Consider the following 72,089-nt stretch of genomic DNA (forward strand, 5'->3'; position numbering starts at 1 on the left):
ATGTAGGAGGCACAGAGAATATGCAATTAGGCCATAAGAAATTGCAAATTACCACCAACTTCAAGTTGGTGGTAATTTGCGATTTCTTTGAAAAATGCACTTTTTTGCATTTTTCAAAGTGCCATGTGGCACACATACAAGCCCTTAGGGCATGAATGTGTGCCACATGCGCACACATGTACATTTCAGGGGTGCAACAGGGTGTCCTTTTGGCACCCTGGCACCCTTGAATTTGCATTCTCAATTTGCGATTCTCTAATTGAGAACCGCAAATTGCGAATTTCTCCCCATTCATTCCTATGGGCCTCTAGGCCCATAGGAATGAATGGGGAGGTATTCCTTAATTGTGAATCGCAATTTGCGATTCGCAATTAAGGAACATGTAGGATTCGCAAAATTATTTGCTAATCCTACATACATAGCATTTTGCGATTCTCAAATAGCGATTCGCAAAAAATCGCTATTTGAGAATCGCAAAATGACTTTTTGATACATATGGCCCTTAGTCACCTGGCTCTACAAAGCTGTCAGGACACTACTTCTACAACCTCACCCAGGCACACAAAGCACTCCACAACATCGGACCAGCCTACCTCAATAGCAGACTCAGCTTCTACACCCCCACCCGCAAGCTCCGGTCCGCCAGCCTCGCACTCGCTACTGTCCCCCGCATCCAACGAACAACCACCGGCTGCAGAGCTTTCTCCTATTTCGCCGCCAAGACCTGGAACACCCTCCCTACCCACCTACGGCAGACCCAAGACCTGCTCCCCTTCAGAAGACTCCTCAAAACCTGGCTCTTCGAGCAGTAGCGTCCCCCCTCCCCTTAGTGCCTTGAGACTCTCATGGGTAAGTAGTGCGCTTTACAAGTAGATTGATTGATTGATTGATTGATTGATTGATTGATTGAATGACTCAATCTCTCTCACTGACTGACTCACTCTCACTGACTGACTCACTCTCTCTCACTGACTGACTCACTCTCACTGACTGACTCTCTCACAGACTCTCTCACAAACTCTCTCACGGACTATCTCACTGACTCACACTCACTGACTAACTCTCTCTCACTGACTGTCTCTCTCACTGACTGACTTTCTCTCACTGACTTACTCTCTCTCACTGACTGACTCTTTTCACTGACTGACTCTCTCTCACTGACTGACTGACTCTCGCTAAAACGCTGACTCTCGCTAAAACACTGACTCTCGCTTAAAGATTGGCTCACTCTCACTGACTGACTATCTCACTGACTCACTCTCTTTCACTCACTGACTGACTTACTCCCTCAATCTCATTCACTCTCACTGCCTGACTCTCACTCTCACTGACTGACTCTCTCACTGACTCTTACTCTCTCACTGACTGACTAACTCTCTCACTCTCACTCACTAACTGACTGACTCTCTCAATCACTCACGCTCACTGTCTGACTGACCTTCACCCTCCTGTTATTTATGCCCCCATAACAAAAAAAAACCACACCAAGCAACCATTGGGACAGGCAGATACAAGTTGCCAGCATTAAAAGGACAAAAAAAACTCAAGACAATATTTGTAATACTTTTTTAATATGGTTGTTTGGTTGTACATAATGCTTTTTAAGGTAACAAAAATGCATCTGACACTTCTTTATTATAACTTTTCAGAATGTTGCAAACTTCTGTACAGCACAGCTTAAAGACATAGGTAAACTCAATATCTCTGGCTAAACACTTATAAGTTCCCAAAGGCGAGACCTATTGGCTATGCCAATGCTTGTTCTTATTACGTTTCTGCTGGACTAGCTTGGTGGTTGCATTTTCAATTGCTAGCTGTCTGTTCCTGTCCTGCTTTTGCTTCTTTTTACAGAAGTGAATAATGTGGTCTTGTATTTCAGGCCACGGTTTCCATTCCATGGCTACTATCCCATCTAATTTCTCCTGCACATCAGTGGGCAATCCCATTTTCACTGTGTGATAGAAGAACCTACAATTGCCTCCTGTTGCATTCCATTTCCCCCCCAATTCCTGGTGCCATTTTTCCTTTAGTTCTGAAATGTACTGTGCAGGGTCTTCATTCTGTTGCATTGTTTGTGACATTAGAGGCCCTATGTCTGGGACACAGGGAATTTGGGGCGCAACTGAGACCATACTCACGCTCATATTTTGTTGAATGGAACACCATCATACTTTGTTTCAGTGAGCATAGTTTTTCTTATTGATGTTTTTAGTATATCTTCTGCTTCTTCTCCAATCAGGGAGGTGAGCAGACTCTTGATGTCACCTACCGCAAGGTTGACACTGGCTGTGTGCTTTTCTAGGGCCTTAACTTCCTTCCAGTATCTGGTCTACATGTTTCTGCCACCCTTTTGGTTGCGTAATCACGAACGTTAATCTGTCTCCCTGAGACCACTCCTTTCATGAGTGCAAAGTGCAAACCAATCATACACTGTGCATGCCAAATTAAATTTATACACATACTTGGTGTTAGTTCCACAGCATCTGTAAAAAAAGTGGAGAGTTAGCCTGTAATGTCCTGGGACACTGAAACCATAGTGCCCATTTATGGTATAAATAGGAACGCTGCATTCATAATTTTAAGAATAATTGTTAGCCTTATTATAATGATTGGAATGCACTGAGACAAATTAGTAGTCAATGACGGAAAAACGTCCATGAACTGTAATATCTAGTCAAAAGAGTGAACGCTTCTAATACACACATTGAACATTTTCCTTAGTGTACATTTGCTCTCACAAATCCCACTCCATACATACAATACTTCATATATACATATAGAAGCCCCATAGGTCCACGGATGCGAGACAAGCCAGTAGTCACACACTGTATGAGCGTAAATGAGGAAAGCGTATTAGCTACAGAGAATTGCTCTTTTAGCTGCCCTTTAATCAGGATTCAACCCGGCTATGCCGTACTCACATCTTCAAGGTACCCGCCAGGCCAATACACCTTTCATCCATCAGCTGTGCCTGCATTTTATTAATGACTTGATCCCCATAGCCATTAAACCCTTGCCTCAGAGTTTCTCAAAGGACGCGTTCAACGCGTATTGCACAATGGATGCTAGATACTTGTCAACTAGACCACTTACCCTGTTAAAAATGGTAGACCCCTTTGAAACCAGCTTGTGGTTCCATTCGCATACCAAACTGCTGCAGAAAGGTAGTGTATTATGCAGCAAAGAGAAAAGTGGAAAAGTGGCTATGTATAGTCAACGAATAATCATTAAATCGGGTCTACGAAATGGATACCAGAGATAATGTAAAAGTCATCTTGAAAAAATGGCAAACGTGCCAATGGTAATTAGAGATTTTAAAACCAGTGAATTGTAGATATTGAAGGTCGAAAACCAGAGATACTAGTAAAATGAATCTTAACAATGAAAGAATTAAAAAACGCACATCTAACCAAAGCCAAAGGTAATAGACTACCAGGTATTAGGCCAGGAACTCTGCAAAGGGGGTTGGGGAGGACTCATAGGACCCAGCCTGTGATCACACTTGGCTAAGTCGTGAATTGTACCTGCGGGATATTGTTATTTAAGCCAATTGCATGTGTGTTTAATTTGAAAACCCAACGTGGTTCTCTTTCGAGAAGCCTTCACTCACAATTAAAGGTATCTTGTATATGTTCAAGGACCAACCAATTGCAATCAGTCATTGTATGTTCCTTCTAAATAACATGTGCCGACATCTTTATTGTGTTTTTTACAGATCTGAGGTTACTCTGGTGTTCTGCAATCCTTATCTTGACTTTATGTGTGGTCATGCCAATGTACCAAAGATCAAATGGAAATGTGATCATATACACTACACTTAATCATCACTGAAGTATTAGAAGGCCTGACTAATATTAAATCAGGTTCTCCAGCTGACCCTTTTCCACCCCGATCTTGTACTGAGATCATGCCTCTATTTGCTAATGTTTTAACTCTAATTTTTAACATGTCACTAGAGCAAGCTAAAGTTCCGACGAAATGGAAACAGGCTCAAATCAAGCCCATTCTCATAAAACTCTGGCTGACCCCAATCTACCAGCCAATTATCGTCCAATTTCCCTGTTACCCTACTTTGGGAAGTTACTAGAACATCTAGTTAATAAGCCTCTCATCGCCCATTTAGAGAATCACGGTCTCCTGGACCCCTCACAGTCAGGCTTCCGGGCCGCCTACAGTAGGGAGACTGCTGTTGTTGAGTTCGTCAAAAACATCAGGCTCACACTGGAAAAAAGAGAATCAGCAATTCTGGTTCTCTTAAATCTGTCTGCCGCCTTCGATACCATCCTCCACAGTATCCTGAAAAATTGACTGTGGAAGGTGGGCATCAGAGGGAAGGCCTTAGACTGGTTTGAGAGTTATTTGGCAGACAGATCTACCACAGTTCAGTAGACTCAATAGTCTCATGTAGTCACCTAGTTAGTGTTGGGGTCCCGCAGTGCTCTATACTTAGCCCCATGTTGTTCAACCTTTACTTAACACCCCTAGCTGGAATCCTTAGATCATACGGCTTTGAGACCATGTCATATGCCGACGACACCCAACTGCTTGTCACCTGCGACTCTGACCACGTCGGCACACAATCTCGTTTCAAGAGATGTATGATCCAAATAAACAACTGGATGAGTATAAACAAGTTACAATTAAATGGCAGCAAGACTGAAATCATCTTGTTTGGAAGAGCTGAGGAATTCTGGTTGCACGATTGGTGGCCCACCGAATTAGGTACGTGTCCCCCTCCTAAGTCAGCAGTACGTAACCTGGAAATCACCATCAACAGTTTGTTGTCTACGAAAACACACGTTAATCAGGTTCTAGGGGTCTGCTACCTGATTATGCATAATCTCTGCAAAATTTTCACGTGGCTACCCATTGAAGCAAGGAAATCTTTGGTGCAGGGTCTTGTCATCAGCCGTCTTGACTACGGAAATGCTCTGTTCACGGCTCTTAGTGAAAACCTGCTTTCCAACCTGCAGATTCTTCATAATACAGCAGCCAGGCTTATCCTTAATCTTCCGCCTAGATCTTCTTCCGCCACTAATCTTCAAACTCTCCACTGGCTCCCGGTTCGACAAAGAGGGCATTTCAAAATCTTAAGTCTTGCACACAAGATAATGTATAATACTGGCCCATACTACCTAAAAAAAAACCTCCAATGGTATATACCGGGAAGATCCCTAAGGTCCGAAACTAAATCATACCTTGTTCAACCTCGTATTCGAACCTCGCGTAATGGGGGCAGTTAGTTGAGTTGTCTTTGATATATTTAATTTTTACACTTTTTTTTTGAAAAAATGCTTTTATTTTCTTTAAGAATTTTTTTTTTCTAACTGTGAACTACACCTTTTGTGAAAGGTTGTCGGTGTTACCATCTAGACTAGTAGTTGTTTTTCGATTGCATTTTCTCGAGTCAGGCGTCTTAAAGTACCGTACATTATTCCAGTGCCTTCCAGCTGAGAGGTAGCTGGTAAACTGACACGTACTTCAGGAGACTGCCAAGGCATAGATTCTAAAATGACAGGTCAACTTTTGACTCAGTTCTTCTTTTTGTTAACTATGTAGAGCACAGCTCCCCCTTGACTTTCCTGTGTGACGTCAGCGGGTGCGTAAATGCTAGGTGTCGCAGTCGCACTGATACAGGACAGGACGAGTGCAATGCAATTAGTTTAGGAGGAGCCAAGCCTAGCACTGCTGCAAGTGGCGACAAGTTTGAGGTTAACGTTACACGAAGAGCTAGGCCTCGCATCCGTGCAGCCGGTATGGAGTGGGACACGAGTATGTGAATGATAAGCTAGGCCTCAAAGCGCTGGAGGAGGTGACTAGTGTGACGTGAACATGTGGACGAAGAGCTAGGCCCAGCTCTGCAGGAGATGACTACTAGTGTGAGGTGGTGTGCACGAGGAGCTGGGCACACACCGCTGGAGGAGGTGGTTTGTGCTTTGAGTGACCCAGACAGTAACGGCCAAGGGGTGTTTTAGCTGCGCTGGGAGGCCTCACATAACTGCGCGGCAGTCAGCGCTCTGCAACGTCTTGTGAAGGCCTAGCACATTCTTGTGTTTCAGTCACAGAAGCTATGGAAGACTCTGAAGTCAACTCTGCTGCCGCTTCTGTGATATGAAGGCGTGTGTGCCAGGTGTAGTGCATTGAAGTTCATACTCTGTCACACTGTCAGCGCCTACATCAGTGCCTCGTTACACATTCTTTCTTAGTGGAAAGGATGGCGGCTGATAAGTCCCCAGAGACAGAAAGGTGTTTTTTTGTGCTACAGATCCATTGTGCCCTCCTTCCCCCCTCCAAAAACAAACATTACAAATTCAATAGGTCTCGCCTTTCATTAAGTTAAAGCCATTTGCTATGCTATAAAATACCATTAGCAAAGCAAATGGCTTTAACTTAATCAAAGGCGAGGCCTATTGCATTTTCAATGCTTGTTATTTTTAGCCCTGCCAAGGAGACCCCTTTATGAAAACCAATAAAAGTACTACATAGGCAGTTTTAGAACAATTTCACCATACACACTACCCTACCTTCACATTCCCTCACTTATCATAACAGCAAAAAGAGACCTCTGACGAAGAGCCCTCTTGAGGGGCCCGTGGGCCATTGCAGCGCTGGCCCCATGAGGAGAAAAGCTCTATCTATGATGAAGCATGACACCCTTTTGGGTGTGTGAGGGCTCTATCTTCTGATAAGGAAGATTTTCCTGATCACAGGACATTCCAACCACTCCTCTTCACTCTTTTCTATAGGAACAGCTGGCCTCCATTTGTGTACAGTTTGAAATCATAGTCATGGGACACCCACTGAATGTATTTATACCTCATTCAGTGGAGATATTGTTAACACATACTCATACACAGTATCTGACAAATAGTCATTTGACTAAGTATGAACAGAACTTGCTTGGTGCAGAAAATGTGATGTTAAAAGATGCATGATTTTGAATCCAGCTACCTTGATGCCATTGCCTGGAAATGAGAATGTGACGGAAGAAATCAAACATGATTGCTTGGATGTGACTGAATTGTGTACAAAACCACATCCCGATGTTTTGCATGAACCATTGATGAATCTGATCATGTATTGTTTGTCGATAGATTCTGTTTGAGAGATAATGAAGGAAATCTGAAAGCTGCCTATGAAGTGTGTCCAGCTGGAGATGTTGTGAAAGCATCTTGGCTGCCAGTAGGTCTGGGCAGAGTTCGCAAAGTTTTTCTCAGTGGAATTCCATTGAGTTTCCGGAAAACTCAGTCTAATTCTGCAGAGTTCCGAGAGAAGGAGGAGTATTGCATGGAGACCCCTAATAAAGTCCCTTTAGCTGCTGATACTTGTTGGAGCGGAGGCCAAGAACCCCTATTGTTGTGACAAGTATGTCCCCCACAGTGGGACTGCTGAGACATCCTCTGAACCCCCCCCCTTCTCAACTACTCTGCAAAGGGGCCTCCTGGCATACTACTGATTTGGAGATGAAGTCCCCTTGGCTACTGAGGGTTGTTGGGGGCCAAGAATCCATATTGTTGTGACAAGTAAGTAGCCCACAGCCAGATTGCTGAGACGTCATTGGAGGCCCCACCCCCTTTCTCAACCACTCTGCAAACGGGCCTCCTGGTGCATTACTGGTTGGGGTATGAAGTCTCCGTGGCTGCTGAGGGTAGCTGGGGGCCAGGAACCCCTATTGTTGCATCAGGTAAGGCTCCCACAGTCAGACTGCTGAGACGTCTGAGGCCTGCCCCCTTTCTCAACCACTCTACAAAGGTGCCTCCTGGCGCACTATGGGTTGGGGGATGAAGTCCCCTTGGCTGCTGAGGGTCGTTGGGGGACAGGAACCCCTATTGTTGCGACAAGTAAGTCCCCACAGCCCGATTGAAAAGATGTCAGAGGCCGCACGCCCTTTCTCAACCACTCTGCAAAGGGGCCTCCTGGCATAATACAGGTTGCAGCCATGGTCGCTAGTACTCGCTTATGGCACAAAAAAATTCTGCTCTGTTGCAGAGTGCAGATTTTATCGGGAACTCCAGGTTCTCCGCAGAGTGCAGAGTTACCAAATTCCACAATCTCTGCGAGCAGAGTAGAATTTTACGCCCAGTCCTTGTTGCAAGGATTGTACTCTGCCCAAGTTGCAGAATTTGATGTGGGCTTGCAGCATTTCAGGGCATCTCAGAGTTACAATCTATACTGATAGTCAGTACGGCTTTAAAGTCTTACATGACTTTGGGCAATTGTGGTTCCAGCGTGGGTTCATGGCATCCTCTGGATCGCCAATGCAAAATGGAGAGTGTGTGAAAAACCTTTTGTGATCCCTACAAATGCCTGCCCATTTGCAGTAGTGAAGTGTGTTGCTCATAGGGAGGGCACTGACTGTGAGAGTTGGAAATCGGTATGTTGATTGCAAGGCATTGTGCACTTAATGGGCATACCTGTAATGAGGAGATATTGAAAGAAATATCAGACATCACAGATTGCAATTTTATTGTTGTCAGCAGTAGATACCTGGGTGAGGATACTGCTACCTTGAGCAGTTGATCTGGAATCCTTCTTTGATTAACTACTGCATTTGGCCTTATTTCTCCATTGCACATGCTTATGGACTCACCTCTAGAGGACTATAACTTGATTCTTTTTGCCCCTTTCTGAGAATCCTTTTTGAATGCTGTTAAAGAACGAACCAATCATCTGCCATCCATTGTAGTTGGAATTTGTAACCTTTGAAGCATCGTCTTTTGGAGTTGAATCTCAGACTAAATGTTTAGTCTTTCAATGGGATTCATGCCACACCGCAATACAGCTCTTAACCTCAGGCGAGTACATGGAGTACTGGCACGGACTTCAACACTGACAGAATCGGCAGTGATACTGTCTCTAGACGCAAAAATGGCTTTCGATTTGGTAGAATGGCAATACCTCCTCGCAGTCCTCACCCACATGGGTTTTGGCCCAAAATTCCTGGCGTGGGTACGGCTCCTATACACAGAACCGATAGCACAAGTGGCAGCTAACGGCCACATTTCCCATACTATAAAACTAGCAAGGGGAACAAGGCAGGGTTGCCCACTGTCACAGCTACTATTTGCACTGGCGTTGGAGCCATTAGCGACCCTAATTAGGACAACCCCACTGCTAAAAGGGATTACCTGGAAGGCGGGATGGGAAGACCGCATCTCCCTTTACGCTGACGACATGCTGCTGTACCTGATCGATCCTGACAGTAGTAAACCTGAGCTTCTCGAAATCTGCAACACGCACGGGAAAACGTCAGGATACACGATCAATTGGTCCAAATCGACTCTTTACATACTGACGGGCCAAGACCCGTCACTGCCTGATGATTACCCAGTACTGATAACCAGAGACTCGTTCAAATATTGGGTACACATATTACAAAAACGCGGTAGACTTCGTTAGTAAAAATTTAGCCCCCCCCCCCTGGAACAACTGAAGCGCGACGTAAAACACTGGTCATCCTTACCCTTAACCTTGTTGGGTAGAGCGGCGCTATATAAGATGATTGACTTACCAAACCTACAGTTGTATTATTGGGCAACTCAACTAAAAGTCATCAATCATTGGATTCATGCACCACAAGATGACCCAGCATACCGAGCAGACAGAGCGCAACTAGGCACACACAACATATTGGCAGTGCTCTACAATAATAGTCAAACCACGAAGCTAATAGGGCCCACGAAACAGACTGTCATAATATGGTATAAAGCTCAGGCAAAACTGGGATGGATGGGAACCATCACCAAACTCACCCCGCTCTGGGATACCAAAGCATTGGGACACTTACAGAGCAGCAAAGGTTTTACACAATGGGACAATATTGGAATTTCCACGGTGGGAGACATGTGGGAGAGAGGAACGGTGATTCCTTTTGCACGACTCCAACAGCAATATGACTTAGGGAACACTGAAACTTATAGATATGTACAAATCAGAAATGCCTTACTGGCAGCAATCCCCGCTGACACTGACGTCCCAGAGGCCTCACCATTAGAGGACTGTCTACTCACAGACTTCATGCAGCAACAAGCAACATCCCTAACATATCGAAAGATTCTCAACAATATGCCTGACCCTACCCTTAAACTCCAAAACCAGTGGGTGGAGGAAGTAGGAGACATGGATGAGGCAGATTGGTTGGTGGCCCTGGCATCCCCTAGGGAGGTGGGCATATCAGCCAAATTCCGGCTGGTGCAATTAAAAATAGTCCATCGTATATACTATACCAGAACCACCTTACACAAAATACATCACGCAGCACACCCATTTTGCCTCAGGGGATGTGGTGAGGAAGGTACACTTTTTCATACCCTGTGGGACTGCCCAGTTATAGTAGACTATTGGTGTCAGGTACTGCGCACCATATCGCAGACACTAGAAATCTCCCTTCTGCCCGAGCCGTGGAAATGTCTTCTGAATGTGTGGGACCCTACTGATCTCACTCGCTATGGACAAACATGGGCTACATTAGGCCTCATGGTAGCAAAAAGAGACATAGCACAGAAGTGGGGCGTGGCTGACCCCCCTACATTAGCGTTGTGGTGTAGAAATATGGATCTAGTCATGGTCACGGAGCGCACAGTCTACGACACCAGGGGTAGTCCACGCAAGTGGAACAAAATCTGGGCTCCTTGGAACACCTTTAGAGGGGGCATATGTGAAATGTTGCCAGAAGACGATCTTGATAGTTCGGAAGATGAAGACAATGAGGGGTAGCCCAGCACTGTACTCTGGAGCGTGTCTGCCTCAACGAGATTCATCTAATATGTTTACTGTCTTAAGTATTGATGCACTGTCTAAATATCCATGTTTGATGATGTACCTATATTGCAAATCACTTACTTAACTGCGACTGTAACCTGCACGTATAAATGATGTCATGATAACAGATATGTCACTTGATAAAATGTTTTTTTTTAAAATGTTTAGTCTTGTACTGCATGCTATAATATTTCTGACTGAAATACTTAAAAGATTGCTTATCTGTATTGGTTTTGTATCAGTACTACAGTAAATAAAGTATCTATATTGTCTGAGTCTGTGACTATGTCCTGATGTTCTTTTAGTGAAACTGTGCTATATTTTCTTCCTTTTAAATATAAATGTGTTGTAGGGAGTGTCAGCGAATCTTGCCAGAATATCACGTTCTGATTCTTTTATTTTGTGTAGCAGTAGCCAATCTTATTTTGTGCCGAACTATGGTTAGACTTAACTTCATTAGGAGTTTGGGTCTTCCCATTGCAATATTGTATTTCTATAGTATGGCCGCGAAAGTGGTGTATTTGAACTTGATTTTCAATTTGTCGGTTAGTCACTGATTATCGGTCCTCATTAGATATCTAACATTGTGGTTTGGACATCCTAATTCCCACCCCTCCAATCAGCAGAGAAAGATCCATTAGATGTCCATTAGCCTCTGTGGTAAAGCTAATGCTGTGATCTGTCTAATTGTAGAGGGCTCAGTACGGTTAGAGTAAAAATGTAAATGATAAAACCACTTCCGCTTGATCAAGACCAATGGATGTACCTCACCTAAGGAATTCCTCTTCATTAACTCATTTAAACCATCAATTAGGTCAGTTCGGATCCAGCTAGTGCAGATAGTTTAATGTCCTGTTCAATTTCAATGACTGGTCAGCCAACACGTCTTATGACTTAGACCTGTGTAGAATCTAGCACCCATTTCAAGAACTGAAAGAGGTTCTGCACTGCTCAAGGCTCCAGCCATACAAATTTGTGTGTCTTTTATTTCCTCGCCCTAAGTGCGCCGAGTATGCCCAGACGTGGGTCCCTGGCTCACTGTGCCACTGGATTCAAGCTAGCCTGACTGATGTGGAGTAATACCCCAAAACCGGTCCCAGGATGCTTGTTTCTGGTCCTGGGAGGACATGGCTTGGCAGTTCGTACTGGACTGTCCCATGAGGAGCAGGGTCAAGACTGATTTGTATATGGCTGAGTCTAAACTGGAGTGGCACAGTGAGCAAAAGAACATTGGCTTCCACCCAGATCTATTGACCGGGGGTGAATGTTTGATTTGTTCCACATTCCATCCATCATTTGTGTGTCTTTTACTTTTAGAAACTGGGCATTTTCTTGCTTAACCATTCTGTGCCTTGGCCTGTCCATAGGATCCGCATCTGGGTTGGCTGACAGATGGACTCTTGAGCATTTACTGTAGATAGTCACTCAAAAGGAGCTGAGGAGTTCCTTGCATATCTTGATGGGCCATTGCCAGACTGATGGGCCTTCCTCAGCTGGAGTGATGGGATGAATTGTCACTGACACCTGAATAGGGCTGTGCTTGTCCTCATACAAAGCTGACTCCCCACCCCTGTAATGTGTCTGGAGCCAGGTCAGGGAAAGTCAGGATCTTGTGCACTACAAAGAATTTCCTTTGAAGTTTGCCTACTTCAAAGGCAGAAAGAGGTAAAAGGATTGGACCTCTGACACTCTCAAATCTGAACACTTCTAGACTGAGGACATTCTGCCAGGAAGAAGAGCTTGATGCGGTAGGAGAGACTGCCTCTGTGCCTGTTTCTTTATTATGCTGACCCACTGCTTGCTGCTTTTGTCCTGGGAGTGAAAGGACTGGACTTTGATTTCTGTATTCTGCTTTTCAAAGTTCTCCAAATGCTTGTGTGTACGAGCCTCCAGTTAAGAAGTCTCAAGGTTATCAAAGACTTCACCCAGCAGTGCCTGAACTCTTCTGCAGAGAGTCCTGACTTGCCAAGTGGAGCCAAATCCAGTCCCTGGAGCTTTGGAAGTGGACTCTGAAGAACTGAAGGAGAAAATCCACACATCGGCTCCCAGCTTCTGTTTTTACTGATGCATCGCTACAAACTTCAACGTATTGTCGTTGCCAGCCCTGGACCGTGGTTCCCCATTGGCCCATTGACCACAGCTTTCACAACAGGCCCCAGCTTTCCATCGCAGCATGTCAGAAGAACCGCTGCATCGTGAGTTGCAAGCACTGCATCACCGTAGTGCGTGATGCACTTCTCCAGCTCTGACAGAGCGCCTGCTTCATCACTGTGGAAGAGATGCAGCATTGCTGGATTTTCAAGGCATCGCCTCTGGGCACTGATTTCTTAAATGACTCTGCCCAACAGTAAAGAACCGAGGCTGAGTGCCCCACGGTCAACGCAGCACTTCCCCTTCCTGTAAAAAACAACGCATCACCTCTCCTGACAGTAAGGAACTAACACATCACCTCCCCTGCGCAGCAGTAAGAAACCAACGCATAACCAATGCATCACCAACCCATCCCCTCCTCTGGCTGTAAGAAACAGACACATCTCCTCCCCTGGGTATAAGGAACCAATGCATCGCTTTGCCTTTCCGATGCCTTACCTCTCCTGCGCCTGTTTTGTCTTTGTATTTTGATCCATCCAAGGTACTTTGTGCTAAAAGAAATGCTTCCATAGATTTTTTATGAACTGAACTTATTTATCCTTTGAAAAGTGATATCTTTACTTGTGTATGTTGGATTTTTGTAATTTTATTCAGATAAATATTGGCTATTGTTCTAAACTGGTGTGGACTAATTTTGTAGTGTTTTCACTGTGTACTGTGTTTGTATGTACAAATGCTTTACACATTGCCTCTGAGATAAGCCTGATTGCTCGTTCCAAGCTACCAAGGGGGTGAGTAGGGGTTATCTTAGCTGTGTGACTCTCTTACCCTTACTAGAGAGAGGGTCCCTACTTGGACCGGGTGCAAACCACTGCCAACTAGAAACCCCATTTCTAACATTGGTGGTCAGCGAGGAGGATAGGACTTGTGCTTGTACTTTGCATACAGTGATTGATGATTCTAACTGTTCTAAATGTCTATGCTAGGTCTGTCCCGAAAGGCACCGATTCCCCGGTTTTGACCTTGCTCAACAATTTTATTGGTTCTTAACAGCACCAGACTAAAATTATAGTTGTTGAGGACTTCAATACCTCATTCAAACCTTATCCTGTAACTAATATTCTCACTGAAGAGGAAGATGAGCTCTGGGAATTCCTAGCCTGGCCCAAAAAGCTCTTTGCTATCACCTTACTAACGCAGCCCTCCAGCTCACTTCCCTGGTGGTCAGGAGGCGGTAAAGGGCATGCAATGGTAGGACTCATTTTGATTCTGATTGGCAGCCCAAATTTAAGCAAGGTTTCAGTCTTAATGTCATTGATTACTTCTTGGTGGATGTCAGTATCTGGTCATTAGTGGATGATATGGTGATTCCCTGCAGAACTGAGAGTGACCATAACCCTTTGATGTTATAGGGGCACTCTTCTTAAAAGTGACTTGCCTGGATGCTACTCCACAGCTCAAGAAGCCCTTATAAGAAACAATCATAGGAGAGTCACCTGGCATAGGTAATCGAAGATAGTAATTTGCACACAAAGATATACGGGCTATTTGTGCATTATCTTAAAGATATAGAACGTGCTTCCTCTGTGCCTGAAGCGGTACAAAAGGGGTGGTGATGGACTGAGCATCTGAATGAATCAAACACTCACACCCAGTCAAAAGATCTGGGTTTAATCCATCACCGTTCTTTAGCCCACTCTGCCACCCCAGTTCAGACATGGCTATATGCAAATCAGTCTGACCCTGTGCCTCATGGGAACAGTCCAGCCCGAACTGCCAAGCCATGTCTTCCCTGGACCGGGAACAATCTTCCGAGAACCGGTTTCTGGCATTCCAGCCGTCTTCAGCCCGGCTTGCTTGAATCCAGTGGCAAAGTGAGCAAGGGACTCACGTCTGAGCATACCCTGCCACACTTATGGCGGCCAAAAGCAGTACAAAAGGGGGTTGTGATGGACAGAGCATCTGAATCAATCAAACACTCACACCCAGTCAAAAGATCTGGGTTTAATCCATCACCGTTCTTTAGCCACTCTGCCACCCAAGTTCAGACATGGCTATATGCAAATCAGTCTGACCCTGTGCCTCATGGGAACAGTCCAGCCCGAACTGCCAAGCCATGTCTTCCCAGGACCGGAAACAAGCTTCCAAGGACCGGTTTCTGGCATTCCAGCCGTCTTCAGCCTGGCTTGCTTGAATCCAGTGGCAAAGTGAGCAAGGGACTCATGTCTGAGCATACCCTGCCACACTTATGGCGGCCAAAAGCGGTACAAAAGGGGGTGGTGATGGACGGAGCATCTGAATCAATCAAACACTCACACCCAGTCAAAAGATCTGGGTTTAATCCATCATTGTTCTTTAGCCCACTCTGCCCCCCAGTTCAGACATGGCTATATGCAAATCGGTCTGACCCTGTGCCTCATGGGAACAGTCCAGCCCGAACTGCCAAGCCATGTCTTCCCTGGACCGGAAACAAGCTTCCGAGGACCGGTTTCTGGCATTCCAGCCGTCTTCATCCCGGCTTGCTTGAATCCAGTGGCAAAGTGAGCAAGGGACTCACGTCTGAGCATACCCTGCCACACTTATGGCGGCCAAAAGCAGTACAAAAGGGGGTGGTGATGGACGGAGCATCTGAATCAATCAAACACTCACACCCAGTCAAAAGATCTGGGTTTAATCCATCACCGTTCTTTAGCCCACTCTGCCACCCCAGTTCAGACATGGCTATATGCAAATCAGTCTGACCCTGTGCCTCATGGGAACAGTCCAGCCCTTTTGACTGGGTGTTAGTGTTTGATTGATTCAGATCTCTGGGAAAGAAGCGGAGTTTCTGGTGAATACCAGCCCCAGAACTCCTGCGTTCTACATCCCTCCAAAAATTCATAAGCCTGCACCGCCCTCCCCCCCCCCCCCGGGCAGGCCTATTGTGTCTGGGATACAGTCTGTCCTGGAACCGTTATCACAATTCACGGATTACTTGCTACGCGAATCTGTTGTAACACAGCAATCCTTTGTTAAGGACACCATGGACATTTTAAATGTCATCAGAGATATGTCCTTTGATCCGCACATTGAGATATTGGTAACAATAGACATTGAGTCTCTGTACTCCTGCATCCCTCAGGACGCTACGCTTGTGGCAGTAGCGCGCACCCTGAGGTCGCAGGAATGGTTTTATGATGCACCACAAACTTTCGTTTTACAGTGCATTGAATTAGCCTTAACTAGAAATTTCTTCAGTTACAAGGATAAGATGTTCCTGCAGACTACAGGTACTTCAATAGGGGCCACTATGGCATCTAGTCTGGCCTGTATCTACGTGGGCCAGTTTGAGGAGCACGTCGTCTATCATTCCACCAATCCCTTCAGAGACCATGTCCGTCTCTGGAGGAGATACATAGACGACGTGCTCTGCGTCTGGGCTGGAGACGAAGCAAGACTCCTAGAATTTTTCAACTGGCTTAATGTACAAGACCAATGTCTGCGATTCACGTGGTCTTACAGTCAGGAATCGGCAGTATATCTTGATTTAGATTTAGACATTGCAGCCAAGGACGGTGGTCTTGTGACTAGTGTCCATCAAAAACCCACCAACAGGAACTCTCTATTGGCGTATGACTCATACCATCTGAGGGCCGTATGAGATAACCCTACCGGTGGGGCAGTTTCTCAGATATCGCAGAAACTGTTCTACTACGGACATGTACAGGGATCAGGCACAAGCCTTATGTGAGAAATTTGAAAAAAGAAACTACCCTGTTAAGATTATAAAACAAGCTAAGAAACGAGCACTGAATACACCCAGGAGTGCCCTTCTTGAGGTTAACCAAATAGAAAAAAGTGATTGTCTTCCTGTGGTAATGACCTTTGATCCATTAGCCACGAAAATAAGGCAATCCATACGCAAGCACTGGTCCTTATTGTCTAGCGGTGATTTCAGTATGCCACCGCCTAGGTTTGCCTTTAAGCGTTCGAGTAACCTTAAGGATAAACTAGTCCACACTAGGGCACAGGTCCGAAATGCGTCCAAAAACAGCACAGTCCCCAATGGACATTTTCCCTGTGGTGGGTGTTCTGTCTGTCCATTGACATCTAAGACGAACATACGCAAGCACTGGTCCTTATTGTCTAGCGGTGATTTCAGTATGCCACCGCCTAGGTTTGCCTTTAAGCGTTCGAGTAACCTTAAGGATAAACTAGTCCACATTAGGGCACAGGTCCGAAATGCGTCCAAAAACAGCACAGTCCCCAATGGACATTTTCCCTGTGGTGGGTGTTCTGTCTGTCCATTGACATCTAAGACGAACATACGCAAGCACTGGTCCTTATTGTCTAGCGGTGATTTCAGTATGCCACCGCCTAGGTTTGCCTTTAAGCGTTCGAGTAACCTTAAGGATAAACTAGTCCACATTAGGGCACAGGTCCGAAATGCGTCCAAAAACAGCACAGTCCCCAATGGACATTTTCCCTGTGGTGGGTGTTCTGTCTGTCCATTGACATCTAAGACGACAGTGGTCACTTTGCAATCAGGAAAAGAATGGTTTTTAACCCAGTTCAGCAATTGCAACACCACTAATGTGGTACACAGGCTTGAGTGCGAATATGGTTTACAGTACATTGGACTTACCACCCGAAAAATTAAAACGCGGATACAAGAACATCTCAGCACAATCAGGGCAGGAAAACTCACCACCAAATTGGTTCAACACTGCCACACCAACAAACATTCTTTTAAGTGGGTGGTGTTAGAGAAAGTCACAGGCGACTCTGGAACGGTAGAGCGGCTGCTTACCACCAAGGAAGCCAGATGGATCTATCAAGAAAAATGTGAAAGGATAGGTCTTAATGAACTTTTGGAATGCAACAAAGTGCATTAAGTTCCACCTCCCTCTTAAGCGTCTCGTTATAGGGTATGGGGCTTACACGTTTTAAGATACAGTATCCCTCTGTTAACACTATTAAAACAGCTTAGCACCTATTGGTACTTTATTTTGTGCTTTACTTTGGACCATCCCTCTCACCTTATTGGCTCGACAGGCCAATTGGGACTATATTTTAGTGCATTAACAGAAATCCGTATGTACTATTAGACATTTTGTTCTGTTAATAAAGTGGAATAAGTACCCCTTCCTTTTTTATCATATGAATTATACATCTGCATTGTTTGTTGTTCGACGCTGTAATTGGATTAGAGACCTTTATTTTCGGCCTTCCTTTAAGAGATTGGGTCTATACCTGTTTCAATATGGCGGACCCGTGTTCTCGCGACATTACGCGAATCCGTTCTCAACGTTCAGTGACCCTTTAATAAAGTGGAATTGTCATCATATTAGCATTCACAGCTCCATTGTGTGCTTCAAGTAGTTTGGAGGCATTTATTTACGATCTCGTGTCCTTCCGCTTGTTGTATGGGTCTCTACCCGTTCCAATATGGCGGACCCGTGCCCTCGCGATACTTCGCGGTGTGTTTTCAACGCCCAGGAACTATTTCTAGTCAAAGCATTGGTGCCCGGCGTTCGGGTGTGCTGAGTGAATACCGGCTTCATCTTCTTTACCGGTAAGACGCAGATTTCTCGAGTCTCCGGTTCCTGTGAATCGCATACGTTTGGATGGGTGGTGTCTAGCTCCCATGGTATCTTGAAGCCTGCATGACTCTGCAGTGCGATATGCGAAATACTTTAAAATAGTGGCCCTATATGTTCTGTATCGTGTTGGGTGATCGCGATATAGCAATTGTCGCTTAACGATACTAACACTAAAAAGACTCCGTATTTTCGAGTAGGTAGTTTTGTGTTGGCATTTTTATAGGGTGAGAATATCTTTGCACACTGGTCCAGTGGGATCGTCACTGTAGTCGCGCTATTATGATGCACCACAGCTAGCTAAGCGCCATTGAACAAAGTCTATACTTCTTAGAAAGCCCTGTGGGTGACTGCTGTACGGGGTTTTTTTTAAGCGACATCACCTATATCCATATGGTTCTTTTTTCACCAAACTTCAACAAAGTCACAGTGGCAGAATATAGGGTGTTGTAAGGGCTCACAATATTTGAGGGTGATTTACACCTAGAGATACATAGAGATTAAAACCATATATGCTCTATTCTTCACAGTAAAATTGCGGAAAGAAAAGTGACTCACATCTGGAGTCACCCTGAAACCTATTTTGGTTTGGACATCTCGACTGGTATGCGTCAACGTGGTCGATTGAGGGTAAATAACTGGATGTTGCATGTGGTTTGGGACCCCTCACACTTTGAAGCCTCTCACCTTTTGGCTTCGGTATATGAAAGGATGACAAACTATATATGTGTGTTTTTATTTGTATTTCAGTTGTGAAGACAACGATTGTCCTCATGCAGTGGCTTAAAAATCTGTGACCCCCTGAAGAAATTGCCCAAAATGGAAGTGGCGATGAAACATGTCGGCAAGTGGAGTATGGCTAGATAGGGATTAGCCACTCTCACTTTTTTAACACTCCACGACCAACACGAAAGTGACAGAATGAAGCTAAGTTCAGTGTTGCTTGTGGTCTTTTACGTATTTGTTGTGTGACACGTATTGTGTTGTTTGTTACTCCAACACACTGCATTCCCTCACAAACACTGTTTTGTTTGTTTCGTGGACACCCATCTTTCTTTTGAGTTTGATGGCGCCAATGATGAGATCAGGGCAATCCTGGTGAGTACCTGCCAGCTTCCCGTTGGTGGTTCGCCCGTGAGGCGCCATCTCGCTCACACACACTTTTTTCTAATTTTCTCCATTTACCTATTTAGGCACATAGGTGTGTGTCATTTGTTGTCTCACAACTGGTTTATGTTTTCAAGGAATTGGGCATATGTTCTTTAATTATGGCATAATTTGGATGTACCTCCTACCTCAGCAATTAAAAGAGAGGAGTACTGTGCAAAAAGGTTTGCATTTGATGGTACACCAGTAATTGATTGAATGTCCTATGCCTGCTCGGTCTAGGTCTTGTTTTGTGAATACATAATTGAGTGGAGGGCGACCTATGACCATTTTTCCCTCTAAGCTCCTTGTTGTTAACTGCAGTGGCACTGGAACCAAAAGCTCCAGGCACCCCACTTGACACTTAAAATCGGTATATTTTATTACTAAACAGGTAACCACAAGTGCTGTTACCTTGCAGACAACAGGGTCATGATTCGAATGGTGCCGCAGATGCAGTAGCACCAGTCATAAAAGTTGTCAGAACTCCTCTAAACACATAATATTGCTATATTTGACTACTAAACAGGTTGTCACAATTGAAGTTACCTTGCAGACAACAGGGTCATGATTTGAATGGTGCAGCAGGTGTAGTGGCACCGGGCTCAAAAGTTGTCAGAACTCTTCTAAACACCTAATATTGCAATATTTTACTACTATACAGGCAGAGACAATTGCAGTATGGCTGAGATACCCGCCACCCCCTCTCAACACAATCCCCAAGAATGGGAATACGGAAACGGTTCTGAACTTTTGGAAGGCGGGAGGGAGTTACCCTCCCGGCCGTATTTATTAAATATGAAACAAAATTAAAACATTAAAAATAACAGTTTCATATCATGTACAATTTCATTTCCACATTACGATGTTCATGGCTGACCTTAACACATCTCTAATACAAAGGTTCTCCTAGCCGATACTAAACATCCTGCAAATGCATTTTCTCAAAATTGAAATTGTACATCCTAACATTACGGGCCAACGGCAAGGTCGTAACCGGTGTCAGATCCCTAAACCAGAACTCCCCCCTCACTTGTGAGGGGCGGTCGCACAGAGGACTGCACCTTTGTGCCTATTTCCAATTTCCCTTGTCTTGACGGGGACCCCATGTTAACTCGGCGCCATCTTAGTGGTCGTCCGAGGACTCGTGTGAGGTGTCTAGAAGGTAGCGTAGACCCCCCTCCCACCCCACACAACTTACCACATCTGCCGTCGCAGATGTCCTGGCCCCGGGAAATTCCCAGGAGGGGCCCGTAGCCCCTCCTCCCCAGGGAGGGGCCTTGGCCGCCTTCCCTTTCGGCGTCCCATCCTTAGAGGGGACCGCCTCCCCGTTGAGGGGCCCATGGCCGCCTCCCCCCGGGCGCTCTCATCCATAATGGGTGACGCCCCACCCCTAGGGATCTTCCAATTACTGCTCACCGATCATGACCTTACCGCCCGACCAAAATAAATACGACAATCTAAGACTAAAGAGGAGAAAAGACAATTATACTTTAAGCAATTCAAAGTATAAACTCAACAGAACATCACTGTTCAACTCTGGTGCAATTACTTTGTTGAATAAAACATGCTGAAAAAGAAAATTATCAACTTTATTGTATACCAAATCACCAACTTTATTCAGAACAACCTGTAAGAAAAACAATTACCACGTCACATGACTTTATTCAAAACAACTCGTTGTCCTCAGGGGCTGGTGGGTGGGTCAAAATTGGCTCTTCGTTCCGTCTCGAGCTCACGTGCAACGGGGAGGTGCAGCTTCAGAGCACAGGAACAAGAGGATGCTTTCTTGGCTTGTCGCTCCTTTTATCCTTCTTCGGGCGGGCGTGGACCCACCTCCAATCCGCCTCCGGGGCGTGGCTAGCGGCTTCAGTGTCTAGGACAACCCACTCTTGGGCGGGAAAAGGCGCGCCCCGGCTACGCCGCTTCGGGCATACCAGCCGAGACTCGCCTCCCGCCCAAGATGGCTTCCCGGGGGGATCGGGGTACTCCACCATACGTTCGGGGGGACCGAGTGGTCGCCCCTTTCCATATGGCTGAGGTACCCGCCACCCCCTCTCAACACAATCCCCAAGAATGGGAATACGGAAACGGTTCTGAACTTTTGGAAGGCGGGAGGGAGTTACCCTCCCGGCCGTATTTATTAAATATGAAACAAAATTAAAACATTAAAAATAACAGTTTCATATCATGTACAATTTCATTTCCACATTACGATGTTCTTGGCTGACCTTAACACATCTCTAATACAAAGGTTCTCCTAGCCGATACTAAACATCCTGCAAATGCATTTTCTCAAAATTGAAATTGTACATCCTAACATTACGGGCCAACGGCAAGGTCGTAACCGGTGTCAGATCCCTAAACCAGAACTCCCCCCTCACTTGTGAGGGGCGGTCGCACAGAGGACTGCACCTTTGTGCCTATTTCCAATTTCCCTTGTCTTGACGGGGGCCCCATGTTAACTCGGCGCCATCTTAGTGGTCGTCCGAGGACTCGTGTGAGGTGTCTAGAAGGTAGCGTAGACCCCCCTCCCACCCCACACAACTTACCACATCTGCCGTCGCAGATGTCCTGGCCCCGGGAAATTCCCAGGAGGGGCCCGTAGCCCCTCCTCCCCAGGGAGGGGCCTTGGCCGCCTTCCCTTTCGGCGTCCCATCCTTAGAGGGGACCCCCTCCCCGTTGAGGGGCCCATGGCCGCCTCCCCCCGGGCGCTCCCATCCATAATGGGTGACGCCCCACCCCTAGGGATCTTCCAATTACTGCTCACCGATCATGACCTTACCGCCACAGGCCGGATAGTTGACCGGCTATCCGGACCCCCCACAAAAAACTCCTACTTAAAGGTCATGCTGCAAACTCTTTAACCAGGCTACGAGGTCTCCTATGAGTAAAGAATTCCCCACCCGGGACAAATGGACCCCATCTTCTAGATACATATGGTCCCCCCTGATACATCCATGCGGAATCGAATGCAATGTACTTGTACGAAACAGTCTACCAAGCTTGTTATTCACTTTCTTTACCGAATGATTTATAGCAGACACAGAATTAGCCCCTCGCATCACCTTCCGAGGAATCATATGGGACCATGCAATCGTGCACCCCGGAACCCTTCTCGCCAACCAACTTACAGTGGATAGCATCAACTCGAGAAGTACTCGTCGACCAGTGGTCACCAAATCATTGCCCCCAAGATGCACTATGATTATAGATGGCGGTGACCTTGTCCGCCCTAACAAACCCTCCATAAAAGTTTGAAACTGGTCAATACAGAGCCCGCCCCTTCCGTAGAAGGTCACCCTGTACCCGTATTCCCCAGCCATGTGAATCATGTCACCTGCTTTGAATACGTCCGTGGCACGCCTCACGTATGAGTGGCCCACGACCCACACCACTCTCTCCTCAGCCGGTGGTCTTTGACCGCTGGTTCCCAGGTGTCGGGTCGACTGCACAGTCCGCCCCGCCTCGTAAGCTTGCGAAACTGTAAACCAAACAAAAACAAGAAGCGTGAGTGCATGATATCAGCTTTACAACATGTGCAACCGCACATACCTTTTGTAACAATTCGAGGACCAACGCCCCAACTGTTTCACTTTTTCCACACTCAGACCCCTGGCTGTAGCCTCTGTAGCAGCCCCTATCCGGAAGGAATGGGTCCCAAACTCGCACGGGTTCAAGCCCGCGGCTGTAATTGCCATTGCCAGCACCCGCTGGAACTGAAACCTAGTCAGTGGGGTGGCGTCGGCGTGCCTCAGCAAGGTTCCCCCCCATGATGCCGCCCTTTGCGCCAAATACTCCTCAACGCATGCAACCGGGCACATGGGAGATCCGGGAATCCGCTGGACTACTACACTGTCCCCGATCGCTCCCTGATCGGTCTTGGACCTGGCAAACGAGACTACCATCGTCTCCCCCTTAATTTGTATGTGCTCTCGGCACAGACCTCCCCCCGTATCCTGCTTGTTCTTTGCTACCAGTTCGCTAACCCGCATAGCCCCATGGAATGCTAATGCAAAAGCGGCCCGGAATAGCACTGTCTCTGATTGAGATGAACATGTTGCAGGGAGTACGGACAGTAACAGGGCCAACCTTTCCAGACCTATTGGGTGCCTTTCATCCACTCTGCGACCCTCAAGGCGTTGCCACCCACGTAGCGCTTTCTGTACCACAAAAGACGCTGTGGGGTCCTGGATACCATGAGCCCGTGCCATGAAAGAAATGGCGGCCCGGTGCCTAAGGGCCGTAGCTACTGATTTGCCTGCCTGATGTAACGATAACAAAAATTTCAGGACATACTCTTCTTGGCCCCAAAGCTCCCCCCTAGCAGAACCCAAAAAGGACCAATAGGAACGGAACGCCCCTTCGTATGCCTTCCTTGTCCTGGGTGCTAGACTCTCTCCCACGAGGTCTTGTAGTCCGGGGCACCGAGAGACCAGAGAGCTTCGGGAAATGGTGCCGCCACCGGGTCCGCTGTGGGCAGAAAACCCCAGAAGGCCTGCATACGGGAACGAGAAAGCGCATCAGCTGCCTGATTCAGCACCCCTGGCACATGTCTTGCCCTAAAATGGACGTTTAGTCTCATACATAGCAGGACAATTTCCTTAAGCAATCTCAAAATCCATTTGCATCGTGCTGCCTGACTATTGATACACTCAACCACGGTCATGTTATCAGACCAGAACACCACAGAGTGATCACGAAACCCCTCAGGCCATGTTTTCAAGGCCACCAGAATAGGGAACAATTCGAGAAACCCAATGTTACCTGTAAGCCCACTCTCATGCCACCATGACGGCCATGTTCGGGCTGACCAGTGATTACCAAATATGGCGCCAAAGCCCATACTCCCTGCCGAGTCTGTCCACAACCCCAGCTCCTCGGAGGACACCGCCGGTTTGTTCCACACGACACGACCGTTGAAATCCGCCAGGAATGCCAACCATATGCGCATGTCCTGGCGAACCTCTGCCGAGAGCCTTGTGCGGTGGTGCCCTTCTTTAAGGCCGACCATGGCTTGTGCAATCGAGCGGGAAAAAGGGCGAGCCATTGGTATCACTCTATGGGCAAAATTCAGCTGACCCACAGTCTGTTGCAATTGATGCAAATTTACCTTTGTCTCGCTAATACATGTTTCCAGCGAGGCCTTGAATTTTATTACCTTTTCCTTGGGCAACCGGAAGCACCCCTCTTCGGAATCGAGCTCTATTCCAAGAAACTCGAGCGAAGTAGACGGCCCCACCGTCTTACCTGGTGCCAATGGCACGCCAAAATGTCTCATGAGATCACAAAATTCATTCAAAGCCCGTGCACATTCCGAGTCCCCAGCTGCCCCCAGGAACAGAAAATCGTCAAGATAGTGCATAACATGCATAAACCCCGTTATTCTTGTGAACGCCCATTGAAGAAAACTACTGAATTTCTCAAAATACGCACAAGATATGGAGCAACCCATTGGCATACATTTATCCATGTAATAGCGTCCCTGAAACATGAAACCAAGGAGACGCTGATCATCTGGGTGTACCGGGAGCAACCGGAACGCTGACTCGATGTCTGATTTGGCCATCAGCGCTCCGGGCCCCAGGCGATTCAACATGGCGACAGCCTCATCGAATGATGCGTATCGCACCGAACAAACTCCCGGGTCAATCGCATCGTTCACCGAGAGACCCCTCGGAGCTGACAAGTTATGTATCAACCTGAATTCCCCTGGGTCCTTCTTGGGGACCACTCCCAGAGGCGAGCAAACAAAATTAGCAACCGGCGGCATGTCGTATGGTCCGGCGACCCGACCCCGGGTCACCTCTTTCCCAATCTTTGCTTGTACCACCGCCGTATTCTGCAGAACCGACAGTTGGTTCCTACATTGTGATTCACCCTGAAATTCCCCCGCCGGGATGGGGAAACCATACGAAAAACTATTTCGCAACACCCCAGCGGAGCTATGATCCGGGTATTCGTTGAGCCAAGGAATCATTGCCATGGTATCGACGGGAGTCGGAAGAGGCGCCCCTCGGCCTATTTCAGACCTGTTTGGCACCCCCTCTACTTCCCGTGTCACCCGTTTTTGCTCTGCACATGGTCTCGGGATGCGAGGACTGCCCGCACCCTGTACATTCATGCCTAAACTTGCATGACCCCTGGGGCCTTGTACATTTGCCTCTGTTAAAACTCCAGCATGCCCCTCTTTTACCTGAGTTGCCATTAGTCCTTGAGTGCTGATCATTGCCTGATCCCGCCCGAAAGGGCGCCCCAGACGAGTGGCGGGAAAAGTCGCCCCCGCTCCCCCCCAACGATGGCGACTTCGCCATGCCTGATTTCTCCATTTTTTGCCAGGAAATGGAGTCGAAACAATCCCACGTCAGAGATGTGTCGAACTCCTTGGACTTACGAAATATGTTATCGTAACAAAACCATTGATTGCCATCATATGTCTGAGAAAATTCCATAATACGTGTCTGATACACGGCTAGTTCCGCCAACATTTCGGGCCTTCGTTCCCCCATAATTGCAATGAACATTCCAAACGCTCTGCCCCAATTACCTATTGTTTCATCAACTCTGAAAGCGGCCAACTTGGCGCGCCAAACACTAGGGTGCAGAAACTCCTTTTGATTTTTTACATGCTCAATCTCATAATGATCGGTTAGTAAGGAAAACATGTTTATATATTTATCAGCCCATATCCTTCCTTTGACTTCCATCGGGATATGCTGAACAACTTTTTCCCTTCTTGAAGGTACCGATCCCTCCCCCGCCATCGGCAATAGCTGGTTACCTGAACCGGTAGCCGTGACCGTAGTCGCTGCCGAACTCACGCCCGCTACTGGTTGTTCCACGGGAGCCTGTGGGGAAACAAGAGGACATGGTGCCTTCGCAGCATCTTTTGATTGCCGCAACTGCTTCATTACGGCCCTGGCATCATCAGCCATGGCCCCCCGTTATCTTTGCCCAACCACGCTGCCAACTGTGCAGCCAGTTCGGGGGGCATATCCTCTCCGTTCACGGGAGTGACTACAACCGGGATTGGTTGCCCCTCGTTCGGGACCGGGGTCGGGCCTCGATCGGTGTGTCCGGGTGCGCCGGGGGAGTCTCGGGAACTGGGGCCTCCCCCCCCGACGCTCCCTTCCTGGCCCTTCTACCTCTCCCGTTAGGGACCACTCCCGGCAATGCTGGTCCGACGACTCGCTTGGGTCCCCCCGCACCATTCATTGCCGCCATCTGCTTCTTCATCACGGCCATGTCTTTCACCAGCATGCGAAGCATCTGATCAGTACCGACCCTCTTTCCGACCTTCTTGCCCGGCATCGTCCACGTATGATCCTCGAGGTCCTAGGGCAAGAAACTCCGACTCACTGAAAGAATAAACACAAAATTAAATCCTTCAAAATTGGCTCTTCGTTCCGTCTCGAGCTCACGTGCAACGGGGAGGTGCAGCTTCAGAGCACAGGAACAAGAGGATGCTTTCTTGGCTTGTCGCTCCTTTTATCCTTCTTCGGGCGGGCGTGGACCCACCTCCAATCCGCCTCCGGGGCGTGGCTAGCGGCTTCAGTGTCTAGGACAACCCACTCTTGGGCGGGAAAAGGCGCGCCCCGGCTACGCCGCTTCGGGCATACCAGCCGAGACTCGCCTCCCGCCCAAGATGGCTTCCCGGGGGGATCGGGGTACTCCACCATACGTTCGGGGGGACCGAGTGGTCGCCCCTTTCCATTATCTTGCAGTTAAAAGGGGCTTGATTTGAATAGTGTAGCAGGTGCAGTGGTACCTGGGCCAAAAGCTTTATGGATCCCCCAAATATTGCTCTATTTTACAGTAAATAAGCAGTCACAAGTGCAGTTACCTTGCAGGCACTAGGATAATGATTTTAATGATGCAGCAGGTGCAATGACAGCGGGCCCAAAACTCTAGGAAACCCTCTAAACACCAAATATTGCAATATTGTACTACTGAACAGGCTGTCACAAGTGCAGTTACCTTACAGGCAATAGGGTCATAATTTGAATTGTGCAGCAGTTGCAGTGGCTATGGGTAGCAAAAATTGTCATAATTCCTCTAAACACCAAATATTGCTATATTAGACTTCTAAACAGGCAATTAAAAATGCAGTTATCTTGCAGGTCCTAGGGTATGATTTGAATCGTGTAGCAGGTGCAGTGGCACCAGGCCCAAAAGTTGTCAGAACTCCTCTAAACACATAAAATTGCTATTACATCAATTCATTCTATTATTTCACTCTTTCCTTTTTCAAACGTTTGGTATTACTCACCAGCACTATCCCACTATTAACAGCACAATATATTGCCTTTTTGTACATAAACAAGTGATAAGACTTTAACAGACTTTCTTTAACTTACATTGTACAACTACTCAGCAAGCTACAACTTACAACAAAAAACTGCTTATTATTCATCACACAGGCGAAACCTAATGCATTTACCAATACTTGTTAGTATTTTGCTATTTGTTTTCCTCTTAATGCAAGACCCTTCTCCATCTCTCCCCTTTCCCACTTCACTGACTTCTTATATCTTTGACTTTCTTCAGCCACTTACCATAATCTCCCTGAGATGATCAAACCCAGCCTCCAGGAAGTAAGTGAGGACGAGATGTTGTCTTCCAACTACAGCACAATACAAGAAAAGCAATCGATGGCATCCCAGCTTGCTTTAGTTTGAGAAGGGGTGAAGAAGCCCAGTGGCTCTACCTACTGTACTCTCGTTTCCTCCCGTCTGTAGCATTTCAGGACAAACTTTGCCTTTGTGACATGAATGCAGCTCTGTGGGCTGCCTTGTGCTGTTTTATAATGCCCAGTCCTCTCTTTTTTCCCGCCCTCACATGTTGCACATCACATGCAGCCCTGCGGGGCAGCACCTGCCCCACTGGTGCACCTGTTCAAGGCTGGGGCCGTCACAGCGGTAAAGCATACGCTCCACCTACATCATACAAGTTCCCTTAGCAGTGGGGTGCCAGCACATTGGTTTTCCTTTTTCAGTGCCTCTGCAGACACGTCCTACTGCTGCTGCTCAGGATGTTCCGGTAAATATTTATTTTAATCTTGCAGATTTCTAACGAATGTTAATGCCAGCCATTAGCAGGGGTAATCTTCTATTTGAATTTTTAGACTATATCTGCCCTCTCACCCTCTGAGCTGTTCTTTTACAGTGGCACTATGGCATATGATACCATCAGCCTTTCCTGGCTTTTCAGTGAACAGCATGATGCTGTGGGCCTTGTAATTTTAGGGCATATTACCAAGCAATAGCGATAATTATCGCTATTGCTTGGTTAGAGACAAAAATTTACCGCTGAGCTGCGGCGATTTTTACCGCAAATAAACCTTGGTATTACCAAGGTTTATCGCAAATGCGATAAAAATCGCCGCAAATGAATGAATATCGCTGAAAAGTCCGCGATATTCATGCATTACCGAGCTAATGCTCTTAGCCATGTTATCCACCTCCCATTGGATAACATGGCTAAAAACTGCTCAGGGCAGGTGTTAGCTTTTGGAGATATTCGCGCTTAGCGCCAATATCTCCAAAGTTGGTAATAGGAGATAGCGATGTTAGCAACTGTTTCCAGTCGCTAACATCTTGGCACGCCCACTTTGCATGTCATTAGTGATAAATATCACTGACATTCAAAGTGGGGCCCAAGATGGTCGCTATCTCCTACTAGCTGTCGCTAACTAGTGTTAGCGACAGCTAGGTAATAGGGAGATAATTTTATCTCCGCTTTCTTGGCTTTTAAAGCCAAAAAAACGGAGATACCCCCTTGATAATATGCCCCTTTGTTTTTAACACTCTCCTCCTTATGAACGTAAAATCCCAGCATACAGAGTGGTGTTGGCTATGTTGCCAGAATTTGCTGAAGGTGTTATACATGACATGGAGCTACCAGTTACCCATACATCTAGTCCATATCAAAAACTGCTCATTTCACGTTGTATTAAAAAGTTAACTCTGCTCTGAATATTTTGTAAGGGTTCACTCACATCATACATTAAAAGAAGATTTGGCAATGCGAATCTTTTTGTCTATTCCGTTGTGCAAAGTTTTATACTGAATTTGACAAAAATAATAAAGATACAACGTGAACAACAGCAGTGCTACATTCCCTAAGAATACGCAAAGGACAGGTGAACGCGATAATAAACATCCCACGATTCCCTCTCACAAGACACATACAGGACAGGTAAAACTTGATTAAACTGTAAGACCTCTATCAAAATTATATGTACGTTCGCTAAAAATGGTATATCCATTGTTTTGTTGAATTGTAATCGTGAAATATGTTAAAATCCAATCCTTTCACTTTTAGGACTGGTTAGCATTTTCACCAACTAATGAAATATAACTATTATAACTAATCCTTCATATACCTTTTGTACTACCTAGTGGTTTTGTTGCCATTGCCCGAGTGCCACTTATTGTGTACGGTTTAACTTTGTTTAAGTGTATTCCAATTTGCACGATTAATCACAGCATTTCACAGCAAAAATTACAATTAATAGATCACCTGGAAATTAAAAACAGTATTATACAGATTATAAAAGATGCTAATGGCAAATAAAAAGTATACACTTTGACATGATTAATAAAGTAAACCTAATAGCAGAAACGACCCGTTCATAGCAGCAACGAGAGGTATCATGCAATTTGTAAAAGATACCGTTAATAGGAAAAAAATACACATTATTAACAATATAACAGCCCAAAAAACCTTTCATAATAGTAGCCACAAGAGATCGCAGAAAAGCTTAAATAAATGTGCAATAAAAGTGCAAATGTTAAGCAAAGCCTACAGAGACGAGTTAACCCTTTGCCTAAATATACACTAGAATTAAAATTCAAGACATACAGGTTCCAACTAACAATAAGGTCGCTTGGACCATTTGAAGGGGACCATGCCCAGCATAGTATAATGAGCTTTACTCTCAAGATGTAACATCTTTGAGCATTGACGAGGCAGTTGTCATAAGCGTAATGAATCATGCCGTCAATTGACACGAGTCAGCTTTCAGGCATTTAGTTACAGCTGTTTTGCAGACCCTTATGTTCAACTACCTGAAAACTGTTAGGATATAATATCGACTGGTTGAGCTTAAAAAGGGGCACACACATAAAACGTGTATAAGTGTCACCTCCTTATAACTACAGTCTACAGCCTCTATATAAGACATCCGAGGAGCCAGTCAAACAGCCATACTTGTATGCTTTGAGGGGTATTAAGCCAAACTTCAAGGGCATTACTTGGGACTTTACTGTGTAGTTAATAGGAAGTGACATGTACTCCGAAAGAGATAACGGTTGATAAAAGGAATTTCAAATCAGCATGCTTCTTGATGTTAATAGCCATAAATCCCAAGAGCCTCACGTGCTTCATCAGTGATTTTGACAGAGTTTTTTTGGGAAAAGAAGTCTTCATAATGTCTCTGGCAACCAGATGGTCTGTGGCTATCTGTATAAGCTTGTGGTGATCAGATTGCGGATCCTGTGTAATGACTCACAAAAGGTATTGCAAGCTTGGAGCACATGGTTAAGAAACTGGTGAACACAACATCATCTTTTTGGACCAAGTTGAATTCCAGACGAATCTGTGCTTGTGCAGAACATGCTGGTAGCTTGAATAAGCGCCTATAGCATTGACATTGAGCCCTGTCAAGCCAGCTTGTAATGTGATTTAGATGAACAAATGCTCCGTATGACAATGTGGGCATTAGTTTGCTTTCAATTACTTTGCGGATTGCAGTCAGGTCCGGGCCAGAGATGTTTGGAAATAGATGTTGAAAAACTAAGGTAAGGGCCTTAGCTGATGTTGCTAGGGCCTCCGTGTGCGGGATGGGCAGGTTACGTTCATTAAAGCAAACTCCTAGGTACTTGATGCAAGATGCTCTTTCAATTTTCTGGTAGCTGAATCAACGGCAGTGCATCCCGCGGCCAGACAAGCACGCCGTGTCCTACCCTCGAAAGGGCTCACTGCGAGTGTGATTGAACCACCCATTGAGAGACACAGCGATTTTCTACATTGAAAACTCCAGACAGGAAACACTTCGAGTCTTTACCAAGGATTATTCAAAGACTGTGATCACGTTTTTCGTTCATTTTCCGCACGACCTGGGCCGATTTGTCCCACGTCGGGTTGATTTTTGAGGCTCCTCTTCAGTAGGAGCTTAGAGGTCCTGATGAGAACTCCCAACCCACTTGGAGTTCGAAACGCGTATCTCAAAGTATCTGCATTCTTGTTTGAAAACATAAATACAAAAAATGTTTTGTTTATGGTGTTTTGTACATGGATTTGTGAACGTTAAATGTAAATAGATAATTGTTTTTCAGGAGTGTGTGAGTGACCGGTTGAATGTGAAATATGTGGATTGATTGGGAATAATGAATGCTTTGGAATATTTCGGAATAGGTACAGTTTTATTGATTGTTTATTGTATATAATGTTTTTGACCGTAGGGATTCAAAAATTTGTATGAGTTGCATAAAGTAATTGGCAAATGCATTTCAATTGAATTAAATAAATAATGATTTATTCAGACTGAACTACTAGTCCTTGAACCCACGTTCGGTTTCATTCCAATGTGCTGTGATTAATAACAGACACTTAGGATAACAGTATTGGCAATTGTTCTGTTTATTACTAGGTCAGTGGCTTGGCCTTACTGTTGGGAGTCCAGTATTGCTTCCTTCTTTCAATTTTCTAAGCATTTATATACCAAGCATCATTTTTGTTTTTCTTATTCCCGAAAACGATGATTTTAGTTTCTGATGTATTAGTAATAAATCAATTTTGTTCACATACTTGGCCAGAGAAAAGTATAGTGTGTGGTTCGAATAGTATCCCATTTCAAAATGGCTGCCAAAATAGGTGTTTAGTGTTCCGATGTAGGTCTTTTCATACATAATGACCTTCTTTTGGCGCAACAGGTGCAATGTCACATACCTTCTGGGAATGGAACAGTGTAGACCTTTTAATATTTCTTTAGCACAACTCATAAAATACTACCTTTTGGAAAGGTTCCCTTTATGTATACTTCCTTCCTGGAGTTTGATTGCCATCTTGAAGTATAATGGCAGCCTCAGAAGATGTCAGTTTTCCTCTGATATATATTTCCACTTACCTATTGTCATCCTACTTAAAATGGAGGCCTTATTAGACATTATATTTTTGTTGCAGACTTTTGGTATTGGGTCATAGCATGCTGTTGTTGGCTGGTTCTATTTGATGTTTGTCAATCACTGTCAATTCAGTAAAGGGTTGACACACTGGAATATTTTGCCTATAAGATCATCACATCACTGATCCTTTACCAAACATGGATTAATGTACATCTAGTAGGACTAATCAAGCTACTATATTACTAAGAGCAGAAAACACATAACACTTATCGATGTCCAACTTTCCTTTTTTTGTAGGAAACCTGGTATGGTTCTATGATATGGACAGTTCTGTTTTATGTATAGTTTTGTTCTGAGCGAGAGAAGACCATGTCTGGATGCAGTAAAGGTGGAATAGGTCTTGGCAAGGGGGATGTCAAGATGCACGGGAAGATGCTTTGAGGCAACATTCAGAGTCTGCCATTTACCACTTAGTGAGCCGTAGAGGAATCAAGTGCATCTCCAGCTACACCTACGAGGAGACCTGCTGTGTGCTCAAGGATTTTCTGGAGAATGTGATACGGGACACCATCATCTACACCGAGTACCCCAAGAGGAAGTCTGTCACCAGCATGGATGTGGTAAACGCCCTTAAATGCCAGGGGCACACAATCTACAGATTTGGGTCTAAATGCCCTACTTACTCCCAAAAACAAACCGCTTTGGTTTCTATTCAAGTTGTAAATGGTAATTTTCCATATCTTATAGTTCTACACATAACTGCCATTGTACTTTGGACTCTTACCTTGTAGGAGCATGTAATAACTGTATCACCACAAAACACTTTCAATTGGTAAAAACATTGTAATTCTCCTTGTGTAAATTAGAAACAGTGCCCAGTTTAGTATAATGATACCCTTGTTTCTTGCATGTCTTAAATACACACTTGGTATATGTCTTTACAATGTACATTGACATATTCCAAGAAAGGTGAACAAACAAGTGGATCAGTCAGTGTATGCTAATGGAAACTAGATAGGATGGTTTTCTGTTTATGAGTTTGTGCACATTAGCATCCAGTTTGGCTGCTATGCTTGATATTGCACTTTGGTACGTTTTCTGTCTTGCAATTATATTGTATAAATAGACATTCTATTATTATCTTATAATTATATTCTGTGATGTGGAAGAGAAACATGTTGGCTATGGTCTTGTTTTATGGTCAAGAATGCAAATGAAATAAATAATTTTGCTATATGTACTTAAGAATCTAGGGTTTTCTTTCAAATTTTGGACTCTCTTAAAGAGAATAAGAAACAGTGTTTACACTGCTTTTGTTGTCTCTCCCCTTTGCATTGTATTAAACTAAATTTCTGGGTTGTGAGCAACTGACCCTTAGAGGTGGTCAATATGCACATAATAATTTCAGATTTTTTTTGGGTAGTGCAGTATGCTAGGCCCCAGTTGTATGCTCAGGTTCTGGTGTCTCCATACCACAAGATTAAAAGCCTGAGGGTGAAGCAACAGACCCAGCTTTTCTTTTCAGTTGACATGTTTTGCGCTTGAACATTGCCTCAATGATGTCAGGCATGTTTCTCATGACTGTATGTATTTCAAATCAAATATTTTGAGCAATCCCTGGCTCATAGGACATGGTCACCAGTGTCGGAAGTGGGGGCGTAGATAGAACACATTTTCCCAGGCCACTCCTTGAAGAGGCCCTGCGACATACCATTGTTGAGGCTGTGTGTACATGCAGTCATTTTCACAGGGAGTGTTACTGTAATCATAGTCAGTGCTATGAAGCATGTCACACCCACGCCGCCAGGCCATGCTCACAGCTGACTGTGTGTGGGCGACGTGAGCACATAGGCCTTGAGAATGTGAGCCACTCGCCCAACACCAAAGCATCTCCTGCCACACTAACAGCATAAGTAGGGCAACAGTAGTGAGACAGTGGTGACGGGTCCCATAATTCTCAGCGGCCCCAAATGTGTTGCAGCCTGTCTAGCAAAGCAGCTCCACAGAGGTGGAGGATTTCAGCTCTTACCTCAGCCTGTGCCTTTCACCCTGTGCAAGAGTCGCTGACTACCACTTTATTTATAGATGAGTGATTGTAGGTAAGTGCCCCATTTTGCATGGTTGTCCCCACTTTTTTCCTGATGTGGATGGTCTTTGACTAAGTGTGCCCTGGGTTCCTGCCAACCACGTGCCCAGGGCCTATGTGTTTACCTAAAACTGTACTGTTGCACACAGAATTAGAAACTCTCTGCCACATGTAAGCCTCTTGTAAAAGGTACCATGGGTACCAAGGGTACTGTGACCAGGGAAGGTCTCTAAGGACTGAGGACATATTGTGTCACCCTTAGTGGCACGGTACCCTAACACACACACTGCCATTGAATGCTGCATGTTTTGGTGCAGCACAAAGTGAAGAGTCAACTTGGCACACAATCGTGTGTGCCATACCAACAAACCACTGCCATGGCATTGGTATGCCACCCCTCTAGCTGGGTGCACTACACCACTGGTGAGGGTACAGGTGCATGAGCCCTGTTCCCCTACAGTGTCTAAGTCCATTCTTAGACATTGTAAGTGCAGTAAATTCATAAAGAGTATATAGTCAAGGAGTTTGTCAATATGAACTCCACAGCACCATAATGGCTTTACTGAAACCTGTGAAGTTTGATGTCAAACATCTCAGTACATTAAACCCACACTGATGCCAGTGTGAGATTTAATGCAAAATACGCTCAGAGGGCATCTCAGAGATGCCCCCTGAAAAACAACATAACTCTAGTGTCTTGGCTGACAGGCTGCTCGCCAGCTGCAACCCCCAGACATGTTTCTGGACCTCTGGGTCGAGAGCCTGCCGCTCTTGGGGTCCCCAAACAAAGCACATCCTGGGCAGAGGTGCCAAGCCTCCTCTCCCGTGATGGGCAGGGTCCACGAAGGGGACGCTTCAAAGACTTGCAGCCTTTGTAAGCTGACCCAGCCATTTGCTGCTACGACCCAGCCATTTGCTGCTCCCATCAACTGGCCCCCACTAGTTCTGATCTCCACTTTGGGCAGGAGAATCAGCAGGAAAACAAAGTTAGGAGGGGAGGTGTGCTCACCTTTGCCAACCCCACCCCTCAGGTGGGGGAGGCAAGGCAAAGCAAAACTCTCAGTCCCTGCCATCTTGAAGATGGTGGGCCCAGGCAACCAGAGTGAGGCTGGAGGGTGGCATAATAGGTGTGTACCCACTACAAGGAAGGGACACATAGGTCCCAACCTGTACCTACCTGAAACACCCCAAACCTCGTCTCCTCAGGCAAAAAGAAAGAAGAAGAGAAAGACTGAAGAGCCGTGTTGAAGGAGGAAGATGAGGACACCAACTGGTTTGGCCCCAGCCCTACTGGCCTGTCCCAACCTCAACCTGCTCCAGTGGAATCCTGGTGCATCCAGAACCCGGAGGACTTGCCCTGCCTTCACCAAAAAGACTTTGTCTCCCGTGAGCACAGGGTTTGCTCACCAGCAGACTCTAGCTCTGGCCAAATCTCAGAGTCTGCATCCGACGCCAACGGTCCAAGTTCAAGTGGTCCAACATCACAAGGAGGTCTCCCCAGCTTCTTCAGGAGAATAAGACTACGATACTTCTTCCGAAATCAGACTTCAAGACCACAGAACTCGGTAACTGGCCTCAGGACACCGTCCACCTTTTTTCCACCAACGTACGCCATGAATAGTCGAATTCTTGCCTTTGAGGAAATTGTCACGTCATCTGTAGACCAATCTCTTAAACAGCACAAATTCCTGAGGCTCAACCTACCTGGAACTGAGAAAAAGGCCCTGACTTCCTTAAGCAACAACAAAAATGTAGTCATCAAACCCGCGGACAAAGGCGGTGCCATTGTGGTACAGGATCTTTCAGACTACAAGGCAGAGATCTACAGACAATTATCTGATGGCATTAGTTACCGGTTGCTACCCAGTGACCCCTCGCAGGAACTGGCCAGCACTATCCTGAGAGTTACACAAAAAGGATTGGATATGGGTTTTCTGAGTAAACAGGAATTCGATTTCCTCAATCAGAAGTTTCCAAGATTAGCCACAATTTATACCCTTCCGAAGGTGCACAAGAACCTAAACAAACCCCCAGGACGCCCAATTGTATCTGGCTGTGGATCACTGTTGGAGCCCCTGTGCCAATATGTGGACTTCTTCCTTAAGCCTATCGCCATCAACACCAGGGCTTATCTACGGGATACCACTCAGGTGATCAACCTGATAGATGAGAGACCGTTTAACTCCCAAAAGACACTTCTTGTTACCTGTGACATCATATCACTTTACACCAGCATACCACAGCAAGATGCCTTAGAAGTGATGCGAGAGGCCCTAGACACTCGAATTGCGCCCGCTCAGGTTCCCACACAATTCATAATTGAACTATTGGAGATTGCTATGATGCATATTTTTTTCATTTTTCAAGAAGACTTTTATTTACAGACTAAGGGGGTAGCCATGGGGGCCACTTTTGCTCCAAATTTGGCTATAATTTACATGGATCATTTCGAACATCAACATATCTTTCCTGTTACCAATCCTTTCAAAGCCCATCTACCACTCTGGGTCAGATACATCGATGATGTTCTGTGTATTTGGGAAGGAAATCAAGACCAACTTCAACGGTTTCACGATTGGCTGAACACCCGGAACCCTCACATCCAGTTTACAATGAAATCCAGCAATAAAACCATACCTTTTCTAGATATTTCGATTTATGTAGAATCGGATCATCTACAAACAACACTGTTCAGGAAACCAACAGAGCGCAATTCATTATTACAATATGAGAGTCACCACCCAAGGGGCCTCAAGGATAACCTCCCGGTAGGACAATTCCTACGAATTAGGAGAAACTGCTCGACAAGAGCTAACTACCTCAAAGAGTCGGAGGTCTTAAGTCAACGCCTCATATCACGAGGTTACCCCTCCAGGATGGTAAAACGAGCCAGAAAACGAGCCTGGTATAATCCCCGTGACTCACTTCTGAATCCGGAGAACTCACCACGTGGAGCCACTGATCGAGTCATCTGTGTAACAACTTTTTCAACACGGAGTAATGACATAAAAAAGATTATCAATCACAATTGGCCTCTGGTGGCTGATGTCATCAACCAAACTGAACTGCCCCTTCACTCTTTCAAGAGAGCTAAAAACATAAGAGACATGGTGGTCCACTCCTATCTAGAGCCAGCAAGTCAACCAACTATAACATCACTCTGGAATTTGCCCCCGGTGGTTGGCCACCACAGATGTGGAACGTGCACAGCCTGTGATACGACCATTCAAACACAAACTTTTGACCATGGGGGGAGAACGTATGAGCTCAAACATCACACGAATTGTAATTCAGCTGGTGTCATTTACATGATTCGGTGCCCATGCAGCCTTTTATATGTGGGCCAGACCCAACAAAAAATCAAGTCAAGGATTTCATCCCACTGCAGTAGAATAAGATGCAAGGTAACAGGGGCCCCTTTGGTTGATCATTGGTTGACAGCAGGACACTCAGTCACAGACCTACGTTGGCTGGTGATTGAGAAAGTTACCCTAGGGAGAAGAGGAGGGAATTTCCCAGCAATATTAAATACACGTGAGTCAAAATGGATGTCCCTTCTGGACTCCATTAATAATGGCCTGAATGAACAGGACAGCAGTCTAGCACAGTTAGCGGCATTAGGACAACGTTAATACACCCTTGGCTGTTGTCCATTTGGACTGCTTTCGTTTTTTCATTTCAAGATGACTGTTCAGAGCATTATTGTAAACGTTGTCCACTTTGACCTCTTGCACTGAGAGTCACGTGGTTTTTACATTATTAACATATATGTAGTAGAATGTTTACTATCTTCTGACTCATTGCTCTTTGTTTTACTGGTTGTCTGGTTTTATCCTCCTGTGAGTGAGATACACCAGCCAATCCTTTTCTCCATTTAGCAAAAAGTTACTTTAATACTTGTTTCTTCCAAAATTGGGTTTTCATCCTCCTGTGTGAGGGATGCACCAGTATTTTTGAGCGTATCTTTGAGCTGGTTTATAATACGTTCCACATAAACCCCGTATTTCTGGCACGAATTTAATTCAATCCGGATAGGCACACCTATTTCGGAAGTAACTCCTCTATTTCTATGAACCTTCCATGATGCATCTTCTATTTTGGCCACTCCCCAAACTCCGCGTTCTAGCCGTTGCGGAGTTCGTGACCATATTGATGCAGACTACGCTGCCTGCCTCTGCTGTGAGTAACTGTCCTTTCAATGACAGTGATGCCCTGACCAACTAGTGGTTTTTACTAAAATGATACCACTGTGTCCTTGCTTTCAGGATTTATACGCAAGCGCCGGAGGCTCCTGCATGCTATTCGAAACAGCGTTACCTGTCTCATGCTGATGTGAGTAATTGCCATTGTTAGTGTCGGGAATGCACGCGACTCGCTTGTTGTCTAATTTTAAACGATACAAATGTATCCTTTGTTTCAGAACCCACACGCGAGCGCCGGAGGTGCAACCCCGCTCTAATTCAGTCCGTGTTTTATATTCCGCTCCTCTATGCATGACGGAGATTGATAAAACTTGCTGTGAGTAACTGTCTATTCAGTTATCAGTAATGCCGTGACTAATTAGTGACTTTTGTATCGTAATGATACAACTGTGCCATTGCCTCTTAGGATTCACACGCAAGTACTGGAGTCTAAAGCACGCTTTTTAAACAGCGCTGCCCGCTTCACTTTTTATGTGAGTAAATGCTATGATCAGTGTCGGGAATGCACGCGACTCGCCAATTGTTTTAAAACGATACAAATATATCCCTTATTTTCAGAATATTTACGCGAGCGCCGGAGGTGCAACCCGCCTCTAATTCAGTCCATGTGTTTTACTACTCCGCTCTTCTATTATGACGGAGATTGATTAAAGTCTAATTGAGGCCCTACGCCTCATTTTCTTGTGAGTATTAGTCATTCAATTTGTTAAACTACGAGACTTGCTTTGGCTACATATCTGTAGCGTCTACTATGTATGCTTACCACACCTAGTATTCTCTCTTTCCAGTTGAATATTGGAGATTGGAGCAGCGCTACTGTTTCCCTACATCATACTAAGACCTGGTTGACAGGCAGGAGCACAGCAGTTGTAGGTAATTTTCAGGACAAGTCTTGTCCCGCTGTGATATTCAACACTCCCTAGTTTACCTTATGATTCTGGGTACTACCCAACCCCTTAGGACAGAAGTATTTTATTTATTTTTATTTATTAGAATAGCCAATCTTCTTATAGTTATGTTTGTCTCCTCTGTAGCTGAGGTTCCCACTTCGTTGGACTGACCACTACTCTCTGGTGTGGCGGCCATACCCTGTACAGAGCCCGGCTGGGCCGTACCCCATGGTAAACCTATGTTACTTTCTCTCTAATAGATAGGATGAACAACTGTCGTCCTTATTATGTACTAAAATTTAATTATTCCTCACACAGATCTGCCCCTCCCTCCCCTTTTTCTTCAGTATGATGTCCTGATGAAGACCCCGCTTAAGGACTTTAACTAGCCTACCAATAGGGGTCGAAACGTCGACTTTTTCTTCCTTGAGATTCCAGCACACCCCCAATCTGTCAAGCAATCAGCTGTGACCGTTGAATATGATTTATTGACTATGTGTGAAATTCGCCTTTAAAAATTTTTTGGGGGCACTTGTATTGTAATTGTTCTGTATTGTTACTGAATTTGGATGTTAACCTTCTCAACACTGTGTCAATATTTCTTACTCCCTTTTCACTTCCCAGAGCACTACCTTCCTTTCCTTTCTTTGGGGCCTGTCATTTTGCATAAATTGATTCATTAATTTGTCAGCATTTACGCTGTGTTCTTGGTAATAAATCACATATACCAATTTCAAAATTATTGTCTATGTTTATCTAAATGATTCCTTGGTAGATTCACTTTAGTGTATGTCTTTTACAATACACTTCCCTTACGGGGACCCCTCTTATATGTATCCCCAGTGATCCTGACCTGACCTCAAGTCTCCAGACGATGCCTGCAGCCCCTATCTGGATGATCCCCTCGACTGTGACCGGAGCCGGTAAGGAAAACCCGTTGCCAAAAGACACCCCTGCACCCGACGCTTCACGGGCTTGGATTGCTCAACCGATGGTGTACCAGCACCCCCGGCATCCTAACTTACCTCTCCAACTGGTGGTCATCTTTAGAAGATCTTCGTGCCCGAGCCTGCAGTGTATGATCTGACCAGAGCTTCCCCATTGAAACCAACAGGGATCCCAACGTCGATCCTGCACCCTGCACCCGGCTGCCCCAGTGCCACTGGGGCTGCCCTTTGTGTGCTATCTTGAATCCCCCTTTGCCCTGAGATAAACCCTAGGAACTTTGCTCCCACATCCAAGTGGCGTACCCATGAGCAGCCACCAACTGGCACCTCCCTATCTCCCACTGGATAACAATGAGCCTCATCACTCTGCACCCGGCCGCCCTAGTGCCGCTGAGGGTGCTTTTTGAGTGCATCCTTAAACCTGGGGGAACCCTTGTTCTAACCCCAGAAACTCAACTCCAAAGACCGTTTACTTACCTGCAAACCAATAAACTAATTTCCCTCCATAGGATTGCATTGACTGTTTTTCTCTGAAAAACTTCTATGTGTTGAGGTTGTTTGTATGGAAACATAAGAAAATGTGTTTTTGTGAAAACTGTTCTACCTTTCTTTTATCTAGGAAATGTCCCAGTGTGATATCTAGGCATATCACACTGAGTAGAACAAGTAATCTGAAAAGTAATCTAACAAGTTATTACAAAGTAACTGCAAAGTAATTTCAACAGTTTCTGAACATTTGATCTACCTGTAACAACATCAACTACATTCAATTGCATTCAACTGTATTATTCTTGAAAAGTACTAATTTACTTACCTGCACAAAGTCCTGCTTGGTGCTAAAAATAAAATGCAACTAAGAAATATTTTTATACAAAACAATTGGTCAGAGTTCAGTCTTTGAGTGCATCAAATCATTTCTTGCCTGAGTGTGTACAATAAATGCTTAACACTACCCTCTGATAAAGCCGTACTTGTCGCCCACACTACCACAAATAGAGAGTAAGATATTATCTACTTTTACCTCTTTAAGCCTTTGAGGATCCACTGGACTCTGTGCACACTATACCTTACTTTGGTATAGTATATACAGAGCCAGCTTCCTAGGTATGAACTTTAAAATTAAAAAATGTGTTTTGGATTGTCTCACTTTGGAACATTAGATTGTATCCCTGCACTGAGATAGCCTTTATAACAGTTAGTGAACCACACAAATGGACTTTCCTAGATGCCCTAGAAGTAAGTAAATGACAAGAAAATAATTAAGTAAAGAACCTTGCCGGTGATGGAGTAAAAGAAGTGATAAGGGAAATCTCACAGACTGAGACAATGCCATACAGTCAAATCAAAAAAGCATTAGGGGCTAAGTTCCATCTGATGCCAAACATGGACCATGAAAGGTACATTTTCAATCAAGCTAGAAAACAATTTGGTGAAAAAATGGATGAGTTTGTTGAGAGACTTGACGTAGTTACTAAACTTTGTAAATTTAGTGTATTTATTGATCAATCAATCAGTTATTTGTTAAGTGCACTACATACCCGTGAGGGTCTCAGGGCACTGGGGGGGAGGTGCCGGCCGCTACTGATCGAACAGCCAGGTCTTTAGGATCCTCCAGAAGGTCAGCAGGTCTTGGGTCTGTCGTAGGCTCAGTGGGAGGGTGTTCCATGTCTTGGCGGCGAGGTGGGAGAAGGATCTCCCACCGGTGGTTGTTCTTCGGATGCGCGGGATGGCGGGATGCTGGGAAGTGAGAGGTCGGTGGAGCGGAGCTGGCGGTTGGGGGTGTAGAAGGAGAGTCGTCTGTTGAGGTAGGCTGGGCCGGTCTTGTGGATTGCCTTGTGTGCGTGACTGAGAAGCTTGAAGGATATCCTCTCGTTGACGAGCCAGTGCAGGTTTCTCAGGTGGGGGGTGATGTGGCTGTAACGTGGTACATTGAGGAACAGTCATGCCGAGGCGTTTTGGATGCGTTGTAGTCGATTTATGAGCTTGGTCTAGGCTCCTGCTTAGAGGGCGTTTCCGTAGTCGAGTCTGCTGCTGATGAGGGCCTAGGTGACTGTCTTTCTTGTATCTGTCGGGATCCATCTGTAGATCTTGCAGAGCATGCTGAGGGTGTTGAAGGAAGAGGAGGAGACGGCGTTGACTTGTTTGGTCATTGAGAGCGTTGAGTCGAGGATGATTCCCAAGTTGCGTGCATGGTCGGTGGGGATCGGGGGCTGCCCCCAGTGCTGTTGGCCACCAGAAGTCGTCGCAGGCTGACGGGTTGGAGCAGAGGATGAGGACCTCCGTCTTGTCTGAGTTCAGCTTCAGACGGCTGATCTTCATCCAGTCAGCGACGGCCTTCATTCCTTCATGGAGGTTGGCTTTGGTGGTGATGGGGTCCTTGGTGAGGGAGAGGATCAGTTGAGTGTCGTCGGCATAGGAGATTATGTTGAGGTCGTGCGACGCGTGCAAGCGGGGCCATGTAAATGTTGAACAGTGTCGGGCTGAGGGAGGATCCTTGGGTTACGCCGCAGATGATCTCGGAGGCTTTGGAACAGAACAGGGGGAGGCGCACGCTCTGGGTTCTGCCGGAGAGGAAGGAGGTGGTCCATTCCAGAGCCTTGTCTCGGATCACTGCGGCATGGAGGAGTGCGCGTAGTGTGCGGTGGCAGACGGTGTCGAAGGCGGCGGAGCGGTCAAGGAGGATGAGTGCTGCAGTCTCCCCGTTGTCTAGCAGGGTTCTGATGTCGTCAGTGGCAGCGATGAGGGCGGTCTCGGTGCTGTGGTTGCTGCGGAACCCTGACTGGGAAGGGTCCAGGATTCTGGTCTCTTCAAGGTATCGGGTTAGCTATCTGTTAACGATTTTCTCAATGACCTTGGCCGGGAAGGGGAGCAGAGAGATGGTTCAGAAGTTCTTGAGGTCTCATTGGTCTGCCTTGGGTTTTTTGAGTAGGGCGTTGATCTCGGCGTGTTTCCAGCTCTCTGGGAAGGTCGCGGTCTCAAGGGAGAGATTGATGACGTTGCGTAGGTGGGGTGTGATGGAGCTGCTTGCTTTGTTGAAGACGTGGTGCGGGAATGGGTCTGACGGAGAGCCGGAGTGGATTGTGCTCATGGTCTTGATGGTGTCACGCTAGTCCAGGCTAGCAAGGGGACGTGGTCGATGGTGTGCGGAGGGTCTGTTGTGTTGCTGTCTGTTGGGGCTGTCTGGGTGTTGAAGCTGTCGTGGATGTCTGTTATCTTGCAGTGGAAGAAGGTGGCGAGGGAGTCACACAGGGCTTGCGATGGTGGGATGTCGTTGGTGTTGGAGCTGGGGTTGGAGAGTTCCTTCACGATGTTGCAGAGCTCCTTGCTGTCATGTGCGTTGTTGTCGAGGCGGTCTTTGAAGGAGGTCTTCTTGGCAGCCCTGATGAGGTGGTGGTGGTTGCGGACGGCGTCCTTGTGTGCTGCGTGGCTGTCCGGAGTTTGTTCACTGTGCCATTTCTTCTCTAGTTTCCGGCAGGCTTGCTTGGAATCTAGGAGTTCTGCGGTGAACCAGCTGGCCCTCCTGCTGGTGTCTCTGTGGGGGGGTTTCTTCAGTGGGTCGAGAGTGTTGGCGCAGTCCTCGATCCAGCGTCTGAGGTTGTGGGCAGCGACGTCGGAGTTCGAGGGTTCGGGGTGTGGGCTGAGAGCGAGGTTCGCATGTAGTTGATCTTCGGTGATTTTGCTCCAGCGCAGCGGTTCATCTGTTGGGTGGGGTGGTGTGTGGTGGGTTTCTGGAAGGTGAAGTGGATGCAGCGGTGGTTGGTCCAGAAGGGTTCGGTGGTGTCGCTGACGGAGACGTGCAGGCTTGAGGAGAAGACGGGGTCGAGCGTGTTGCTGGCAGAGTGGGTGGGCGTTGTGACGAGTTGTCTTAGTCCGAGGTTGGCGAGGTTATCGATCAGGGTTGAGGAGTTGTTGTCGTTGTTGTTCTCAAGGTGAAATTTCAGGTCTCCGAGGAGGATGTAGTCTGTGGAGGTCAGGGCGTGCGTGCTGATCTTGTAGCCATCTGGGATGGCTATGGCGATGTCGGTGCAGAGGAGTTGTCCAACCAGTTCTCTGTCAGGAAGGTTGTGTTGAGCAGGTCTCAGAGCTCGACACAGAGGTGTGTTTGCCTGCGGAGCGGGTGTTCAGTAGTATGCATCGGAGGTGGTTGAGGTCTTTCTTGGCGGGTGGTTCGTTGGCTCTGTGTAGCTGCAGTTCCGGCAGGTGAAGGGACCGTGTGTGCATTTCGAGGCGGCCTTGAAGCAGTTGTGGGTCCATCCGGGGTTGAGAGCGTGCAGAGTGCTGGCGTCGTAGTGGCGGCGGTCGTCATGGCGGGTGCGGGGGCCAGGGGTTCTGGCGCTGGGCGCGGTCCAGGCGCGGACGGGCGCAGATGGGCTTGCCAGCGGCCAGTCCGCCCAGCGGCCGGCATGTATGGAGAGATGGAAATGAGTGGCACAGAGGGCAGAAAGGTCACAAAAAGGGCAAAAATGTCAAAAGAATACAGAAAAATGGGGGGAATCAAGTGGCACAGAAGGCAAAAGGTCACAAGAAAGGGCAGAAAGGTCACAAAAACGGGGGAACGAGTGGCACAGAAGGCAGAAAGGTAACAGAAATGCAAGGGCAGCTAAGGAACAGAAGGCAAAAACAGGAAGAGAGACACAGTGGCCGTGAGGGGAGCAGAAGGAAAAACTGGGCAGAGAAACATGGGGGCAGCGAGGGGAGCAGAAGGGAAACCGGGCAGAGAGACACGGGGGCAGCGAGGGGAACAGAGGGAGAGAACGGGCACAGACCACGTACAGGCAGCGGGGGAGACAGACAACAGTAGTCATGATGTGTTTTATCTAGGAACCCGATCAATATTGTGACCTCATGCCCCTATACGGCTATAATCAATACATATCCCTATAATGGCATAACAATCAGAGCCATATTTCAGTAACTCGCCTCTGCAGTCCATGACAGTCCATGACACAGCAGAAGCCACTTCCTTAGATTCCTAGATAGCACACCGAGTTCTTTCGACATCCCAAACCCCCAGCAACCTGGGAAAGCCCCGCTCGCTTTGTTTTGATTAGTAATAGAACTCCTGCGAGCACTGTAAGAACGACCAGTTCTTAGTGACATCTTTATTGACGTCTTATGTCCAAAAACGTACGTCAAACTCGGCACCTTTCAGGTATAAATATACCAACGTTGCCTTAAGCAAACACACGGTGGTGGTGAATACTGGAGCAGAACACTGTCCCCTTGCAGAGAGCCCAGCAGATGCGAGAAGCCCACGGATGCTGCCCCTCCTCCTTGACGTGCTGAGAAAGACGCTGTCTTTTCTCCTGCCGAGAAAATCCAGCTCCGGCGTTTCCAGCCTACCCTTGCGGGTGACTGGGATATCGGGTCCTAAGAAGGAGATACCAGACCTCCTGCATTCTATTCCAGAGGTACGGTGCTGACTAAACCCTTAGAGAGAATTCTTGAAACAAACTCTTGGCAAAACCAACTTAACTTAAACTGCTACTTACTTACTCCCTCCCACATATTAGGCTTAGGTCAGGTACACCGGGGTAGGCGTAGTTAGAAGCACCAGTTGAAGTCGTTAGCCAATGTATATATGAATGTATATATTTTATTCATTTTAACTATCTTATGGCTAAGAAACCATATCAATGCTTTTACAGTATTATTTTGTAATACTCCTTTTACTGTACGCACTTTTCATAATAACAAGTCTTGCAATTGTGGCAATTCATTTCTCTTGCATGAGAAGGAAGACTGCTCAATAAATAATATCTTTTATTGAAAAACGCCCGTCTCTCTAATCTCTGCTCTCTGGTGAAAGTAAATCTGTACAACTGACTGAGTGAAATAGCTGTCTATTGTTTCACATGACTCTAGAGATTGACTCTTATTCTGAGGAGCAAAGTTGTCATGTTTATGCGGTTGTCGGAAGCTGAATCCCTTCTTGTCTGAGCCAGGGAAGCTGAGCACTTCCTATTCATTCAAGAAAGTTTCCAGTGACCTCTGAGCTAGCTGGCGCAAACCTAAATTAAGTCTAACATAGTCAGTACAGACCTAGAAGACCGCAGTCCTACGTCTACACTGCTGTTTATTTTATTCCAATGCGTAGAGCCTATAGGGAAAATAGGAACTACACTACATGGCGCCCAACGTTTGGTAAGGTGATAAAACTAACGCAAGACATTAGAGTAACTCAGTCGTGCTTTTTCACACAGACCCTTTCTACCGTAAATACTCCAATAGACGTCTGGAGTGGGTGAAAGGTTAAAATCCGCCGGAACTTAGTAAGAAGAGATTCCTATGTAGAGTTTCTGGTTTAGTCAACGTTGAAGGATACAGTGTTCCAAAATATTGTGCACCTAATCTTTGTTTCCTTGAAAACCTGATCTGCAACAAGAAAAACCTTTCTGACAGTAAAATGAGTGATGAAGAAAGGGATGCTACTATATTAGCAAATCAACTAATGGAGGACGACACGAGTCTCCTACAGAATGACCGGGATGCAATCCTCATTCCGGTCAACATAAGAAAAACTATAACGTTAAAACTTATAGAAAACGGACTGACATCACGAGGTGGTACAGTTATTTTCGTGATAGAGGCACACGAATATCGGCAGACAGAGGTATTCTATTCTTGGATAAACTTTCCAGCGGCAAACGCTACAACACACGAGTTCCGCTATTACAAAATAGAGGAACCACCGGAAGAGTACGCTCCTTTTGAGGAGATTGAAATCCCATTAAAATACCAAGAGCACCTGCTCTGGTTTAAAGGCGCCCTAAAATATAATGATCACATTACCAGGCTCGGTCCACTAGGTAGACCAGGAGCAACGTGGCCGGTTCTAGCCAGCTACACACCACATCCAGACATTGATAAAATGTCAAAAGAAGAACTTTTAGCACAGCTAAAATTACTAATTAAAATACATAAGACAGTTAGTCCAATATGTAATGCAACAGTCCAAACAGCTGTTAGTGTTCCACAGCTGACCCCTCATCAGGGGAACACAAATAAAATTACACCACAGAACATACAATCATGTCTTGGAAAAACTCCCGCAAAACGGGAACAAATTCCTTTCTGGTTAGCACAGAAAATTGCTCAAATAGAGGCAGTATTTCCGAATACTACCCCTATTGAGAAACACAGAATTCTGACTATCTGCCTTCCAATGGGGGTTGCACCACATGTGGAGGACTGTGACACTTGGGGTACAGTCTTTGCTTCCATTTACACAAAAACACATGGTGTTCCGTCCAAGGCGGTAATACCGGATGTGCTGAAACAAATTCAGAATGAATACGGTCCAGAACCTGCTTTAACTCTTGGTATGAAATTACTGAAAGACTTCAAGCAGGTCTCGGCTATATTACTAGCCAACATAAAAGGAGAAGCAGCATCTGTGGCGATCCGCCAGAAATTGAAAGAAACAGATATAACAGATCAACCAATTGAGCTTGCCAGAATTATAGAAAAATGCTATGAAGAATTAGGTAGAGATAGTTTGGGTGGGAAACCTGTAAAACCCCAACTACTCGAAAATCCTGAAAAATTATTTATTAAAAATAATCTAAACACTCCTAAAAAGAGCCGGGATGGAAATAAACAATCCACTCCCAAAGAAAAAGTTTTCCAGTCCAGAGGAAGGTCTCCTCAACGGTGGGAAAGAACTCTGACTCGAGAACACCAGTCTCCCCAGAGGGAACACTCTGAGAAAAGATATAACCTTAGAAATAGGGATAACTTGAAAAAGCCTGATAGATATCAAAGTATTGATGCACGTCCCTCTCGATCTTTTTCGCAGAAATTGGAAAGAAGAGGGCGGTCAGACCCAAGGGAAGAGCACACCAAGTCCAAAGACAAGGAACCTGCTCAAAGTAAAAAATTACAATTCCCAAGGAAGAAGGTAGCCAGTATTAGAGTAATCGAACATGCTGAGAATACTGAGGACACAGCTGAAAAACGGAGAGTGGGCACAGACAATGCTAGACAGTGCAGCAGAAATCAGCATAGCTCGCAAGATCCTGATGAGTCATCTGGAGACAGTGGACAGGAATGAATTCATTCAGGTAGAAACTGCAGACACCAGAGTTAGCAAACCTCATAAGATATACGAAATAACACTGCGTATAGAGGGAGATAAGACTAGAAAAATAAGGGGTCTATTTTGGGATAACCTCTCAAAAGGCTATGACATCCTGTTAGCCGAGAAAGATTGGCCCCCAGAGTTTGTCAGGGAGAGGCCTCATGGAAAAAAATGATTATGCCTGCCTTCTCAAATCACATTCCAATTCACACTAAATATATATATGCAAGCAAATGGGCAGTAGCCCAGGCACCAGCATTATATAAGAATCATGTAGGATGGGATGAGGACTCTCCTCCTCACAAAATCCAGGTAAAAAGTCAACCGACTGCACAAAGGCAGTACCCAATTAAGCAAGAAGCTAAAAAACAGGTCAGGAAAATGTTAGATCAACTTTAATACCAAGGGGTAATTGAAACATGCACCTCTCAAATGAACAATCCTTTGTTTCCTGTCTCCAAACCGGACGAATCGTACCGTCTAATCTTGGACTACAGACACCTTAACTCATGTTGCAAAACATTTGCGGTACAAAATTCGCACAGTGCGGCACTAATGAATAACATAGTTTGAAAAAAATACAAAACGACATTAGACATATCTAATGGGTTCTTTTGCCAAAATATTGCACCAGAAAGCAGGTACTTGACCGCTTTCTCAATAACGGGGTCACAGAAAAATTTCTGTAGGCTCCCACAGGGATTCAAGAACAGCCCAGGACTATTCTCAGCCAGAGTAACAGAGTTACTACAAATATATGATGATGCAGCATTATCTTATGTCGATGACATCTATCTCACTGACAACGACTTGGATACTCACTTGAAAAGAATGAACACCATAATACTTGGGTTCGCAGCAGAGGGTTACAAATTCAACTTTAAAAAGTCAAGAATTGCCCATCTAACAGTCTTATTCTTAGGATACGAATTATCAAGTGAAGGAAAAAGCCTAGCGGACAACTTCTTAGAGAAGTGCGCTGTACTCCAAGCACCGAAAACGCTGAAAAACTTTCAATCGATTCTAGGCTTCCTGAATTTCGGAAGAACTTACATTTTAAACTATGCAGAAAGGAATAAACCTCTCTACGAATTAATAAAACCTGATTTTAAACCAATCAACTGGACTCAAAAACACATAGAAATTTTGAGATCACTGCAAACAGACATGTTAGCCAAAACAAAATTAGAAACACGTGACAAAACACGCAACCTTGTAATCCGGGTCATCCCAGGAAGATGCAGATTCACGTACCTGACCTCTAATGAGGGAGAAACGGTACCAATAGCTTACAAATCACATTTGTACACAAAAGCAGAAAAAACATTCAGTCTCACAGAAAATACTGTAAAGGCAGTGCAAACTGCTATAGCGAAAGAACGAGCACTAGCACAAGGCAAAAGGATCACTGTTCTCACAGCAGAATCCGCCTTCGAGGCACTATTCAGCCCAGTAAACCTGCCTACAGTGTCACTAGATCCGAAATGGATACAGTGGGAAAATTCTCTTGCTGCAGAAGACGTGAAATACTATTTTGCCCCGCACATGAAAAAACTGAATGATTTAAAATATGAAAAAGAATATCCTCTGCCAATCGAAAATCTTCCTCTGGAACAGTACTCCTGTATAATCTATACAGACAGATTTGTACAGCATTACAATGTAGAAAATAAATCCTACGATGCAGCCCACGCGATTGTTAAAGGTCGCTGGCTCTGCGGTAAATTCAGACCGAAAATAACAAAAACTGAATCACTGAGAAAATGTTCGGCTCAGCGAGCTGAAATCAGATCTTTAAAGATGGCGCTTGAAAATGCCGAACATGAATTCCCGACACTAATCGTGTGCGATTCGCATTTTTGCGTCAATTCTTACAATAATGATTTGCAGAGCTGGGTTCAAAATGATTACAAGGATGACACAGGTGCCACAATCAAGCATAAAATGCTTTGGAAACAAGTAGTTCTTTTACAGAAAGAACTACAAAAGACTCACGTGATACACACTCTGAGTCATCAACGTGATGGCGTTCACGTTGCAGGGAATTCATTGGCTAATACAGCCACAGCGGAAGCAACTAAACCGGCTTCCGTAGCCACAAAAAAGCGTTCAGAAAAATACATAGACGGGGAAACCATGCTGGCGGTAAAAACGTCTTCAAAAGGCAACTGTGCAGCATTACCTGTGAACTATCCACTCAATTATACATACGTAATTGATGCAAACTCCATTCCTTTTGCTCGAATCCCTGGAGTGGGGGATAGGGTAATTCCATACACGAATCGGAGGATGTTATTAATAGCAGACGCACACATGGGTGAAGGTCCAAGGCACAAACAGATGAAGGAATCTCTGACCGAATTACAATCAGCATACTGGTGGCCGGGGATGAGCCTGCACCATTATAAATTTGTAAATAACTGCCCACACTGCGACAGAGATCGCAGTAACGAGTCAAGCAGAGTAATGCCATGGCCATTTATGAAGGTAGCATAGAGCTATCTACACATGCAATCCAGCGTCCTATTAATTGTTTAAGACTACATTCACTTTAAAAATTTGGCCCCAGCGCTCGGCTGACGCCAGAACTGTTATAAATGATTTGCGAGTCTTTATCGGCACATACGCAATTGCCAAGATTCATGCTGACCAGGGTCCTGCTTTTAGCTCTCGAGTTTATAAGGAGGCCATGACCAGCATGGGCATTGGATTGCAATTCTCTTGTCCCTTCCATCCTGAGGGAAACGGGGTAGTGGAAAAAAAAAACGAGACATAAAGCAATCTATAACGGCAAAGGTATTAGGTTCGGGTGATGGGTGGGTCTAGCATTTAATAAGTGTCCAACGTAGTCTTAACAACTTGCCAAGAAATTCTCTAAAAGGTTTCAGCCCGTACAAACTATTGTTCGGAACTAGAATGCATGTTCAGGACTTGGATAGTCTAGCTTCAGTGGTAGAAGATAAGAATAAAGACTTTGACATCAAAGATCGTTTGGCTGTTTTACAGGACTTAAACGAAACAAGAAAAGCCCGAGCAACATAAAGTTAAAACAACAGCATACACCACTGAAGGCACATCACCTGTCCCAGCAAGACCTGTCTGGATTCCAAAGATTGGGGATCTGGTCAGAGAGAAAATAGCGGTGAAGAAGGAATTTGGGCCTTCTTACAGAAAAGCGGTACCTGTCTTAGCAATCAACGGAACAAGATCAGTAGTACTACCGCCCCTTGCTGGTAAAAAGGAGAACAGAGTTGTATCAATCGACCTGGTAAAACCACAATCATGTGGCCTATAATCAATAGCAGGCCCAGTGGACTCCCAAGAAGTAACAGAATATCCAAATTTGCAAGTATCCAAGAGGTTCAAACTGAAAGACTAATCACATTTGATAAACCTGCAGTGAATAAAAAAGGACTATGCAGAAATGCCATGGAACTTGTGCCTCTTGAAACACAAATTGAAACAGTTTGTCATGAAACACCAGTCTACAATGATGTAGCATCAGAATGTGCTAATGAAAGGCAAATTGAGAAAACAATTCCAACAATCGACAGAACTGCATCTGGCTACTTCATCAATTTTGACAACTTTTCTGAAGATCAAAGCGACCCTGAAGTGACGCCAGAAACAAAGACTTTTAAAGAAAAAGCAACAGAACTCTTTCATCAACTCAAAGAAACCTATCTTATTTCTCCATGGTTAGAATTTTGGATTGGGCTGGGTATATTTTTCCTCCTGCTTTGGCTCATCGTGGTTCTTTGTTTGGGAACATTCACTGAGGGAAAATGCAGTTCAATGGACACAGCAAGTCAGAACATCAACTTAGTTCTGAAGCCTCACAAATCATCTCACATCGAGAAAAGAGGACTATCATCAGTAAATGTCACAGCCATTCCAATACCCGGCGGGGTAGTTTGGGACAAAACAGACTATGAAATATATGGACCGGTCGAGATCTTGAAATATCCTCACCAGTTTAAGGTTTCATTAAGTGACTTTGTAAAACCAAGTACATTCTCTGATGATTGGGATTTTGAAAGTATAAATAATATGATATCGGATTTAGTGTTGTCAGCAAAATTTACAGAACATGATTATTTACAAGGTTCATCTAATTATGAACAGATGTACTGTTTTTCACATTACGCAGACCACTATTTACATAAATCTGCTCAACCAAGAAATGTTTTTAAATATAACCAATGGGAACATTGTGCTACTCCACCTAAAAGCAGTTCAAAAACATTCTATGAGAAATTCCAATACTTCTCAGGGTTTAACACAAGTATTGCAGAAACATTTTATTATAAACTGTTGGATAAAACAGGGACGAAAACCATGCTGACAAATACTAAATTGATATATTTAGAAGCATTTTATGAAAAAATGATTACATTTGGTTTTGATTTCTGGAAAAATAACATTGAAACAAAAACCATCTGGGGTACAAACGATTGGCAGGTACAAGGCCTAGAAGCATTATTTCGAGCCTGCATGATCCCAGAACAAATAATGTTCTTGAATGACACAATTCAACAAACAACCTGTCTTGGACTAGCCAAGATCAAAGACCTTAACAAACCGTCTATTCCAAACCCAATACCTGATAATGCAACCACAGATATTGAAATAGACGTATCCCAAATTTTAAATGAAAACAGAACACATCCTGATTGGAAAAAGTGGTTAATCTGGCCTACAGACACGAATAACTGTCAAGATAGATTCCTAAACAAAATACAGGGGTTAAAAATGTCCAGACCAGACCCTAGATACTCCCAGAGACAACATCCAGGGATAGTAACAATGTACAGTGTAGGGAAACTATGTCTTGAATGGCTACAGACATCCACACTGGCACAAATTAAGCAACACTTGTCTTTACTTAAAGATGGTGCTGACTTGCGCGATTTCATTATGGGACCACTCAAACAGCGTCAAAAACGTTTCATAGTGGCCAGCATATATGCGGCATACAACGAGGCATGGAAAGAAACTCAAATTGAAACAGCAGAAAAATACGAGAAATTGATCGTATTAATTTGGAAAAATCACTTTCTGTTGTAGACAATGGGTTAATGACTCTGTCTTCCAGAATATATTCACTAGACAGTATTGTATCATCTGCTATTGATATAATAGACCAGGACCTGCTAATGTTACAACATGGCCAGTCCCAATTACGTTCTATTGTACAGCTAGGCTGGACGTTGCAAAATCTCAGTTCGGGCGATGTTCGGGCTTTGTGCCAACACAACGTCATTGTTTTCTATCTTTAACCTTACTGATAAACAAATAAGTTTGGCACAGAAAGGAGCAGACTATACAATCCTGAGCATCGAAAAACTTGAGAGATTACCATTGACAATGTCAGAAAGACCTGTCATTGAATGGATAATACACGGGATTATCACAATTCCGATAACAACTTTCCAATTTAAAAATTGCCTTGAGTATATACCGGCAGGCCAGTATGAAAAGTTGGGTAAAGGATACATTAAGTCATCATGGAAATTACCTTATACACACACATGTTATAGTGACAACAACAAAAATGTATTTCTTAGTGGTAATGAGTGTAAACATTCACTAAGCGGTATACTTTTGTGCCAAGGTATTAACTTACATGGGGCCTGTGAGGGTACTTCAAACAACCTTTCATGCCACCAGCATGGCACACCTGCAGCACAAATAGAGCCATTCTTTAGGCAACTTTCTAACGGGAGTTACGTTCTAATAACGGATCACAGCTGTTGTGGCTTGGTGCCAGGGAAAGCATATCTCTTAAGCGTGAGTTCCATGGTCACTTGCTGTATGCAAGCATTGTATCCGACCGGCCCTGGAGACTCAGTGACTCCGATTTGGCCTCCTTTGAATATCTCTTCTATACGAATTGATACTTTAAGCCGAATAAAGTCTGTGCTTTTGCAGACAACAGTGCCCATCTCGTCATCAAAAGAGACGTATGATCTCCAAGTTGCAAGGACGGCGGCAGAGATACATACACTTTTATCAACGAATTGGCCGGTGCATTTCACAGAAATGCTCAGCCAAATCCTAAATATGTCGAATGCCAGTGGTATCTCGAATGTATTTAAGACAATTTTTCAGGGGCTGTTAACACCATTTGAAGCAGTCCTGGGTATCTTTCCAAATTTTGACCATTCGATCTTTGGCGGCCTACCACTACTTTTGGGACTCGTAGCAGGTATTTTATTTTTGACCCTCCTGCTTCAATATGGCAAACCAAAACGCAGACATGACTCCGGCAACGATGGAAGAAACGATCCTAGCAATACGCTACCGGGATCGCATAACTAAAGTCCTTCGGATAGCCCGGCTAAGAGATCTGAATATGACCTGGTTTCTTTCCTTCAGATCTATATGGCAGACCTGCATCTTACCTGTGCTTCGATGTATGCTATGCGGAGAGGAATGCGTGTTAGACACCTGTCTTGCACTACCAATGGATGTCGATACTTTGCTAAGTCCAGTAACGGCTCACGCATCGTGTTATCCCCTGCGGTTACCAATCCTGATGACGGCATTCGTTGAGACTCCTGCGCTACGACTAGGTGGTGGCAGTGAGGCAAGAAATGGAAGCAGCATCACCCAGGTACGACCTTCTGTGAGCATTGCTGATCTTGAAATCGATGATAGCAATCATTCTCACAACTGCCAAGTTACATCATTATCGAACTTGGTCGAACTGTCACCTGAATATGTAGACCAATTCTTTGTGAGCCTGTCTGAAATGATGTTCTCCCCTGAACAGAAACAATAACTTTTTGGAAAACAATCCGGCACACAGCGTTCCCATGAACTCTGAATTCAGCCTTCAGCTTTGATAAACAAAAGCTACTGAGAAGCGTTTTTAACTATTTTTTTCCCGCTCACCATGAAATTATTTTTTTCCAAAATTTCCAAAATATTTACCTTTTTCTGGCACACGTACTTTGCTTAAAGTAGAACTATTCATAAAGAACAGAGCTTCTATTTTTAGTAGATCTAGAGACAAAATATTACCTCAGCCTCTAGCACATTTTACAGCAATTGTATTTATATGTGATAAAATAGTCTCGCCCTTCTCTTCTGTATTTAGAGACATTTCATGTGTAATTCTTCGCAAAATCGTTCAACTGAATACATATGCAATATTTTTTTGAATGAATACTATGCTTGATGACGTACAGTACCTATTCATTTACATGTATTTCATGTACACCATTTCAAATGCAAAATGTATTTTGGGGTGGGTAGGAATACACGCGCTTCTTATTGCTTTAGTTTTTAGTAATTTGATGGACATAAATTCGTGGAGTGGGTGATGTACAGGCAGCGGGGGAGACAGACAACAGCAGTCATGATGTGTTTTATCTAGGACCCCGATCAATACTGTGACCTCATGCCCCTATACGGCTATAATCAATACATATCCCTATAATGGCATAACAATCAGAGCCATATTTCAGTAACTTGCCTCTGCAGTCCATGACAGTCCATGACACAGCAGAAGCCACTTCCTTAGATTCCTAGACAGCACACCGAGTTCTTTCGACATCCCAAACCCCCAGCAACCTGGGAAAGCCCAGCTCACTTTGTTTTGATTAGTAATAGAACTCCTGCGAGCACTGTAAGAACGACCAGTTCTTAGTGACATCTTTATTGACGTCTTATGTCCAAAAACTTACGTCAAACTCAGCACCTTTCAGGTATAAATATACCAACGTTGCCTTAAGCAAACACACGGTGGTGGTGAATACTGGAGCAGAACAGCTGTTCCCTTGCAGAGAGCCCAGCAGATGCGAGAAGCCGACGGACGCTGCCCCTCCTCCTTGACACGATGAGAAAGACGCTGTCTTTTCTCCTGCCGAGAAAATCCAGCTCCGGCGTTTCCAGCCTACCCTTGCGGGTTACTGGGATATCGGGTCCTAAGAAGGAGATACCAGACCTCCTGCATTCTGTTCCAGAGGTACGGTGCTGACTAAACCCTTAGAGAGAATTCTTGAAACAAACTCTTGGCAAAACCAACTTAACTTAAACTGCTACTTACTTACTCCCTCCCACGTATTAGGCTTAGGTCAGGTACACCGGGGTAGGCGTAGTTAGAAGCACCAGTTGAGGTCATTAGCCAATGTATATATGAATGTATATATTTTATTCATTTTAACTATCTTATGGCTAAGAAACCATATCAATGCTTTTACAGTATTATTTTGTAATACTCCGTTTACTGTACACACTTTTCATAATAACAAGTCTTGCAATTGTGACAATTCATTTCTCTTGCATGAGAAGGAAGACTGCTCAATAAATAATATCTTTTATTGAAAAACGCCCGTCTCTCTATTCTAGGCACTCTGGTGAAAGTATATCTGCACAACTGACTGAGTGAAATAGCTGTCTATTGTTTCACACGACTCTAGAGATTGACTCTTAATCTGAGGAGCAAAGTTGTCATGTTTATGCGGTTGTCGGAAGCTGAATCCCTTCTTGTCTGAGCCAGGGAAGCTGATCACTTCCTATTCATTCAAGAAAGTTTCCAGTGACCTCTGAGCTAGCTGGCGCAAACCTAAATTAAGACTAACATAGTCAGTAGAGACCTAGAAGACCGCAGTCCTACGTCTACACCGCTGTTTATGTTATTCCAATGCGCAGAGCCTATATGGAAAATAGGAACTACACTACAGTCACAGACAAAACAATGAAAATACAGTCACTACAACGGGATCAATGAAAGAAAATACAGGCAATACATTGGAGGATGAGCAAACCTACGGCCTACCACTGGCTACCAATGATGAGGCGCAGATGGTAGCCTGCGGGTGGAGGAGGGCCTTGAACTTCCTCAGCAGCGGCAGCTGGGCAGGAAGGCACAGGCGGTGCTGTGCTGAGGGGGAGCGACTTACCAGGAAGGGTCAAGATTCACTCTCCTCACCACGCAGCGGCCGGCCTATATGGGGAGGTGGGAGGGAGGAGCAGGTGGGAGGTGGGAAGCAGGAGGTGGGGGCAGTGAATGGGCAGTCAGGGGGGCGGGGCCGCAGGGGACACAGCGGCGAGGGACGACGAAGGAAACAGAAGACAAAAGGGCACCACAATTGAGGGGGAATCGAGTGGCACAGAAGGCAGAAAGGTGACAAAAAGGGCAAAAGTACACAAATATACAGGGGGAAACGAGTGGCACAGAGGTACAAAGGTCCCAAGAAAGGGCAGACAGGTCAGAAGAAACAGGGGGAAATGAGTGGCACAAAGGTCACAAGAAAGGGCAGAAAGGTCAGAAAAAACGGGGGAAACGAGTGGCACAGAGGCACAAAGGTCACAAGAAAGGGCAGAAAGGTAACAAAAAACGGGTAGAAACGAGTGGCACAGAGGGCAAAAAGGTCACAAGAAAGGGCAGAAAGGTCAGAAAAAACAGGGGATAAAAGTGACACAGAGGCACAAAAGTCCCAAGAAAGGACAGAAAGGTCAGAAAAAACGGGTGGAAACGAGTGGCACAGAGGGCAGAAAGGTCCCAAGAAAGGGCAGAAAGGTCACAAAAAACGGGGGGATACGAGTGGCACAGAGGCACAAAGGTCCCAAGAAAAGGCAGAAAGGTCACAAAAAACGGGGGGTAATGAGTGGCACAGAGGGCAGAAAGGTCCCAAGAAAGGCCACAAAAAATGGGGGTAAACAAGTGGCACAGAGGCAAAAAGGTCACAAGAAACGGCAGAAATGTCAGAAAAAACTGGGGGAAACGAACGTCACTGAGGGCGGAAAGGTCCCATGTAAGGGCAGAAAGGTCACGACAAACGGGGGGAAACGAGTGGCACAGAGGCACAAAGGTCACAAGAAAGGGCAGAAAAAAATGGGGGGAAACGAGTGGCACAGAGGGCAGAAAGGTCCTAAGAAAGGGCAGAAAGGTCACAAAAAATGAGGGGAAACGAGTGGCACAGAGGCACAAAGGTCACAAGAAAGGGCAGAAAGGTCATAAAAATGGGGGGAAACGAGAAGCACAGAGGGCACAAAGGTCAAAAGAAAGGGCAGAAAGGTCACAAAAAACGGGGGAAAACGAGTGGTACAAAGGTCCCAAGTAAGGGCAGAAAAGTCACAAAAAAATGGGGGGAAACGAGTGGCACAGAGGGCAGAAAGGTCACAAGAAAGGGCAGAAAGGTCACAAAAAATGGGGGGAAACGAGTGGCACAGAGTCACAAAGTTCACAAGAAAGGGCAGAAAGGTCACAAAAAACGGTGGGAAACGAGTGGCACAGAGGGCAGAAAGGTCCCAGAAAAGGGCAGAAAGGTCACAAAAACCGGGGGGAAACGAGTGGCACAGAGGCAAAAATGTCACAAGAAAGGGCAGAAATGTCACAAAAAATGGGGGGAAACAAGTGGCACAGAGGCACAAAGGTCCCAAGAAAGGCCACATGGGTCACAAAAAAACAGGGGGAAACGAGTGGCACAGAGGCACAAAGGTCCCAAGAAAGGGCACATGGGTCACAAAAAAACAGGGGGAAACGAGTGGCACAGAGGCACAAAGGTACCAAGAAAGGACACATGGGTCACAAAAACACCAGGGGGAAACGAGTGGCACAGAGGGCAGAAAGGTCCCAAAAAAGGGCAGAAAGGTCACAAAAAACGGGGGGAAACGAGTGGCACAAAGGGCAGAAAGGTCTCAAGGAAGGGCAGAAAGGTCAGAAAAAACGGGGGGAAACGAGTGGCACAGAGGCACAAAGGTCACAAGAAAGGGCATAAAGGTCAGAAAAATATGGGGGGTAACGAGTGGCACAGAAGCACAAAGGTCCCAAGAAAGGGCACATGGGTCACAAAAATACGTGGGGTAACGAGTGGCACAGAGGCACAACAGTCCCTAGAAAGGGCACATGGGTCACAAAAAAACAGGGGGAAATGTGTGGCACAGAGGCACAAAGGTCCAAAGAAAGGGCACATGGGTCACAAAAAAACAGGGGGAAACGAGTGGCACAGAGGGCAGAAAGGTCCCAAAAAAGGTCAGAAAGGTCACAAAAAACAGGGGGAAACGAGTGGCACAAAGGGCAGAAAGGTCTCAAGGAAGGGCAGAAAGGTAAAAAAAAACGGGGGAAACGAGTGGCACAGAGGCACAAAGGTCACAAGAAAGGGCATAAAGGTCAGAAAAAACGGGGCAAGCAAGTGGCACAGAGGGCAGAAAGGGCAGAAAAAACAGGGGGAAACGAGTGCCACAGAGGCAGAAAGGTCACATGAAAGGGCAGAAAGGTCAGAAAAAAACGGGGGAAACGAGTGACACAGACGCACAAAGGTCACAAGAAAGGGCAGAAAAGTCAGAAAAAACGGGGGTAAACGAGTGGCACAGAGGCACAAGAAAGGGCAGAAAGTTCAGGAAAAACGGGGGGAAGCGAGTGGCACAGAGGGCAGAAGGGTCCCAAGAAAGGGCAGAAAGGTCACCAAAAATGTGGGGAAACGAGTAGCACAGAGGCAAAAATGTCAAAAGAAAGGGCAGAAAGGTCACAAAAAATGGGGGGAAACAAGTGGCACAGAGGGCACAAAGGTCACAAGAAAGGGCAGAAAGGTCATACAAAACGGGGGCAACGAGTGGCACAGAGGCACAGAGGCACATAGGTCCCAAGAAAGGGTACAAAGGTCACAAAAACACGTGGGGAAGCGAGTGGCACAGAGGGCAGAAGGGTCAGAAGAAAGGGCAGAAAGGTCACCAAAAATGTGGGGAAACGAGTGGCACAGAGGCAAAAATGTCACAACAAAGGGCAGAAAGGTCACAAAAACGTGGGGGGACGATTGGCGCAGAGGCACAAAGGTCACAAGAAAGGGCCGAAAAAATGGAGGGAAACGAGTGGCACAGAGGGCAGAAAGGTGCCAAGAAAGGGCTGAAAGGCCCCAAAAAATGGGGGGAGACGAGTGGCGCAGAGGGCACAAAGGTCACAAGAAAGGGCAGAAAGGTCACAAAAATACGGGGGCAACGAGTGGCACAGAGGCACAAAGGTCCCATGAAAGGGCACAAAGGTCACAAAAAACAGGGGGAAACGAAAGGCACAGAGGGCAGAAAAGTCCCAAGAAAGCAGAAAGGTCACAAAAAACTGGGGAAAACGAGTGGCACAGAGGCACAAAGTCACAAGAACGGGCAGAAAGGTTAGAAAAAACGGGGGGAAACGAGTGGCACAGAGGGCAGAAAGGTGCCAAGAAAGGGCTGAAAGGCCCCCAAAAACGGGGGGAGACGAGTGGCACAGAGGGCACAAAGGTCACAAGAAAGGGCAGAAAGGGCACAAAAATGCACAAAGGTCCCAAGAAAGGGCACAAGGGTCACAAACAAACAGGGGGAAACAAGTGACACAGAGGGCAGAAAGGGGAGAAAGGTCAGAAAAAATGGGGGGAAAACGAGTGGCACAGAGGCACAAAGGTCACAAGGAAGGGCATAAAGGTTAGAAAAAAACGGGGGGAAACAAGTGGCACAGAGGGCAGAAAAACCAGGGGGAAACGAGTGGCACAGAGGCAGAAAGGTCACATGAAAGGGCAGAAAGGTCAGAAAAATGGGGGAAACGAGTGACAGAGGCACGAAGGTCACAAGAAAGGGCAGAAAGGTCAGAAAAAACGAGGGGAAATGAGTTGCACAGAGGCACAAGAAAGGGCAGAAAGTTCAGGAAAAACGGGGGGAAGCGAGTGGCACAGAGGGCAGAAGGATCCCAAGAAAGGGCAGAAAGGTCACAAAAAATGGGAGGAAACGAGTGGCACAGAGGCAAAAATGTCACAAGAAAGGGCAGAAAGGTCACAAAAAATGGGGGAAATGAGTGGCACAGAGGGCACAAAGGTCACAATAAAAGGGCAGAAAGGTAACAAACAAACGGGGCAAAACGAGTGGCACAGAGGCAAAAAGGTCCCAAGAAATGGCAGAAAGGTCACAAAAAAACAGGGGGAACGGAGTGGCACAGAGTGCAGAAAGGTCCCAAGAAAGGGAAGAAAGGTCCCAAGAAACGGGGGCAACGAGTGGCACAGAGGCACAAAGGTCCCAAGAAAGGGCGGAAAGGTCTCAAAAAACGGGGGTAGACGAGTGGCACAGAGGCACAAAGGTCACAAGAAAGGGCAGAAAGGTCAGAAAAAACGGCAGGAAAAGAGTGGCACAGAGGGCAGAAAGGTCCCAAGAAAGTGTGCAAGGTCACAAAAAATGGGGGTAAACAAGTGGCACAGAGGCACAAAGGTCACAAGAAAGGGCAGAAAGGTCAGAAAAAACGGGGGAAACGAGTGTCACTGAGGGCGGATAGGTCCTGTGTAAGGGCAGAAAGGTCACGAAAAACGGGGGGAAACGAGTGGCACAGAGGCACAAAGGTCACAAGAAAGGGCAGATAAAAATGGGGGGAAACGAGTGGCACAGAGGGCAGAAAGGTCCCAAGAAAGGGCAGAAAGGTCACAAAAAATGGGGGGAAACGAGTGGCACAGAGGCACAAAGGTCACAAGAAAGGGCAGAAAGGTCTCAAAAAATGGGGGGAAACGAGTGGCACAGAGGGCACAAAGGTCCCAAGAAAGGGCAGAAAGGTCGCGGAAAATGGGGGAAAACGAGTGGCACAAAGGTCCCAAGAAAGGGCAGAAAGGTCACAAAAAAACGGGGGGAAACGAGTGGCACAGAGGGCAGAAAGGTCCCAAGAAAGGGCAGAAAGGTCACAAAAAACAGGGGGAAACGAGTGGCACAGAGTCACAAAGTTCACAAGAAAGTACAGAAAGGTCACAAAAAATGGGGGTCAACAAGTGGCACAGAGGCACAAAGGTCACAAGAAAGGGTAGAAAGGTCAGAAAAAATGGGGAAACAAGTTTCACTGAGGGCGGAAAGGTCCCATGTAAGGGCAGAAAGGTCACGAAAAATGGGGGGAAACGAGTGGCACAGAGGCACAAAGGTGACAAGAAAGAGCAAGAAAAAAATGGGGGGAAACGAGTGGCATAGAGGGCAGAAAGGTCCCAAGAAAGGCCAGAAAGGTCACAGAAAACGGGGGGAAACGAGTGGCACAGAGGCACAAAGGTCACAAGAAAGGGCAGAAAGGTCACAAAAATGGGGGGAAACGAGAAGCACAGAGGGCACAAAGGTCACAAGAAAGGGCAGAAAAAGGTCACAAAAAACGGGGGAAAACGAGTGGTACAAAGGTCCCAAGTAAGGGCAGAAAAGTCACAAAAAAATGGGGGGAAACGAGTGGCACAGAGGGCAGAAAGGTCACAAGAAAGGGCAGAAAGGTCACAAAAATGGGGGGAAACGAGAAGCACAGAGTCACAAAGTTCACAAGAAAGGGCAGAAAGGTCACAAAAAACGGTGGGAAACGAGTGGCACAGAGGGCAGAAAGGTCCCAGAAAAGGGCAGAAAGGTCACAAAAACCGGGGGGAAACGAGTGGCACAGAGGCAAAAATGTCACAAGAAAGGGCAGAAATGTCACAAAAAATGGGGGGAAACAAGTGGCACAGAGGCACAAAGGTCCCAAGAAAGGCCACATGGGTCACAAAAAAACAGGGGGAAACGAGTGGCACAGAGGCACAAAGGTCCCAAGAAAGGGCACATGGGTCACAAAAAAACAGGGGGAAACGAGTGGCACAGAGGCACAAAGGTACCAAGAAAGGGCACATGGGTCACAAAAACACCAGGGGGAAACGTTTGGCACAGAGGGCAGAAAGGTCCCAAAAAAGGGCAGAAAGGTCACAAAAAACGGGGGGAAACGAGTGGCACAAAGGGCAGAAAGGTCTCAAGGAAGGGCAGAAAGGTCAGAAAAAACAGGGTGAAACGAGTGGCACAGAGGCACAAAGGTCACAAGAAAGGGCATAAAGGTCAGAAAAATATTGGGGGTAACGAGTGGCACAGAGGCACAAATGTCCCAAGAAAGGGCACATGGGTCACAAAAATGCGTGGGGTAACGAGTGGCACAGAGGCACAACAGTCCATAGAAAGGGCACATGGGTCACAAAAAAACAGGGGGAAACGTGTGGCACAGAGGCACAAAGGTCCAAAGAAAGGGCACATGGGTCACAAAAAAACAGGGGGAAACGAGTGGCACAGAGGGCAGAAAGGTCCCAAAAAAGGTCAGAAAGGTCACAAAAAACAGGGGGAAACGAGTGGCACAAAGGGCAGAAAGGTCTCAAGGAAGGGCAGAAAGGTAAAAAAAAACGGGGGAAACGAGTGGCACAGAGGCACAAAGGTCACAAGAAAGGGCATAAAGGTCAGAAAAAACGGGGCAAGCAAGTGGCACAGAGGGCAGAAAGGGCAGAAAAAACAGGGGGAAACGAGTGCCACAGAGGCAGAAAGGTCACATGAAAGGGCAGAAAGGTCAGAAAAAAACGGGGGAAACGAGTGACACAGACGCACAAAGGTCACAAGAAAGGGCAGAAAAGTCACAAAAATGGGGGGAAACGAGAAGCACAGAGTCACAAAGTTCACAAGAAAGGGCAGAAAGGTCACAAAAAACGGTGGGAAACGAGTGGCACAGAGGGCAGAAAGGTCCCAGAAAAGGGCAGAAAGGTCACAAAAACCAGGGGGAAACGAGTGGCACAGAGGCAAAAATGTCACAAGAAAGGGCAGAAATGTCACAAAAAATGGGGGGAAACAAGTGGCACAGAGGCACAAAGGTCCCAAGAAAGGCCACATGGGTCACAAAAAAACAGGGGGAAACGAGTGGCACAGAGGCACAAAGGTCCCAAGAAAGGGCACATGGGTCACAAAAACACCAGGGGGAAACGTTTGGCACAGAGGGCAGAAAGGTCCCAAAAAAGGGCAGAAAGGTCACAAAAAACGGGGGGAAACGAGTGGCACAAAGGGCAGAAAGGTCTCAAGGAAGGGCAGAAAGGTCAGAAAAAACGGGGTGAAACAAGTGGCACAGAGGCACAAAGGTCACAAGAAAGGGCATAAAGGTCAGAAAAATATGGGGGGTAACGAGTGGCACAGAGGCACAAAGGTCCCAAGAAAGGGCACATGGGTCACAAAAATACGTGGGGTAACGAGTGGCACAGAGGCACAACAGTCCCTAGAAAGGGCACATGGGTCACAAAAAAACAGGGGGAAACCTGTGGCACAGAGGCACAAAGGTCCAAAGAAAGGGCACATGGGTCACAAAAAAACAGGGGGAAACGAGTGGCACAGAGGGCAGAAAGGTCCCAAAAAAGGTCAGAAAGGTCACAAAAAAACAGGGGGAAACGAGTGGCACAAAGGGCAGAAAGGTCTCAAGGAAGGGCAGAAAGGTAAAAAAAAACGGGGGAAACGAGTGGCACAGAGGCACAAAGGTCACAAGAAAGGGCATAAAGGTCAGAAAAAACGGGGCAAGCAAGTGGCACAGAGGGCAGAAAGGGCAGAAAAAACAGGGGGAAACGAGTGCCACAGAGGCAGAAAGGTCACATGAAAGGGCAGAAAGGTCAGAAAAAAACGGGGGAAACGAGTGACACAGACGCACAAAGGTCACAAGAAAGGGCAGAAAAGTCAGAAAAAACGGGGGTAAACGAGTGGCACAGAGGCACAAGAAAGGGCAGAAAGTTCAGGAAAAACGGGGGGAAGCGAGTGGCACAGAGGGCAGAAGGGTCCCAAGAAAGGGCAGAAAGGTCACCAAAAATGTGGGGAAACGAGTAGCACAGAGGCAAAAATGTCAAAAGAAAGGGCAGAAAGGTCACAAAAAATGGGGGGAAACAAGTGGCACAGAGGGCACAAAGGTCACCAGAAAGGGCAGAAAGGTCACACAAAACGGGGGCAACGAGCGGCACAGAGGCACAGAGGCACATAGGTCCCAAGAAAGGGTACAAAGGTCACAAAAACACGTGGGGAAGCGAGTGGCACAGAGGGCAGAAGGGTCAGAAGAAAGGGCAGAAAGGTCACCAAAAATGTGGGGAAACGAGTGGCACAGAGGCAAAAATGTCACAACAAAGGGCAGAAAGGTCACAAAAAACGTGGGGGGACGATTGGCGCAGAGGCACAAAGGTCACAAGAAAGGGCCGAAAAAATGGAGGGAAACGAGTGGCACAGAGGGCAGAAAGGTGCCAAGAAAGGGCTGAAAGGCCCCAAAAAATGGGGGGAGACGAGTGGCGCAGAGGGCACAAAGGTCACAAGAAAGGGCAGAAAGGTCACAAAAATACGGGGGCAACGAGTGGCACAGAGGCACAAAGGTCCCATGAAAGGGCACAAAGGTCACAAAAAACAGGGGGAAACGAAAGGCACAGAGGGCAGAAAGGTCCCAAGAAAGCAGAAAGGTCACAAAAAACTGGGGAAAACGAGTGGCACAGAGGCACAAAGTCACAAGAACGGGCAGAAAGGTTAGAAAAAACGGGGGGAAACGAGTGGCACAGAGGGCAGAAAGGTGCCAAGAAAGGGCTGAAAGGCCCCCAAAAACGGGGGGAGACGAGTGGCACAGAGGGCACAAAGGTCACAAGAAAGGGCAGAAAGGGCACAAAAATTCACAAAGGCCCCAAGAAAGGGCACAAGGGTCACAAACAAACAGGGGGAAACAAGTGACACAGAGGGCAGAAAGGGGAGAAAGGTCAGAAAAAATGGGGGGAAAACGAGTGGCACAGAGGCACAAAGGTCACAAGAAAGGGCATAAAGGTTAGAAAAAAACGGGGGAAAACAAGTGGCACAGAGGGCAGAAAAACCAGGGGGAAACGAGTGGCACAGAGGCAGAAAGGTCACATGAAAGGGCAGAAAGGTCAGAAAAAATGGGGGAAACGAGTGACAGAGGCACGAAGGTCACAAGAAAGGGCAGAAAGGTCAGAAAAAACGAGGGGAAATGAGTTGCACAGAGGCACAAGAAAGGGCAGAAAGTTCAGGAAAAACGGGGGGAAGCGAGTGGCACAGAGGGCAGAAGGATCCCAATAAAGGGCAGAAAGGTCACAAAAAATGGGAGGAAACGAGTGGCACAGAGGCAAAAATGTCACAAGAAAGGGCAGAAAGGTCACAAAAAATGGGGGAAATGAGTGGCACAGAGGGCAGAAAGGTGCCAAGAAAGGGCTGAAAGGCCCCAAAAAATGGGGGGAGACGAGTGGCGCAGAGGGCACAAAGGTCACAAGAAAGGGCAGAAAGGTCACAAAAATACGGGGGCAACGAGTGGCACAGAGGCACAAAGGTCCCATGAAAGGGCACAAAGGTCACAAAAAACAGGGGGAAACGAAAGGCACAGAGGGCAGAAAGGTCCCAAGAAAGCAGAAAGGTCACAAAAAACTGGGGAAAACGAGTGGCACAGAGGCACAAAGTCACAAGAACGGGCAGAAAGGTTAGAAAAAACGGGGGGAAACGAGTGGCACAGAGGGCAGAAAGGTGCCAAGAAAGGGCTGAAAGGCCCCCAAAAACGGGGGGAGACGAGTGGCACAGAGGGCACAAAGGTCACAAGAAAGGGCAGAAAGGGCACAAAAATTCACAAAGGCCCCAAGAAAGGGCACAAGGGTCACAAACAAACAGGGGGAAACAAGTGACACAGAGGGCAGAAAGGGGAGAAAGGTCAGAAAAAATGGGGGGAAAACGAGTGGCACAGAGGCACAAAGGTCACAAGAAAGGGCATAAAGGTTAGAAAAAAACGGGGGGAAACAAGTGGCACAGAGGGCAGAAAAACCAGGGGGAAACGAGTGGCACAGAGGCAGAAAGGTCACATGAAAGGGCAGAAAGGTCAGAAAAAATGGGGGAAACGAGTGACAGAGGCACGAAGGTCACAAGAAAGGGCAGAAAGGTCAGAAAAAACGAGGGGAAATGAGTTGCACAGAGGCACAAGAAAGGGCAGAAAGTTCAGGAAAAACGGGGGGAAGCGAGTGGCACAGAGGGCAGAAGGATCCCAATAAAGGGCAGAAAGGTCACAAAAAATGGGAGGAAACGAGTGGCACAGAGGCAAAAATGTCACAAGAAAGGGCAGAAAGGTCACAAAAAATGGGGGAAATGAGTGGCACAGAGGGCACAAAGGTCACAATAAAAGGGCAGAAAGGTAACAAACAAACGGGGCAAAACGAGTGGCACAGAGGCAAAAAGGTCCCAAGAAATGGCAGAAAGGTCACAAAAAAACAGGGGGAACGGAGTGGCACAGAGTGCAGAAAGGTCCCAAGAAAGGGAAGAAAGGTCCCAAGAAACGGGGGCAACGAGTGGCACAGAGGCACAAAGGTCCCAAGAAATGGCAGAAAGGTCACAAAAAAACAGGGGGAACGGAGTGGCACAGAGTGCAGAAAGGTCCCAAGAAAGGGCAGAAAGGTCACAAAAAATGGGGGGAAACGAGTGGCACAGAGGCACAAAGGTCACAAGAAATGGCAGAAAGGTCACAAAAAAACAGGGGGAACGGAGTGGCACAGAGTGCAGAAAGGTCCCAAGAAAGGGAAGAAAGGTCCCAAGAAACGGGGGCAACGAGTGGCACAGAGGCACAAAGGTCCCAAGAAAGGGCGGAAAGGTCTCAAAAAACGGGGGTAGACGAGTGGCACAGAGGCACAAAGGTCACAAGAAAGGGCAGAAAGGTCAGAAAAAACGGCAGGAAAAGAGTGGCACAGAGGGCAGAAAGGTCCCAAGAAAGTGTGCAAGGTCACAAAAAATGGGGGTAAACAAGTGGCACAGAGGCACAAAGGTCACAAGAAAGGGCAGAAAGGTCAGAAAAAACGGGGAAACGAGTGTCACTGAGGGCGGATAGGTCCCGTGTAAGGGCAGAAAGGTCACGAAAAACGGGGGGAAACGAGTGGCACAGAGGCACAAAGGTCACAAGAAAGGGCAGATAAAAATGGGGGGAAACGAGTGGCACAGAGGGCAGAAAGGTCCCAAGAAAGGGCAGAAAGGTCACAAAAAATGGGGGGAAACGAGTGGCACAGAGGCACAAAGGTCACAAGAAAGGGCAGAAAGGTCAGAAAAAACGGGGGAAACGAGTGTCACTGAGGGCGGATAGGTCCCGTGTAAGGGCAGAAAGGTCACGAAAAACGGGGGGAAACGAGTGGCACAGAGGCACAAAGGTCACAAGAAAGGGCAGATAAAAATGGGGGGAAACGAGTGGCACAGAGGGCACAAAGGTCCCAAGAAAGGGCAGAAAGGTCGCGAAAAATGGGGGAAAACGAGTGGCACAAAGGTCCCAAGAAAGGGCAGAAAGGTCACAAAAAAACGGGGGGAAACGAGTGGCACAGAGGGCAGAAAGGTCCCAAGAAAGGGCAGAAAGGTCACAAAAAACAGGGGGAAACGAGTGGCACAGAGTCACAAAGTTCACAAGAAAGGGCTGAAAGGTCACAAAAAACGGGGGGTAACAAGTGGCACAGAGGGCAGAAAGGTCCCAAGAAAGTACAGAAAGGTCACAAAAAATGGGGGTCAACAAGTGGCACAGAGGCACAAAGGTCACAAGAAAGGGTAGAAAGGTCAGAAAAAATGGGGAAACAAGTTTCACTGAGGGCGGAAAGGTCCCATGTAAGGGCAGAAAGGTCACGAAAAATGGGGGGAAACGAGTGGCACAGAGGCAAAAAGGTGACAAGAAAGAGCAAGAAAAAAATGGGGGGAAACGAGTGGCATAGAGGGCAGAAAGGTCCCAAGAAAGGCCAGAAAGGTCACAGAAAATGGGGGGAAACGAGTGGCACAGAGGCACAAAGGTCACAAGAAAGGGCAGAATGGTCACAAAAAACGGGGGGAAACGAGTGGCACAAAGGTCATAAGAAAGGGCAGAAAGGTCACAAAAAACCAGGGGGAAACGAGTGGCACATAGGGCAGAAAGGTCCCAAGAAAGGGCAGAAAGGTCACAAAAAACGGGGGGAAACGAGTGGCACAGAGTCACAAAGTTCACAAGAAAGGGCAGAAAGGTCACAAAATCGGGGGGAAACGAGTGGCACAGAGGGAAGAAAGGTTCCAGAAAAGGGCAGAAAGGTCACAAAAAACAGGGGGAGACGAGTGGCACAGAGGTACAAAGGTCACAAGAAAGGGCAGAAAGGTCACAAAAACCGGGGGGAAACAAGTGGCACAGAGGTACGAAGGTCACAAGAAAGTGCAGAAAGGTCAGAAAAATACAGGCGGCAACAGAGGCACAAAGGTCCCAAGAAAGGGCAAAAAGGTCACAAATAACGGGGGGAAAACGAGTGGCACAGAGGTACAAAGGTCACAAGAAAGGGCAGAAAGGTCACAAAAACCAGGGGGAAACAAGTGGCACAGAGGTACGAAGGTCACAAGAAAGTGCAGAAAGGTCAGAAAAATACAGGCGGCAACAGAGGCACAAAGGTCCCAAGAAAGGGCAGAAAGGTCACAAATAACGGGGGGAAAACGAGTGGCACAGAGGCACAAAGGTCACAAGAAAGGGCAGAAAGGTCAGAACAAAAAAAGGGGGAAAACGAGTGGCACAAAGGGCAGAAAGGTCCCAGAAAAGGGCAGAAAGGTCACAAAAAACAGGGGGAGACGAGTGGCACAGAGGTACAAAGGTCACAAGAAAGGGCAGAAAGGTCACAAAAACGGGGGAAACGAGTAGCACAGAGGGCAGAAAGGTCCCAGAAAAGGGCAGAAAGGTCACAAAAACCGGGGGGAAACGAGTGGCACAGAGGTACGAAGGTCACAAGAAAGGGCAGATAAAAATGGGGGGAAACGAGTGGCACAGAGGGCAGAAAGGTCCCAAGAAAGGGCAGAAAGGTCACAAAAAATGGGGGGAAACGAGTGGCACAGAGGCACAAAGGTCACAAGAAAGGGCAGAAAGGTCACAAAAAATGGGGGGAAACGAGTGGCACAGAGGGCACAAAGGTCCCAAGAAAGGGCAGAAAGGTCGCGAAAAATGGGGGAAAACGAGTGGCACAAAGGTCCCAAGAAAGGGCAGAAAGGTCACAAAAAAACGGGGGGAAACGAGTGGCACAGAGGGCAGAAAGGTCCCAAGAAAGGGCAGAAAGGTCACAAAAAACAGGGGGAAACGAGTGGCACAGAGTCACAAAGTTCACAAGAAAGGGCTGAAAGGTCACAAAAAACGGGGGGAAACAAGTGGCACAGAGGGCAGAAAGGTCCCAAGAAAGTACAGAAAGGTCACAAAAAATGGGGGTAAACAAGTAGCACAGAGGCACAAAGGTCACAAGAAAGGGTAGAACGGTCAGAAAAAATGGGGAAACAAGTTTCACTGAGGGCGGAAAGGTCCCATGTAAGGGCAGAAAGGTCACGAAAAATGGGGGGAAACGAGTGGCACGGAGGCACAAAGCTGACAAGAAAGGGCAAGAAAAAAATGGGGGGAAACGAGTGGCATAGAGGGCAGAAAGGTCCCAAGAAAGGCCAGAAAGGTCACAGAAAACGGGGGGAAACGAGGGGCACAGAGGCACAAAGGTCACAAGAAAGGGCAGAAAGGTCACAAAAAACGGGGGGAAACGAGTGGCACAAAGGTCATAAGAAAGGGCAGAAAGGTCACAAAAAACCAGGGGGAAACGAGTGGCACATAGGGCAGAAAGGTCCCAAGAAAGGGCAGAAAGGTCACAAAAAACGGGGGGAAACGAGTGGCACAGAGTCACAAAGTTCACAAGAAAGGGCAGAAAGGTCACAAAATCGGGGGGAAGCGAATGGCACAGAGGAAAGAAAGGTTCCAGAAAAGGGCAGAAAGGTCACAAAAAACAGGGGGAGACGAGTGGCACAGAGGTACAAAGGTCACAAGAAAGGGCAGAAAGGTCACAAAAACCGGGGGGAAACGAGTGGCACAGAGGTACGAAGGTCACAAGAAAGTGCAGAAAGGTCAGAAAAATACAGGCGGCAACAGAGGCACAAAGGTCCCAAGGAAGGGCAGAAAGGTAACAAATAACGGGGGAAAACGAGTGGCACAGAGGCACAAAGGTCACAAGAAAGGGCAGAAAGGTCAGAACAAAAAAAGGGGGAAAACGAGTGGCACAAAGGACAGAAAGGTCCCAGAAAAGGGCAGAAAGGTCACAAAAAACAGGGGGAGACGAGTGGCACAGAGGTACAAAGGTCACAAGAAAGGGCAGAAAGGTCAGAAAAACGGGGGAAACGAGTAGCACAGAGGGCAGAAAGGTCCCAGAAAAGGGCAGAAAGGTCACAAAAACCGGGGGGAAACGAGTGGCACAGAGGTACGAAGGTCACAAGAAAGTGCAGAAAGGTCAGAAAAATACAGGGGGCAACAGAGGCACAAAGGTCCGAAGAAAGGGCACAAGGGTCACAAAAAATGGGGAAACGAGTGGCACAGAGGGCAGAAAGGTCGCAAGAAAGGGCAGAAAGGTCACAAAAAACGGGGGGAAACGAGTGGCACAAAGGTCATAAGAAAGGGCAGAAAGGTCACAAAAAACCAG

The sequence above is a fragment of the Lissotriton vulgaris genome, chromosome 4_1 (assembly GCF_964263255.1).
Source record: "Lissotriton vulgaris chromosome 4_1, aLisVul1.2, whole genome shotgun sequence".
Lineage (NCBI taxonomy): Eukaryota > Metazoa > Chordata > Amphibia > Caudata > Salamandridae > Lissotriton > Lissotriton vulgaris.